The sequence below is a fragment of the Lissotriton vulgaris genome, chromosome 6, assembly GCF_964263255.1.
Source record: "Lissotriton vulgaris chromosome 6, aLisVul1.2, whole genome shotgun sequence".
Classification (NCBI taxonomy): Eukaryota; Metazoa; Chordata; class Amphibia; order Caudata; family Salamandridae; genus Lissotriton; species Lissotriton vulgaris.
This window is the reverse complement of record NC_141694.1, coordinates 598,691,880-598,763,968: the sequence shown is the minus strand read 5'-3', so window position 1 is coordinate 598,763,968 and position 72,089 is coordinate 598,691,880.

The window sequence follows — 72,089 nt, the reverse complement described above, 5'->3', positions numbered from 1 at the left end:
TACAATTGATGCAAGATGCGTGGCTAGCTGGACAAAAGAGACCATGTGACTCTTTCTTCATCTTCATTACAATTGCTCCCTCTCATGCATGAGGTGATATTTACATTTCTATGCTTGGCACAGAAAACTCTGTATTCCAATGACAATGCTCCCCTCTCACTGCAATCCATCTGGTACTAGCTCTCTTAGGCATTTATCTCTCAGAATCAGTATCTTCTTCAGATTCCTAAGCTAAGAAGAGTGAGGCTGGGTGTGTGGACTTTCACAGTTGTGGTGGCCACCCAATGGGAACTACTCCAATTAGTTATGACTAGCGAGCCTAACCTATTCAAATTCTGGAAGGCATTACATACCTTACTTTACCCATTTTAAAGATAGCTCTCTATTTATGATCATCAGTTGTTTGCATTCTCGTGGTTATGATGCCTTCGGATGGTAGGGAGTTTAACAAATACCATACAATAAATAAATAAACAAAAATAAATCAAGTATCTGAGTAAACATATCCTCTGGATTTTGATTATACCAGGACTGTGATTATTCTGCAAATCTCGTTATGGTAAGGCTCTGATTATATCACTATATGGATTAAAAGAAAGTGCTATAGCTATACCATAGTGTTGATTGTGCCAAGATCTGTTCATACCAGAGCTCTCGTAATACCAGGAATCAGGTAATAGTAATACCAGGATGCTAATTGCAGCACGTCAGATTTTGATAGTGTCCATACCATAATAGATATCTAACAATATCAATGTTCAGATTAAGCAGGGTTCAAAATGAAGCCTAGTTTTAAATATGCAATGATTTTGATTTTACCAGACTGTTCTTATACCACGGGCTGGAGAGCGGAAGTGAACTGGAGGTCTAGAGAGGCACTTCTGTACAAACTGGGCAACAGACCCCTTCTGTAATATCAATTGTGAGGGTACACATTTTGGCCCAAGTGACCTCAAGAAAACGTTCTGTATGTGCATGGAACAAATATAGAAAACCTTTGTTTTTGCGCCTTTACCCTAATAAATATGTGGGCGCAGGCTCTCAAGAGGCACATTAACTATGTGTAACATCCTAAGTGCTGCATATTTAGAGGGTCCCCCAAGGGTGCCTTTCGGATTATGGCGGGAGAGTCCAGTTTTCTTTATAATTGAATACATGACCCCAGACTGCACCTGGCATGTCCAATGATGATTAATGCAATCCAGCATTAGGTCTATAATTACTTATAGACTCTGTTTATTTCACTATCCTGATAATTACATTGCACTCAATATGTCCTGGTTCATAATAAACCAATGTGTAAATGATAGCAGGGTTCTGGATATACCAGGATTCTGATATTGTGATCATTCTGTCCTATGTACTTTTCTAAGGAATGGTCTCAATGGCCTTTGTGGCAAGCCTTGTGGATTGCTCTTACACAAGAAACACAGCTGCTTTACATAATCTTACTGTCAATATTGCTTCTCTTAACTTGTGGTCCAGTGGCTTATTTATTAATTAAGGACCATTCGATTTGGACCCAGCTTCTCCGACTGGCAGTATCATGTGATTTTTGGCAAATCACATCACCATTCCGTCACTCCATTCCCTTCTTTACGAAAGCTATGATATTTACTACAATCATTAAGTGCCATGTCAATGACTTTGCACTTAATATTTTACAAATTGGTGAGCTCTCCTAGTTATCTCAATAATCAATTTTTGTGATGTACACGTTAGCCAAAGTTTTATACTACGGCCCAGATTTACTAATATTTGATGCAATGCAGAGCAGCAGCCAAAGTTGGTGTGCTGCCTGTTTCAAAGGGAAAGAGAAAAAAGGCACCATATCTACTAATATGTGGTGCATTTTTTCTACTCCCCATAGCTGGTGCACGTTTGACTACCTTGCACCAACACACACACTCTTAAGTGCAAGGGTGTGTTTATTCTCTAAGCATAGGTTTTGTGCCAGAAGGGGACCCTTCCAGTACAAAAACTAACATTTAAGATTTTACCCACTTTTATATGGGTGCTGTACAATGCAGCACACATGCAAAGGTGGAAAAATAAGGAAAAATTAAAAGATTCTCCTCATCACACCGGTTTTGGCACAAATCCCAGACTATGAATATTAGTAGATGGGGATTTGAATTCAAATCCACGGGTGTTTTCAACAGAATGCCCACGTACCACACATGGAATGCACCCCTGATACAAAGTTTCACAAATTAGAGCTTTCCAACACAAATCCTAGTTTGCATTAGATAGTAAATCCCACCCCAACACTTTGTGCTGGGTTTGTTTCACTTTTGTGACACAAACCCAGTGCAAAGGGTTAGTAAATCTGGGCTTAAATCTTTCCTCTTCAAGCTTTCAAATGTATGCCCTGCATTACATGTTTCATTCAATATTAATTTAATGAAATTATATCCACAATTCTCTTTTCACTGTTCTTTAAAGTTTAGTATAACTGTGTCTGCAAAGCTCCTCAACTTGTATCTGTGCTTCTTTGTGATGACTCATTTTAAAACAATTCCAACAATCCTGACTGCATATTTATAGCACTATTGATTGTACTCTGAGGGGCCTAGTCACAAACAGCATTTGAAGTGTGTTTTGTATTAGAAAACATACTACAAAATGCTATTCACAAACCTACATGTGAAGTTTATACCTCCAGCCCTCCAATCTTTTTCTGTGCAGAGCTCTCAGCCCTGAGATCAGGGTTTCCGCACACATACATGTAGGTTTTAGTTGTAAATGTTGGAGGGGCAGAGAGATGTGCCTGGAAAATAGGGACCATCAGAGAGGAGGAGATTAGGGAGGAGTGAGGAGGCTTTAACCCCTTGGGCGCGGCCGCGATTCTGCGCCTGTGCGGCCGTTTTAATGAGTGGGCGGGTTCATGACGGCCCCCAGCTGTCATCAGCACACGCCCACCGTGATGCATGACGGACGGGGGCCGTCATCAGCATGGAAGGGGTTAAACTAGGGTCAGGAAGGAGATTAGGTAGGGATGTTTACCCACCCACAAAAGAGTTAGCCCATTGGTATTCACAAACTCCACTTCTATACCTAATACAGCCTAAAATGGAACCAAAACAGTAGTAAAGTACTTCGGCTCAGAGCTGGATTAAGTCCTGTATCACACACGGACAATTACTGGCACTGCAACACCCTCTTAGAGTAATCAGAGGAGGTAGGGACTTAAAATAAAACTCCATAGGAGATAATGTTAAATGTAATTAATTTGAATAGTTAAACATATAAACAGATGTAATATAATGTTAAAAAATATAAAAATAGTACATATATTTATATAATAAATAAATATATTTTGCATCTAAAAAATAATGTTACAATACTTTGAATTAACTTTATAAATAAATTACTTTTAATGGATTCTGTACACCACTTTTAATGATTAATATTGCAAACAATTGTTTTTTTACTTTAGGTGGGAATTTATGTTTAATTTAACTATGAGAAAAATAATTGTAATGTAATTTAATATATTTTAAATCATTTCATTTTTATTTCAAAATGTAGTTACTAGTACTGTAGCATTTTTCTTTACTTCCACATTTAAAATACATTTATAAAAATAATTTACAATATTATATAACATAACATTATTTAACAAACTTTTTCCAAATTGAATATATTTTTAGTACTTTTCCCTATACTTTGCCATATGGAGATTTTGTAATCGGGGCAAAGATTTCCATATGGTAAAGTATAGGGAAAAGTTGGCTACATATTTTTCATAGGGAGGACGCTACAGTAGGGATGGTGATCTCATGGAAAAATGTAAGGAGGAGTTCCCTTTGCTGTGGAAGATGTATGACCAAAAAGGGACAATGGTCTCCTTAATTTGGTGAAGGACTGTGACAAGAAACATATCAATGTTTGAAAAAAGATGCCATGAAGTGAGTGTGACGACTTAGTCTAAGACAAAGGAGAACTAGATAGAATGTCTGCGGATCTGGAGAAGCCGGCACCAATGGAGAGTCCTGATATGGCACTCATTTCATCTAGAGAAGAGTCGAGGAGATTGTAAGGAATTAAGATAAAGAAGTGGAGCATGATCTCACTGAGTAACTCTCACCTTGAAGCAGAAGGACACCGTATGCCTCCCGAGAGAATCTGAAACCACCTCTACAGGGAAGAGACATTGAATATTATTGGAAGAACCTATTTTGTAAGTTTGTGTTTATTTGCTACGAAAGCTGGTAAGAGATGTAGTGTACCACCCAGCATGAAGTGAAATGAGACACATGGTGAGGCTCATGTGTGAAGTCACTGGTACAATAAAGGTGAGCTGAGCACACCCTGGCATCAAAGCCATGCCGCAATCATCCTGTATTATGCCATTCCTTAGCACCAATCATCTGGAACTGCACTAAGCTGTACCCTCATGTGCCAATAATTAAAGACAAAGCAGTGACTTTTGATGGTAAATTGGAGATAGAGCCATGCATCTGGTGTTTGAATTGCACCTAGATAGCACAGTTATCAATCCTAGCTTCCCTGCTTGCCCAAATTATGTGATCCTAGGCAAGTATTTTTTTTCACCATACCTCCCTTTTCTTCATTATTACTTAATAGAGCACAATTGACAAGTTCAAGATGTGCACCTTACAAAACCTATTGTGTTTGATTCAATTGACTATAATGTAGCTACTCTATGTGTATATAATACGAATGTAAGACACATACGCACGACAACTGACTTGCTCTCACTTCACTAATGACATTGGCATGTTTCTAAGTTCAAGTTTAAAAAAGTTATATTTTTAAAAATACCTCTAAAGCAGTGATACAATCTCAATGTGGTGATAAAAACGGATGTAGTAAGGTTAAACGCTTTAGCACGTTAAAGAAATTCACTTTTTGAATTTTGAAGAGACAAGATTCCATGGCACAGCTCGGGCACGGGCGCCTACTGCTAATCTGGTTTTGTCCTCCTTGTTTATTTGTTGTCTCGCCACGCCAACCCCATTTGAAAGTGTACAGGGTACCACAGAGCTCTTCCCAAGACACTGCCCCTCTGTGCACGTTAGAGAGGCCCTGGGACCTCGAAGAGGAAGGATTTCAGCTCAGAAAGGTCAGGTGCGGGTCACCACGTGGTTATCTCTCCCAGACTGCACGCTTGGGCTCCCACCTGCCCTCACCTCATCAGAGACCACGCCCCCTGCTCACCTCACACGTTATCTGATGACACGCCCTGACCCAGCTGCAATATTGCGACTTGTGTATTGCCTATCAACACACAGGGCTTCCACCTCTGTGGACGCTAAACAGGAACTTGTCAGGGCAGCCACCGGCGATCATCTGTCTTTGACATTTAACCTTGAACCTTTTAAAAATAACCCAGCTTTTTTTTTTAGAGTAGAACCGTGCGCTAGCTGCAGCATCACTGACTAAAAGGCATGCCTTCCCCTTAGACCCACCGAACAGCCTGTACAGCCTGGGCTTGCAATTGAAATATGGCAGTGCATTGGTCGTAACATGAAGAGCTGCGCTAGTTCAGCCCTGAGTTGCATTCTAAAGTTCATATATATATGCACGAACTTTAGACAGCACAAGTCGGAAACTGGAAGAAGCAATTCCTCCTGACACAAATTTGGAGTTATATGTAATACCTTTAGACACCAAATGCACAAAAAAAAGAAAAAAACAGACACTAGTCTCTGCGCTGAGTCAGTGCAGCTTTTCATGATATGGCCCCAGGTAGTCAATAACCATAAGTACCTACTTGAAAGTGCCAGTACTCCCACTGAAAGTATTGTGCTATACTGAGAAGTGATGGTACTCTACCTTTCAAAGGAAAGAAATGCATGTCCTCATCACCTTCCCATCTAATACACTGCGTACAGAAATGTATGTGTAGATACCAATAGTGCAGAATCTCTTGTGGCACCAGGACCCAAGGCTGTGTAGGGTTAAATTGACCAAAATAGATATTTTTTCACTACCAAACCATGGATTGTTACCCACTCCCATTGTTTGCATTTGGACTCATGGCGCCTTTGCTCAACCACTGAGTGTGGAAGTATGAAGAGAGCACTTAGGGGGTGGGAGAGGTTGACTATCAAGGGCATAATATTTTACATAAAATGAGAAGGAGCAGGACCGTACATTATGACCACACACCCACCACCACGTTAATAGCGATACATTAAGGGGAGTTTCTTATTCTTCCATTGGAAGAACTAAATAGGGAGTGTATTAGATGCAATGTGACAAATCACAAAGCGGTCAGAAGTGCAACGTTTATGTGCAGACCACAATCTAAGCATTTGCTGTTTCTTACAATAAAAGGAAACACTAGGATGCTTTTGGCTATAAATCAGGTGACCTTACAGAACTGGGAGCCAGGTCCACCAGCGTATTAGTGGGACCCGACTCCTGGTCATATGATCAGCTCTACAGTGCTCATAGATTGGGTATGAGCCATATCATGGTTAAAAACCTGCGTTTATTAGGTTTGTATAGTGCACACAATCTCTGGGCACTCAACCTTGCCCTCCTTTGAATCCGGAAAGTAGGAAACAAACCTTAAAAAAATGGGTTGTTGACTAATAAACATAGGGAACAATGTCACTCTGTAATTGGAAGCGCTAAACACAGAAAAATGAGATCAAAACAATGTGAGGGGGCGTGGCTTAGGTGCCGATGTAAGCAGTAACTGGTCTCGGAGCTCCTCCGCGGCCGCCCTCTGTTGCAAGTGATCCAGTACAGCTGTAAGGGCCAGTGGTACAGCAGACTACTGCGGAATACCCAGTGCCCTTCAGGAAGAGTTTTTAGAGCCTAGAGTTAAGGTGCAACTGAGTAATTCGGGATTTTCCTCTCCTGCTGCAGCCCGCCAGAACGTGACCTAAAATGGCGGCCCTGGTTGGGTGAGATGCTGCCTGATGTTGTGGACAGCGGGACCCCCTGGTGAGCTTACTGGAAGAGGACTAGTGGACTGATCGGCGCTCGTGACTTATCAGGGGACCCACTGATTGGGAGAACAGGGCGAGATGAGAGCATGGAAAAATTCCCTGGCTGCCCGGCTGCTACTGCCTGACCCCAAGATGGCGATGAACGGACATCCACCCGCGTAGCGATGAGGCTGTGAAGCTCTGGGCCGCACCACACAAGTGGACAGCATCCCGAGGGAAGTCAGTACTCCGATGGACTTGTTGGACCAGGTAACCAGCACCCTGTGGGTATAGCGCCGAGGTGAGGTGTGGGATCCTGTTGGCTGGCGCTGCGGGAGGCTACCTGCACGAGGGTGTTGTGACGCGGATGGAGTCCAGAACGCGCTGCCGACTGGGGGAGCAGTGAGGAGGACCTGGACCTGCAGGGGCGGTGAGGTGTCACGAGGAGAGGCCACAGCCCAGTTGAGTGGAGAGCAACATATGGCCTGACACCCCACAGGAGAACCCGGTTACCTAGAACATAGCGGGCCACACATGAGACACACCACCGGTAGGGTGAGGATGGACATGGGCACAAGCCTCACCACAGGAGTGTGGGAGAGAGTGGAGTGGGGCTACATGTGGAGATCTGATTGGAGGACTGAGGTTAGCCGTACGATTGTCCTGCACTCTGGGACAGTGAGACGTGGGCCTACCTGCTGAGGGGTTACCGGAAACAGCGCCCCATAGTGGTGCATAAGCAAACCATTGAAGTAATATTAGAGGGGGTCCCATTTTCATGCTAATGCATAAGCAAACAGCCACTCGAGTGGGGCATGAAACATTACACTACTACCGACATCACCTTGGTGGGAGCGAAGAGACGACGACATCTGCCCAAGGAGGGGAGAGCTCATAAATTCTCCTTAGAGAGCTTACATCAGCCGACTACGGGGTGCAAGATGGGCAGAGTATCCAGGAAAAAGGGCTTTGAGGTGCTACGGATGGAGGACTCAGAACAGCACACGGACGATGACACTGCAACTGGGGGGAAAGAGCCTAGACAACCAGGAGACCCATCATTGGGGGATATCATGCAAGCGATTATAGCTTCGCGAGAGGCGTTTGAGGCGCGGAGGACGCCATCGGCTCGGATCTCACCCTGCTGAAGGATGCTGAGGATGACCATTTAAAACTTAAGGAGAGAGTAGCGACCAATGAAACCACCATGAAGGACATACCGGATACGGTCCCCAGCCTGCGAGACTCTCTGAAGGAAGTGGTAGACAGGGTCAAAGTGCTGGAGACGAGGACTGAGGACAGCGAAGGGCGCTCAAGGCGAAACAATCTCCGCATCGTAGGTGTACTGGAGCGTGAAGAGGGAGCTGATGCGGTACAGTTCCTGGAAGCCTGGTTCAAAAAGGAGGTGGCACCAGAGGGTCTATCCCCCTTCTATGCACTGGAACGTGCGCACAGGGTCCCAGTTCCGCCCAGTCCTCTGGTGGTGCGACTGCTGCATTATAGGGATAGAGACTTTATTTTACAGAAAGCCCGCGAGCAACAGAATTTGCAGATCGGGAATAGTAGGGTGATGATATTCCCTGACTACACTCTGGAAGTACAACAGCAGAGAACTTCCTTCTTGGCTGTCAAGCGAAAGTTACGCCAGCTCCATCTCTCGTATGCCATGCTGTTACCTGCTCGCCTTAGAGTATCTGCAGACTCAAAGAAGCACTTCTTCTTCACCCCGCAGGCGGCATGGGACTGGTTGGAAGCCCGTGCCAACACTGGAGCACGTTCACCGCAGTCTGCTTCTCCTCAAAATCGGTTGTCCACTTCATCACCGTTACAAGGACCCATCTCCCCAACTGATCGACGACAGGAACGTGACAGGGCGGTCCTGGCAGTGGCGGCCATTAGTCACGGTGAAGTCAGCCAGAGTGGTAACGACACGGACAAGGAGAGCCCAGGGCTGGAGAGTTCGGGAACGAGCAGTGCGCTGAGTCTTTCGGATGTTGACCTGCCGGACATTACCCCACAGACAGCGGATTGGCTATATGGGTGATTCCTCCGGGGAGAGTATGCTGCAAAAGATGGTAGGACATTGATGGGGACTGGGATCTAGGCTCCCAACCAACACACTGGGAGAGAGCCTACAAGAAATAGGGGGTCCCATTGGGTGAACTAGTTCCAACGGGAGGGCCGTGGGGGTTCTGGGTCCAACAGGGGTGAGCCACGTACCACCTTTTTCCTTTGGTTCTTTGTATGATTGTCTTTGTTTGGATGGGGGCCTGTTTTCGCATACCTGTCCTGGGGAGTGGGAGTTGGGTAAAGTTGGAAGTTTGGGTTGGGTGAGGGGGTTAGACATGTCGCTGGGGGTGCTTTCTGGGATCAGAACCTAGATTTGGAACCATGGGCACCTCTGTAGGCATCAAAATTGTGTCCTGGAATGTTAGGGAGATGCACACTATGGGCCGGCGGCAAAAAATCCACGCCTACCTGATGAGGAGGGGAGTGCAAATTGCATTACTGCAAGAAACCCATTTGACAAAGGCAGAGGGGGCAGCGCTACAACGCCGCTGGAGGGGGCAGGTGTTTCACACTACCTACTCGGCCTTTGCAAGGGGGACCTTGGTGTGGGTGCGTGCAGGGGTGCCATTTCAATGTATCCGGCAGATTATCGATACAGAAGGCCTGATACACAGTGGTGGTAGCGCATCTAGATGGCCAGAATATTACGATAGGAAGAATATATGCCCATAATATTGAACAACCAGCTTTCTTTGCAGTTATCGCAGAAGCTGGCAATGGTCTTGACAGGTCCTGTGGTCCTGGGGGGAGATTTCAACTGTGTTACTGACGTGGACCTTGCCCCCTCCGATCGACTGCTCCCTGACACTCCCACACGTAGGGTCGCAGATTCACGACGAAAATGGCAACAACACTGGGGTCTAACAGACAGTTGGCGGGCTCATCACCTGGGGGAATGGGACTACTCTTACTTCTCAGCTCTACATGAGCTGCATGTACGGTTGGATTCTATCCTTTGCTCCCCAGACGTACACATGAGGGTAGTGGTAAGTGAGTACTTAGCTAGGACGACATCTGATCACAACCCGTTACTGGTGTCCTTGAATTGGGTTGGGATTAGGTCCACTATCCCTAGCTGGCTACTCCGCCCGGAAACACTGGAAGACCAGGCCTTTAGAACCACTATAGGTACTGCTATAGCGGAGTACTTCCAGAATAACACAAATACGTCCATCAGCCGCCATAATGAGTGGGATGCATTTAAAGTGGTGATATGAGGTTGATGCATAGGGGAGGCGGTGGGAGTTCATAAAACGTTACTGGATGATGTACACCAAGCAGAATAACGGCTCCGGAATGTGGAAAAGGAAAGACCTGGATGGGAGGATAGACAGAGGGACCTGTGGGGACCAGGGAGGGGTTAGCAGAGCAGGTAGAGCGGTTAAGGTGTTTTGATTATAGGGCATACATAACGCGGGCGCATGCAGAAAGGGACAAATCTGGAGCACTGTTGGTTTGGCTGGCCAATCCGGCGCGCAGGGGAACGCCGATCCTAGAACTGCGAGGCGAGGGTGACACAACATATTACGGGCAACAGGACATTAACACGCAGTTTCTGGAATACTACACTACACTGTGCCATAGTCGGCTAGATCCTGGTGTCCTAGAGATGGGGGGGTTACTGGACATCGAACTGCCGCAGGTTACGGCAGAAGAGGCAGAGGTCCTTGGTCGAGCAGTGGAGTTAAGAGAGATCAGAGGCGCCATAAAGCGTATGGACTGAAAAAAAAACCCGGGCACTAATGGGCTGCCGGTGGAGTTCTATGCCACGTATGTAGATCTGTTGGCCCCTCAGTTGTTAGCCCTCTACAACCAATCAAAGCAGGATGGCTACCTGCCTAGCTCAACCAGAGAAGCAGTAATTAGACCGCTCCTCAAACCGGATAAACCAGCGTGGGATCGCACTGCCTATCGCCCTCTCGCAATGCTTAGTCTCGACTACAAGATCTTAAGTAGCATTTTGGCCACTTGATTGATGGTGCATATGACTTTCCTTTTGCGCGGGGACCAGGCCGGATTTATTCCTTCCCGGAACACGGCTACGAACATATGAAGGCTGTGCCAACTGGTTCATGGCTCAGTTGGTGAGGAGGAAGAGGCGTGCATTCTATCGATTGACATTGAAAAGGCTTTCGATAGTCTTGAGTGGCCATATTTGTTTCGGGTCCTCCGGGCATTTGGAGTGGGCGAGGGATTCGTGGCTTGGACGCAGATTCCCTACAACCGCTCGACTGCCAGAGTACGAACGGGGGGTGTGATTTCGGAGGCCTGCAATGTGGGCAGGGGAACGAGGCAGGGGTGCCCGTTGTCTCCCCTCCTGTTAGCTCTGGCAATAGAGCCACTGGCTGTCCACGGGCGATCGGGGCAGTACTACAGGGGCCTGGACGGGATGGGTCAGACACACCACATTGCCTTGTACGCCGACGACCTTTTAATGTTCCTCGCCAATGCCGCTGAGGAGTTACGGGGAGCCCGAGAATTGCTGGATAGCTCAGGGCGGATGGCCGGGCCCAGAGTCAATTGGAATAAGACGTGCCTTTTTCCGGTATACAGGGGTAGAGCTGAACCACCAGAGGGACTGAATGTGCTGCTTGCCTTATTTAGGAGTTAGAATTTATATGAGCCTTCTGACTTGTTCGACAGCAATATAGGATGGGCATTGAGAGCTACTAAGAGCAACTTCGATTTTTGGGGGTCTCTGCCTCTGTCAGTAGCGAGGAGAGTGGCGTTGCTAAAGATAGTAACCCTGCCCCGCCTTCTTTATTATTTTAGCTCACTTCCCTTATGGATACTTGCCCAGTTAAACACTATGGTTACAGGCTTTTTGTGGGGCTCTGGGAGACGCAGAGTGGAGCTGAGCACCATGATGCGTCCTAGGCAGGAAGGAGGGTTGGCGGCCCCTGATTTTGAAGCATATTATCATGCGGCCCAATTACCATGGTTCACGCAGTGGATGGCAGGGAAACTGCGGGTAGAGGAGGACCAAAGGGATGTGGATTTGGGACTCTGACGGACCCTTCTTCAGCTGCCGATGCACGAGAGAGAGGTGCCGGGGGACCTATGGGTGGTGCGTCAGTGTTGGAATCATGCAACTAGGAGAAGTAAAGTGGGACCCTCGTATGCGCCTGAGATCCCATTATGGCTCTGTGAGGTGTTGCCGCATGGGGGAGACTGGCGGACATTGCAGGACTGGGAAGAATCAGGGATCTCCAATGTTGGGAACCTTTATGAAGATGGTACGCTTTTACCCTTTGAAGACCTCATGGACAGGTATGACATCCCCAGACAAGACTTTCTCTTACATGCGGCATTGACGGCAGCCATTCGTAAACATTGGAGGAATGGAAGGGAGGAACCACCGACCTTTCTCCCCTGTCAATATGTAGTCTCTTCAGTGGGTAAGGTCAAGGCGGTTACCTGTCTGTACCGGCGAATTACGCAAGGGCTCAGAACTTCTCTAAAGGGGCTTCGCCTCAAGTTGGAAGAGGACCTGGGGACCCCTATAGAGGAAAGGGCGTCGGAGATGTTGATGGAACAAGCGTGGAAATGCTCTAGAAATGCAAGATTTCAACTAAAACAATTTTTTGTGTTCCACCGAGCGTATCTCACGCCCCACAAAATTAACGAGTTTTTCGGATCCCGTACAGGCTGCCCGCGGTGCAAACTTGAGGGTGCCACTCTTGTTCACATGCTCTGGGAATGTCAATTGTTACATGAGTATTGGGGAGAGGTCATGTCCAGACTACATGAGGCAACAGACAGGTAGATTCCGCAGACCCCGGGGTCCTGCCTGCTACACTGGTTCCCCCACACTGCACGTAATAAGGTCACCAGTAAATTTATAGACTTAGGCTTAGTCCTAGCCAAAAGAGAGATTACTAGCCGCTGGAAGGCGGTTACGGCGCCTAGTGCCTCATGTTGGCTGAGGGAATTTATAAAGTGGGCTGACTGTGAGGGGACTTTCAGGCTGCAAATGGCTCGGAGAACCAATAATGACAAAATGCTGGAAGCAGCTTGGGTATTGGTGGCGATAGTGGAATTGCTCAAGAGCCCGACTGATGACAGTGACTGATCTTCTAAATAGGCAGCCCGCGCATTGCCTTTGGTGAACTGGGAGGGGTGTATGACACATACTGGGACTAGCAGGAGAGCACCCCCTGACTGGAAGCTTTCCTTTTGCTATGTTGAGTCCGCTGGACTGCAGGAGTGCATGAGATGAGAAAATGTGAGGTGCGGGGTAGAGCGACATGTCTGACGAGGAGGGGGTGAGGAGGGCTTGGGGGGAGGAGGGAAGGGTTTTTTGTTTTTTTATGTTTTATCCGGTTAATTCCTGGACTGTTGGGATGAACTGGACTATGGACAAGACGGGAGCGGCAAAGGCGGGACAACCTAGCCGCGGGTGGAGGCAGCATATTCTTTGCGCCATGAGCTGGGCGGACGGATCAGAGATTGTGGATGGCGTTGGGGACCTTGAGGAGGCTGCGATGTGTACGAGGATGCCATATCAAATGTCCAAGATGTTGAAGAATGAAATTTTATGAGTAGGCTTGTATCTGAATATAGATGTATTTACATGAAAAAAATCCGAATAAAATTTGTTTAAAAAAAAAATCAAAACAATGTGACAAAAATTTGAAAGAGTTTTTAACCATTGTAGCTTCACATTGATCTCTTCCAACTACTAATAGGCAATCAGGCATAAACACTGTGGTATTTGGTACACATGGTTGGTACAAAAAAGATAATTTCAATGGGTAAGCCAATGCTCTGAGTTTAAAGTGGCCATGCCTTCGTCAAAATGCCTTGATAATAGTGGGATGCCTTGCAATTGGAGCCGTACACATACATCCTGATCCACCAGCATTATACAGCCTTCTATATCCCTGCATTTAACACCATGTAAAAACATGGGTTACAAATTCTTGTGACTCTGCTGCAGGCCAGATGAAATGCATTAGGGGTGCAGTTTGGCCAACAACTGTAGGCTGGACAACTGGGTGGTAGAGGTTAGAGGGGCCGTTGTTCTTCCACAGCTAGATCTCGAAAGTTAATCTGGAACAGGGACTAAACGAGCCATCATAGTCTTGGAAGGCTTCAGGCAATGTGACAAGCACCCTGGAGGTCATTCTGTCAGGCCACTGACGAAAGCGAACTTCACCAAAGTCACAGAAATATCTATGAACTATCTGGGGCCATAACAACCTAGAACAAAGAAAGAGTGGAAATTAGATTCGGTTGTGAGGATGTCACAAGGTACAGGTATAGGCAGTTGAATATTGTGAGAAGTTATTTATTCTCAAGAGATACGTAACACCCCATTGAGCTCCTTCCGCCTCCTCCAACAGTCTCCTTTTCAAGTTTCAACATTCTCAGAACCCTTACTTGAGGAGACTGCTAAGCAGCTGAGAAGAACCGTGCGCATGCATAGGATTCCACACAGGATACCACAATGCTTTATTAAAAATAAATACTTTTTAGTTATTTCCAAATCTCATTTTCCTGAAACAGAGGAAAAATTTATTAAACCACTTACACTCCACACCAAAACATAACAACTTTCCATATCTCCAGTATGTAGTAAACACTACATTACAACCATACATTTCTGGTAAGTTCCAGTAAAGCATGCAATGATCTGAATCTATTACATAAATGCTGCTTCACTATCAGAGCGAAGTCGAGCCTGGATCTGGTGCTGGCCTAACAGTATTAAAGTGTTCCAACCATGAAACCCAAATCCTTGCATTTTTTTTATGGGCAACCCCTGGCCTTATAGACTGATTCTTCAGCAAGGGCGCAGTAGCCTTGCCCATCAACATTCCAAGAGGGGAAGGGGCCTCCAAAGATCCCCAATGGCATGCTGTGTGCCTTTTAGCCACTGTGCATCCAAAACCAACTAGTAATGTATGTCCTGCATGGCTATCCCATTACAGATACAACCCCAGCAATACCATTTTAGGGTCCTGGTCATTGCTTCTAGCGCATCGAAGATTTGGTACCAGTATCTATGAATGACCATTCACTTCCAGATCACATGTATGAAAGTACCCCTATCAGTCTTGCAGTGCAGACAGGCTGGGCCCGGGCTCCAGTCTATGTTCCAGAGTTACTCCGATAGTCCAATGTGAAGTAGACCGCGTGGAAGTACTTTAACTGAATAAGGCATAGCCAGGTGGGGATCACCAAAATCCTAACTGCTATTTTTGCCTCAACCCATTCGTCATCTTACAAGTCCAACAAATTATGCTTTCACTTGGGTGGTGGTAAACAAAGTGAGGCGGATCCTGTAAGGGTTATTCTGCAATGTGTATAGTATTTAAGGGAGGACCATCATTTTAAACAAATTTTCCCCTTCCCATCATATTCAATGGGAGTTTGCTGCACATGTGTTCTCTGATTTTTTGGGTTGGGGGGCGACATAAGCATGGGCGGAAAATCCGTTACGCTCGCGGATTTTGCGGATTTTCGGGAAATCCGCAATCCGCGAGATTTGCGGATTTCCCGCAAAATCTGCAAATTCGCACGCAGCGGATTTTTTTGGCGGCGCGCGGCGTTGGTGATACAATTTTTGCGGCGCGCGGCGTTTATCATCGTTTGCCGAGTTGTTTTTTTCGATAGTTTGCGAGTGCTGCGCCATTTTGGATCTTGCTGTGTGATCCCGCGGGAATTGGCGAGCGCGATTACGTCATCGCGGCTTGCCAGCGATAGTTTGTCAACGCGAGTACGGCGAGATCACGTCTCGCGGTACTTCGCAATTGCGAGATTTGAGATGCGGCGAGCGAAAATATAAATTTGCAATTCTGCACAAGAAATCCACCAGCAAGCAGCATAAACCTTCTAGAAATGATGATTTTTATGTGAATAACTCCTTAGTTTGACATTTGCCTGCACTTTTTTAGCGAGGAGTCCATTTTGGGGAGGGGGGCAGGGGGGTGGGAGGAAGGAAGTGCCCCATAGTCTTCAACTTCCTGTTCCTGTTCAGCAGGCTCCTCCCAGTGCTTTGTCCATCTCCTGGTCACTTTTCATTTGGATGTGGAGCTGGAAGGATTACTTTTTGTGGATGCTGCTGGATCTTTGGATTTGAGGCCTTTTTGACTTTCTTTGGATCACTGTTGGATTAGAAATTTTACAAGTAAGTTTGTTTGGGGCATTACAGTTGCTGCAACTAAAATTTTGGAATTTTCGATTTTTGGGCTGTTTTGGGGCCTTTTGCCCAGGGGTACTCAGTGGTGGGTGGACTGATTCTTTCTGTGGGTTGTCTTGAACTTAAACATCATGGAGGCCATAGATGAATTGGGATTGTGCTGATTTTTCTGTGTTTTTCGATTTTTGACCTGTTGTTGGGGCCTTGACCAGGGGTAGTGAGTGGTGCATGGGCCTAGTCTTTCTGTGGGCTGTCTTGAATTTAAACATCATGGAGGGCATGGATGGAATGGGATTGTGCAGATTTTTCAGTGATTTTCGTTTTTTGGGCCTGTACTTGTGGCCTTTTCACCAGGGGTATTTGAGTCTAGCATGGGCCTAGTCTTTCTGTGGGCTGTCTTGAATTTAAACATCATGGAGGGCATGGATGGAATGGGATTGTGCTGATTTTGCAGTGTTTTTCGATTTTTGGGGGTGTTCATGGGGAGGGACATGCCATGTGGCTGGTGGCCATTTTGAGTGCAGCTACAGGCACTGGCCATGTGCTGGCAGGCAAGTGGCCATTTTGAATGCAGGCTTTGTTGTTAGGCCTCCAACCATTTTGCCTACTTTTCAACCTTTATTTATGCCCAGGGGTAGTGAGTCTTGCATGGGCCTAGTCTTTCTGTGGGTTGTCTTGAATTTAAACATCATGGAGGCCATGGATGGAATGGGATTGTGCAGATTTTTCAGTGATTTTCGTTTTTTGGGCCTGTACTTGTGGCCTTTTCACCAGGGGTATTTGAGTCTAGCATGGGCCTAGTCTTTCTGTGGGCTGTCTTGAATTTAAACATCATGGAGGCCATGGATGGAATGGGATTGTGCTGATTTTGCAGTGTTTTTCGATTTTTGGGGGTGTTCATGGGGAGGGACATGCCATGTGGCTGGTGGCCATTTTGAGTGCAGCTACAGGCACTAGCCATGTGCTGGCAGGCAAGTGGCCATTTTGAATGCAGGCTTTGTTGTTAGGCCTCCAACCATTTTGCCTACTTTTCAACCTTTATTTATGCCCAGGGGTAGTGAGTCTTGCATGGGCCTAGTCTTTCTGTGGGTTGTCTTGAATTTAAACATCATGGAGGGCATGGATGGAATGGGATTGTGCTGATTTTGCAGTGTTTTTCGATTTTTGGGGGTGTTCATGGGGAGGGACATGCCATGTGGCTGGTGGCCATTTTGAGTGCAGCTACAGGCACTGGCCATGTGCTGGCAGGCAAGTGGCCATTTTGAATGCAGGCTTTGTTGTTAGGCCTCCAACCATTTTGCCTACTTTTCAACCTTTATTTATGCCCAGGGGTAGTGAGTCTTGCATGGGCCTAGTATTTCTGTGGGTTGTCTTGAATTTAAACATCATGGAGGCCATGGATTGAATGGGATTGTGCTGATTTTGCAGTGTTTTTCGATTTTTGGGGGTGTTCATGGGGAGGGACATGCCATGTGGCTGGTGGCCATTTTGAGTGCAGCTACAGGCACTGGCCATGTGCTGGCAGGCAAGTGGCCATTTTGAATGCAGGCTTTGTTGTTAGGCCTCCAACCATTTTGCCTACTTTTCAACCTTTATTTATGCCCAGGGGTAGTGAGTCTTGCATGGGCCTAGTATTTCTGTGGGTTGTCTTGAATTTAAACATCATGGAGGCCATGGATTGAATGGGATTGTGCTGATTTTGCAGTGTTTTTCGATTTTTGGGGGTGTTCATGGGGAGGGACATGCCATGTGGCTGGTGGCCATTTTGAGTGCAGCTACAGGCACTGGCCATGTGCTGGCAGGCAAGTGGCCATTTTGAATGCAGGCTTTGTTGTTAGGCCTCCAACCATTTTGCCTACTTTTCAACCTTTATTTATGCCCAGGGGTAGTGAGTCTTGCATGGGCCTAGTATTTCTGTGGGTTGTCTTGAATTTAAACATCATGGAGGCCATGGATTGAATGGGATTGTGCTGATTTTGCAGTGTTTTTCGATTTTTGGGGGTGTTCATGGGGAGGGACATGCCATGTGGCTGGTGGCCATTTTGAGTGCAGCTACAGGCACTGGCCATGTGCTGGCAGGCAAGTGGCCATTTTGAATGCAGGCTTTGTTGTTAGGCCTCCAACCATTTTGCCTACTTTTCAACCTTTATTTATGCCCAGGGGTAGTGAGTCTTGCATGGGCCTAGTCTTTCTGTGGGTTGTCTTGAATTTAAACATCATGGAGGCCATGGATGGAATGGGATTGTGCAGATTTTTCAGTGATTTTCGTTTTTTGGGCCTGTACTTGTGGCCTTTTCACCAGGGGTATTTGAGTCTAGCATGGGCCTAGTCTTTCTGTGGGCTGTCTTGAATTTAAACATCATGGAGGCCATGGATGGAATGGGATTGTGCTGATTTTGCAGTGTTTTTCGATTTTTGGGGGTGTTCATGGGGAGGGACATGCCATGTGGCTGGTGGCCATTTTGAGTGCAGCTACAGGCACTGGCCATGTGCTGGCAGGCAAGTGGCCATTTTGAATGCAGGCTTTGTTGTTAGGCCTCCAACCATTTTGCCTACTTTTCAACCTTTATTTATGCCCAGGGGTAGTGAGTCTTGCATGGGCCTAGTATTTCTGTGGGTTGTCTTGAATTTAAACATCATGGAGGCCATGGATTGAATGGGATTGTGCTGATTTTGCAGTGTTTTTCGATTTTTGGGGGTGTTCATGGGGAGGGACATGCCATGTGGCTGGTGGCCATTTTGAGTGCAGCTACAGGCACTGGCCATGTGCTGGCAGGCAAGTGGCCATTTTAAATGCAGGCTTTGTTGTTAGGCCTCCAACCATTTTGCCTACTTTTCAACCTTTATTTATGCCCAGGGGTAGTGAGTCTTGCATGGGCCTAGTCTTTCTGTGGGTTGTCTTGAATTTAAACATTATGGAGGGCATGGATGGATTGGGATTGTGCTGATTTTGCAGTGTTTTTCGATTTTTTTGTGCTCTATAACTGAACTGATGTTCCTCTGTCTTCCATTTTTTTTAGGTGCACAAGACTCAAGAGAACCACCAGTGCCTGGAAGAAGTCCTGCAGCGGTGTGTGTGTGCAGCATAACGTCACGTCTGGCCTCAGACAACTCTACAATTCGTGCAACTGCGGCCTGCTGTCTGACCTGCTCTGAAGAAGATGGCCCCGCCCCCAAAGAAAGTTCTCCGTAGCTCCTCTAGCAAGAAAGTTGCTAGTAAGGAGCAGAAGAAGCAAGTTACCAAGGAGGCTGGTGTGCCACCCGCCACTTTTTTTGGGAGCAAAAAAAAAAGTACGCCTGCAGCAGCAGGATCTGCTGGGGACCAAGCTGGGAGCAGCACCCCTGCTCCATTGGGTTCAGTGCCTCCACCACCACGCCAACTTAAGTCAAAGCCCTTGAGTGCTTCAGAGGCAGTCAGTGTACTTCTCCAATCACCATCGACCAGTGATGTTGGCTCATCGCAAGAAAGTAGCAGCAATGTCCCTGAATCAACACCGGTTGTTGTAACTCATCTGACAAGTGTTGAACAACCACAGCCGCAACAACAACACCATGTGCAAGTACACGCCCAAGTACATGTGGAAGGAGACGCAGCAAAAGGAGATGCGCAAGCAAAGGTGCATGGCGGTTCACAAGTGCCCACAATAGTTGTTCCTCCCGAAGTAGGGGCACATTTGGAAATCGACAATGAAGCCGAGGTATCATTGGAAGCCACTCCTCCTGATGATCATTCATTGTCTTCCACATCCCTAGCAAGGAAAAGATCAAGGGGGGTGTCTACATCTTCTTCAAGCCCACCTCGTTCTGATGCAAGTGATCTGTCTTGGGAACCACAACTGCGGTCTGACAGTGAGGCACACCATGATCTGACACCGGTACCTAAGCGTAAAAGGAAGGTCGTCCAAAAACTCAAACCTATGGAGTGTGATGAGGCTCAACAAGAAGTGACAGATACTGCTGGTGATGAAGCCTCTCACGATGACGACGAGCCAGTCATCACAAAGGTCACTGCAGCCCCACCGGGCATGCAGCAAAGAGACATTTTGACCCTATCCCGAGAAGCTGCTGAGCGTGATGATGATGTCGGCGAGGAGGCAATGGAAATGGAATCATTAGATTTGGAGTTAAGTAGTACACCAAAACCTACCGCTTCCATATTTCTTCGCAAGAAGGTACCCACCTCGTCCTCGACCTCAATTCGTGGTGGTGAAAGTGCAAAACGTACTGAAGTTCGGCAATCCACATCCTCCACTTCATCTGGCATTAGCAGCAGGACCACCACCACCAGTATCGCCGCCTCCTCCGGCCCCCGAAGACATTTCAAGTCTCCAGTTTGGGACTTCTTTAGTGTTTGCCCAAAAAAGGAAAACGTAGCCATTTGTAGCCTTTGTAAGCTTCGATTTAGTCGTGGTAAGCTTGGTTCTAACTATGGTACCGGAGGCCAGAGAGGTCATCTTGAGAGAAGGCACGCTGTCCAATGGTTTCCGCACCTAGAGGCGGTCAAGAAAGCCGGAATTGCACGTAATGAAAACGTTGATTTTTCATCTGCTGATGACGAGGAGGTAGAAGAAGACGATTCAAACACTTCACTTACACCCAGTTCCCATGTCAGCAGCACACCCCATGGGAGCCACACTAAGAGTGTGGGAGAGAGTGAGACATCAATGCGGAAAAGTTCATCAGCGAGCGTAACTGGGTCGAAGAGATCATCATCATCCCGTAAATCATTGGTCCAGGGCAACATTAAAAAGATGTTGTTTACAGAAGCGCAATATGAACGCAACCACCCAATGACCCGTCTGTATAACACTAAGCTGGCTAAAATGCTAGCTCTGGACCTTCTCCCTTTTTCTTTTGTAGAAGGGGTTGGTTTTCTAGAATTAGTGACAGCGCTCTGCCCTAAATGGAAGGTTCCTAGCCGGTTCTATTTTGCCCGAGTTGCGGTTCCAGCACTACATGAAGATGTTCTGAAGGTGATTGGGGCAGCTTTGCAGAAGAGTGCTGTTCACACTATACATCTGACAACAGACATGTGGACCAGTGGCGCAGGCGCTGATTACATGTGCATCACTGCACACTGGGTCTCTTTTTCAGGGGCTAAATCAAAGCTAAACTCAGGTGTTGACACTAACATTGTTTTTAAAGGTGCTCGGAAACATGCAACACTAGCCATGTTTGGTTTGGAGAAACGTCACACAGCAGAAAACATTTTGGATGTCTTTAACACAAAGGTCCTTAACTGTCTGTCCCCACTAAAACGCAAGGTTGGTTATGTTTCCACGGACAATGGCGCCAATATAGTTAAGGCCATGAGGGACGGTTACTATTTCAGAGTGCCGTGTTTGGCGCACTGTATAAACCTGGTTGTCCAAAAATTCTTGGGTAATAAACGCAGTGCAGCGTACAGTGTATTGGAGACCTGCCGAAAAATTTGCAAGCATTTCAGGCATTCTTTTAAGGCCCGGAAGCAGCTGAGGAGCCTGCTATATCAATGTCAAATGCCAGTGAAAGCACTCATCCAGGAGGTGGTAACACGTTGGAACTCAACCTTCTACATGCTTGAGCGTCTGTATGAGCAGTATACGGAACTCGATCAATATTTCTTGAAAGAGGGTATAGAGGAGCTGAGGATGGGTGGGCCGCGATGGAACATAGTTGAAAGCCTGACACGCATGCTTCGTCCTTTTGAGGTCTTCACGCGTGCAGTCAGCAAGGAGGACTCTAATTTGGGAAAAGCTATCCCATTGTTGTACATGCTGGAGGACCAACTGAAGGAGGTGTGTTCTGTGTTTGGAAAAGATGACAAAAAGCAAGACTCTTTGCTTCTGGCTGAGCAATTATTAGAGCTCCTACAAGGTGATGAACGTCTTAAAAAGATCCACTCAGAACAGCATTACATTTGTGCTACTATTCTGGATCCACGCTACAAAAAGGCGCTGGCAGGCCAAGCATTCTTTCCTTTTGATGATGAACATGTTCCAAAGTACAAACGTTGGCTAGCCTTGTCAGCCAAGAAGTTTGAAACAGAACGGCTGGAAATTGAAGGAAATGGCAGTACATCAGCAGGCCATCCCCAGTCAAAACAATCCACTTCTGCACCTGTGGCTGTGGCACAAGTGACCTCTCAGCCGTTAAAGACACCGGCAACCGGATCATCTGCACGAAAGACAACAGAAACATTGGAGGCTGAAGAGGATTGGCTAGCTCTGCGTGGGTTTGGTTCTCAAAAGGTCAGAGGCACAGCAAGAGCTAAGCAAAGTGGAGGAACCTTGGATGAGGACCTTGAGTCGATGGTGAAGGACTATCTGAATGACTCAACAGAGGTCTATGTTAATTCTGACCCATTGGCGTATTGGCATGGGAAAAAAGAATTGTGGCCACAGCTCACCAACCTGGCTTTAAACTACTTGTCTTGCCCACTCGCAAGTGTGTCTTCTGAACGGGTTTTCAGTGCGGCTGGTGGGATTGTAACTCCCAAACGGAGCCGCCTCTCGCCCAAAAATGTGGAGAGGTTAACAATGATCAAGATGAATCAGCACCTCATACCACCAGATTTCAGAGTACGAGAGAGCGTGCCGGATGAAGAGGAGGTGGCCAGCAACATAGATGAGGGAATTTCTACTCTGTCAGGTGACACTGACCTCACCCTGCCTGAATTCGCAGAGTATGATGACGAAGCCTTATTCTTATTCCTGGACCGTGATAGCGACTTCGAGCCCTGAAAATGAGACAACGAATCAATAACTTTCTTTTTCATCCTTATTCACTTTTATTCCTGTGTGTCTGTCTTTCTTTGTTGTGCACAGTTAATATAATTCAAACTTTAATCAGATAATCACAAAAACAAGCCCATCAGCAGAACTGTCTTCACTTGTTTGCTAATTTATTTGAAGGTGCCGCAGTCTGCATTCCTCAGGTTCACAAGTTCAGAAGAACATGCTCCTCTATCCTCCTCCTCCAGACTCCTATTTCCATCAAAGCAGAGGGCTGGTTTACGCCCAATGAAGAAAGACTCAGCACTTGTGGGGGTGTTGTTCTACCTCTTTGCAGGTGAGTTGACGGGTCTGGGGCCATTGCTGGGAAGCACTAAAAGTGGTTTGGACCAAATCCGAGGCAGAAATTTTTTTGTGTTTTTGATGACTTGCTTGCCTTTGAGGTGCTCTTAGGGGGGGTTCCGTCTGTTTGTGGGTGAGTTTCGTGGTCTGGGAGCATTGCTGGGACACTCTAATCTTGATTGCATTTGCTTTTCAGGAAATCCGTCGTGCCAACCCCGACTTATGGCCTAGCTACGCAGCGCGTTTGGACCGAAGGCCCAGAAATATTGCAAGTATGAGATTTTGCTTTTGGCCTGTTTGGGGGTGTTATGCTTCTTGGCGGGTGGGTTGCCGGGTCTTGGGGCATTCCTGGGAAGGTCTAATACCGGGTAGAAGTGGTTGGGACAAAATCCAGGCCGATTTTTTTTTTTGGCTATTTCTGACATTTTGCTCTATGTAGCGTTTTCGGGGGCCTGTTTGGGGGGCTTCCTGGTGTTTGTGGGTGAGTTTCGTGGTCTGGGAGCACTGCTGGGACACTCTAATCTTGATTGCATTTGCTTTTCAGGAAATCCGTCGTGCCAACCCCGACTTATGGCCTAGCTACGCAGCGCGTTTGGACCGAAGGCCCAGAAATATTGCAAGTATGAGATTTTGCTTTTGGCCTGTTTGGGGGTGTTATGCTTCTTGGCGGGTGGGTTGCCGGGTCTTGGGGCATTCCTGGGAAGGTCTAATACCGGGTAGAAGTGGTTGGGACAAAATCCAGGCCGATTTTTTTTGTGGCTATTTCTGACATTTTGCTCTATGTAGCGTTTTCGGGGGCCTGTTTGGGGGGCTTCCTGGTGTTTGTGGGTGAGTTTCGTGGTCTGGGAGCACTGCTGGGACACTCTAATCTTGATTGCATTTGCTTTTCAGGAAATCCGTCGTGCCAACCCCGACTTATGGCCTAGCTACGCAGCGCGTTTGGACCGAAGGCCCAGAAATATTGCAAGTATGAGATTTTGCTTTTGGCCTGTTTGGGGGTGTTATGCTTCTTGGCGGGTGGGTTGCCGGGTCTTGGGGCATTCCTGGGAAGGTCTAATACCGGGTAGAAGTGGTTGGGACAAAATCCAGGCCGATTTTTTTTGGGGCTATTTCTGACATTTTGCTCTATGTAGCGTTTTCGGGGGCCTGTTTGGGGGGCTTCCTGGTGTTTGTGGGTGAGTTTCGTGGTCTGGGAGCACTGCTGGCTATATATACTTTACTTTGCAAGAGGTTTGAAGCAAATCCATGGTGGCAGAGGGGACTTAGGGCCTAGCTGCAGAGCGCGCGCGGAGTGATTTGGGAAATTTGTGAAAAATTGACTAAGTCCCCATTTTTGTACTTTTGCTCTTTGGCTGTTTGGGGGTCTTCTACTCGTTTTCTCCTGGGTTGACGGCTCTGGGGCCATTGCTGGGAAGCTCTAATACCGGATAAAAGTGTTTTGGACCAAATCCCAGGCGGAATTTTTTTTGTGTTTTTGATGACTTGCTTGCCTTTGAGGTGCTCTTAGGGGGGGTTCCGTCTGTTTGTGGGTGAGTTTCGTGGTCTGGGAGCATTGCTGGGACACTCTAATCTTGATTGCATTTGCTTTTCAGGAAATCCGTCGTGCCAACCCCGACTTATGGCCTAGCTACGCAGCGCGTTTGGACCGAAGGCCCAGAAATATTGCAAGTATGAGATTTTGCTTTTGGCCTGTTTGGGGGTGTTATGCTTCTTGGCGGGTGGGTTGCCGGGTCTTGGGGCATTCCTGGGAAGGTCTAATACCGGGTAGAAGTGGTTGGGACAAAATCCAGGCCGATTTTTTTTTTGGCTATTTCTGACATTTTGCTCTATGTCGCGTTTTCGGGGGCCTGTTTGGGGGGCTTCCTGGTGTTTGTGGGTGAGTTTCGTGGTCTGGGAGCACTGCTGGGACACTCTAATCTTGATTGCATTTGCTTTTCAGGAAATCCGTCGTGCCAACCCCGACTTATGGCCTAGCTACGCAGCGCGTTTGGACCGAAGGCCCAGAAATATTGCAAGTATGAGATTTTGCTTTTGGCCTGTTTGGGGGTGTTATGCTTCTTGGCGGGTGGGTTGCCGGGTCTTGGGGCATTCCTGGGAAGGTCTAATACCGGGTAGAAGTGGTTGGGACAAAATCCAGGCCGATTTTTTTTTTGGCTATTTCTGACATTTTGCTCTATGTAGCGTTTTCGGGGGCCTGTTTGGGGGGCTTCCTGGTGTTTGTGGGTGAGTTTCGTGGTCTGGGAGCACTGCTGGGACACTCTAATCTTGATTGCATTTGCTTTTCAGGAAATCCGTCGTGCCAACCCCGACTTATGGCCTAGCTACGCAGCGCGTTTGGACCGAAGGCCCAGAAATATTGCAAGTATGAGATTTTGCTTTTGGCCTGTTTGGGGGTGTTATGCTTCTTGGCGGGTGGGTTGACGGGTCTTGGGGCATTCCTGGGAAGGTCTAATACCGGGTAGAAGTGGTTGGGACAAAATCCGCGCGGAAAAGCCTTTAGTTTTGGCACTTTTTGTAACTTAGGGTTCGTTAGGGTTAGCCCTAGCAGCAGGATTGCATGTGTTTCGGGGTGTTCTAGATTTTTCCAACTGAGTTCTGGGGTCTTAGAGCACTTGTGAGAATGTGTAATTTTGGTTGCAAGTCATTTGAAGAAAATCCATGGTGGGAAAGGGGGGATTTGGCATAGTTAAAGAAAGCCTTTGCCACTATTCTTAACTTAGGGTTCGTTAGGGTTAGCAGTATTTCTATTGCATGTGTTTGAGTGGGGAAGATTTCGGGTCTTGGAGCGATGCTGGCTCTGGCTACTTTTGCTTGGTTGCTTGCAAGTGGTTTGAATGCAATCCACGGTGGGTAATGGGTAATTAGGAAGGGGGTACTTCGGCCTACTTTTACTTTCAAAGTAAGTTTTGTCACCAGTTTTCTGCTAGGCCTCGTTTTTTGAGATTTGATTGGGGGTCTTCTACATTTTTGCGACTGGCTTTAGTAAGGGTCTGGGTGGGAGCACTGCTAGGAAGATCTAATTTTGTTCTAAAACACAGTTTACAGTACACCTAGCTTGAGGGGCAAGATCCGCTACATTAATTTGCCCATACTTATTTATCCTTCAAAAGGTGACTCAGAGTACGCACTTTCAAAAATATTGTACTGTCTACTAGGAAAATCAAATTGTGACTTTTTGCACTCCACAGCCTACATACCTTATATTTATTTATCAGTGGTGTTGTAATATTATATCACTTCCTGTTTTTCGTTGAATAATTACAGGCCGGGTTTCAGTCTCTGCAATGGGGAAAAAAGGATGGAGTCAGGCTTCACAGTAGCGAGCCACAATTCAGCATCAGGCAGGCAGTGGACAGGGTGTCTTCTGGTGACCAACATCGATGGACGAGGCGTCGGCTGCAATGGAGGAGTGCCGCTAATAGGAGGATTTTTTTTCTGCAGGCAACTTACTTACCACTTCCAACAGGACCACTACAACCACATAGATACAGTATCCCTTGCCTTTTTCTCTGACTGTGACTGCATTTCTTGGCTCTCTCTCGGCTTCTACATTGATCCCTTAACACATCACTTAGTCCACTCCACTATCACATCTGCACCACACATAGTCATTTGTAAGTGCTCCTACGTAATTCGCAAGTCGCAGCACGCCCCAGGCCGTAGAGGACTGGGATGGCCCCAATGATGAAGCATGTCACCAAGGGGCAACCCTGGTGAGTGAGGGGACACCTAGAAAAAAAGCAATTTCTCCTTTTCTATCTACTATACCTTCCAGTCCAACCCCACTGAGTGTTGTTGTGAATGGATTTATAGTGACCAGCAAGGCTCTCGGGTATCTGGCTACAGAGACCTTATGTTGAATATCGTTATCAATAATTTACACATAGGCCCTTTACTGTTGCATTCTTTCTTCCACAGTTGTCGAATGTACTACTTACTTTTCACTGACATGCATGCAGTAGTGCATGCACTTTCAAAGATTGATGGATAGGTTTGTACCCAAAGAATTGTTTATGTTCAATTGTTTGTCTATGCTGTGCTTTTTTTTACAGGGTGTCTTCTGGTGACCAACATCGATGGACGAAGCGTCGGCTGCAATGGAGGAGTGCCGCTAATAGGAGGATTTTTTTTCTGCAGGCAACTTACTTACCACTTCCAACAGGACCACTACAACCACATAGATACAGTATCCCTTGCCTTTTTCTCTGACTGTGACTGCATTTCTTGGCTCTCTCTAGGCTTCTAAATTGATCCCTTAACACATCACTTAGTCCACTCCACTATCACATCTGCACCACACATAGTCATTTGTAAGTGCTCCTACGTAATTCGCAAGTCGCAGCACGCCCCAGGCCGTAGAGGACTGGGATGGCCCCAATGATGAAGCATGTCACCAAGGGGCAACCCTGGTGAGTGAGGGGACACCTAGAAAAAAAGCAATTTCTCCTTTTCTATCTACTATACCTTCTGTCAGGTTACGCAGCCCCTAAGCGCCTACCGTACTATGAAACTACATTTCCCATGAGTAGGCGGGAGACTTGCAGGAAGTTTATCTGGGGAACAGACGCGCTTCCTGTTGCGCGTTATTCTGGTTTCTGTTCTGCACCGGCATGAGAGCGGACGCTCTGCATGCTTTTCTATCGTGTCTCCTGTGGACTATCACCTTCCCCCCCCCCTGAGGCTCAGTGGGGAGCGCTTCCGTGTTCTGTCCTTGGCGGTAGACGGACTTCACGCGTCTTCAGGTAAAGCCGCTCTAAACTCTTCGGCCGCCCGTGCGGTCAGCTGATTACTGCCTGAACGGATTGTTAAGGGAGGTTCTGTGACTGTTTTCTAACAGAATTCTAGCTTTGATGAATTCCTGTTTGGTTGAATTGTGTGTGGCGGAGCACAGTGGCGGTCTATACCACGTGTTAGCGTTCACATCGGGGATCGTTTTTGTACTATTAAAACGGAGCGCGGTAGTAAGGACAACTACGCATCTCCGTTGTATAACTGTGTATTTCAAAGGACCTCCATAACTGGGCATGTAGTGAGGTAACTACAGGCTACCCCAGTTCTCTTTGTGTAGTGCACCGTGGGGTGTGTTGTTGGCAGAATTCAGTGGTGGTCGCAACAGCAACTACGTTTTTCTGTTTGACCTTCACCAAAGATTCTCTACTGGGTCATTACTTAGAGAGCGCAGTGTTGTAGTTCTTGCTTCCTACACACTACCGTTTCCCTCTTCCTTTTTGTTGGACCATACATCTTTGCTTTGACTATTTGGAACCCCCTTTGTACATTGAGTCCTCTACCATGTTTGTGGTATGTTGTGAGTAGTGGGTTTGATGTCTTAGTATAACGCGAGTGTGTTTGGTGCGACAGGAGTGTGTTCGTTAACTATATGTTTATGTGTTTCTTAGGCCTTCCTCACAGATTGTGGCAGAAGGGCTATAGTATTTCCTATCCAAGGTCATGTTTTCTTGGTGCTCAGGTACTTGTCTACTTCCTTGGTTATTTAGTGAGACTATATGAGAGTACCCTTGTATGTTAGGACAGCACTTCACTGATGCCTGTCTTGTCTTCTGTTACAGGTATCCTTTCCCTGCTGACCCTACCTTTACCCATCCCACATTTTTTATTTTAGTTTGTTATTTTTCTCCCCCGCCTAATGGCTCGAACACCCTGTGTTTACACTTCTGGGTGTTGGTGACATTTGGAGGTGGAACCATATTTGCATCGACTGGATCACGGGGAGTAAACCTGACACCTTCCAGACCAACCCCATTGAGTGTTGTTGTGAATGGATTTATAGTGACCAGCAAGGCTCTCGGGTATCTGGCTACAGAGACCTTATGTTGAATATCGTTATCAATAATTCCACACAGGCCCTGTACTGTCGCATTCTTTCTTTCCACAGTTGTCGAATGTACTACTTACTTTTCACTGACATGCATGCAGTAGTGCATGCACTTTCAAAGATTGATGGATAGGTTTGTACCCAAAGATTTGTTTATGTTCACAATAGTTTGTCTATGCTGTGCTATTTTTTCTTGTCTCCCAAAACCTTTCCCAAAAACCCCCGTACCCATCCATTTTTCAAACCCTAACCCTCTTCCCCCGGGCTGTGTGGTTTTGATTGATGTGTGACTAAATTATTATTACAGCAATAAATCCACACACTTGCTGGGTGGGGAGGATAAGGTGATAGCAACAGGCTGGTGAAGAAATCCGAGGATATATTCTTACTCTGCTTGACAAAGAACCATTGCTAATGTGAAAGAACTTCAACCGAATTAGTAGTTATACTTTACCATTTGTTAGGCTACAATGTGGCACTGCTCTACTGTACTTCTGTCACCTGCTATATTCTCAGTTGTAACGTTGAATTGCTCAGGAGGACAAACCAGATTTCATTTTCTTTTTTTTCATAGGCATGCAACTGCCACTGTGTCACACCACTAGTACCACCGCTATGAGGAAATTTTATCCGACCAAGATTGCCAATGTTATTCGGTGTTTCCCGTGGAGCCAGCCCTGGGTCTAGCCCTACTTTCAAACACAAATTACAGGTAAGATAAGCGTTTGGTGGTTTGGGGGTATAATGGAGTATTAGTACGAGAGACGAGAGACTGAAGGTAGTACTACTAAAGTCCTAGGACTCTTGGATTCACTTCACTTAGTCTGTGAGAGGCACTTAGTGTTGAAAACATTTGGGCATTTACACTTAAAGGAAGAAAATGGAACTAAACTTTCAGGAAAACAGTCAACGTTAAACCCCCACCCACCAGGCAAGCAGTAAAAAACAGGTATGCTCAGATAAAGTTTGAAAAAGTATATTTATATCCCTAACAAAATAATCTCCCGCAAGACCCTCCCTAACCCCAACGATTGTCCTTCAAAAGTCCCCAAAAACCCAACTCCCAATTCCCACCCCCCAAAAGTCTCTAAAAAAGGGGCAAGGGACACTATGGGTGGATGCTGTTAACTTTTTGGGCCAGGGCATCATGCTCCTCGCGGAGCAAGGCGAGCTCCTGCTGAAGGCGGGACACCATCAGGGTAGTGCGGCGCAGGCGTGCCTTCACTGCCTTGCAGGTGCAATGCCTGTGAGAGGCAGCTGTTGGCCTTGCTGCTCGGCGGTGGCGTTTGCCTTTGGCAGCCCGGCTCAGTCTGGGTGGACCACTGTGCTGGGTGGCAGCCCGTGGGGCCACGGAGGCCGATGCAGACGACGTTGTTGTAGTTGTCGACTGCACACTTTCCACGTCCTCCAGGGCCACCAGCCGCCGATATTCCGCAACAGTGGCCTCGATCCTCCGTTGCCGGGCCGCTCTAGCCAGCTCCTTCCTCCTTGTTCGTTTGGAAGGAGAACCTATATGAAGAAAGAAAGACATAGTCTGTAACCAATGCTCTTTAAGATTAACTCAATCATTCAGCAGAAATTTGTGTTGCAGTACAACTAGCAACTTGCAAGCGCATTACATAACTATTGAGGCCAGTATCTATCTAACCTCACACTTCTTCATCCTTGCTCTAACATTAGTGGGAGTTTAAGGAACAAATTCTACGAGCACTGTGGACTTCCATTGGAGTCGACTATGAAAGTACACCAGTCTTATTCTTCTTCTTATCTCTTGTTTTGGAAAATTGGTACGTTATTTTCTGCAAGCCGGCATAATGCCAGCGCAGTAAACTTGCACCCGAGAAAAAGAGACGCACGCCATGAGGAGTGACCTAGACTTGCGTTGCCGTTGCGTTACTGTACCCGTCCAGTACATGCAGGTGGTGAAGCTCTTACTTTTCTATTACGGGTGGCACTGAGAATACTCTGTTACAACTCAAGGGCTACTGCTTAATTAATTTAACTTTCACCCTACAGTGGAAATGAGTACTAGAAATGGAAAATTGAAGAAGATAAATAATCTGATTATCTATCACTTCACATGGGATGTTTTTGCTTATATATGGGATGACTTTAGGTGCTTTGCTTTTTATTGAGTGACCAGTGATACATCCACACATGAATGACTGAGTACTACTAAACTTATTAAGAGAGGTAGGGAGTGGCCACCATAATAACCGGATCTATGCAGTGCTTGCAATACAAACTACTGCTACTATTTATGGTAGTATTTGGACAAAATTAAAAGTTCTTTTCCTTGCCTTTCCTACACTGGAACGGACGTGCGGGTGCAGTGTTACATGCTCTTCAAAGTTACACTTAGTTCATCCACTGACCGTCTACTCTCTCTAGATCATGGGTACTCACAAACTTTCTCTCAGGGGCTACATTTACAGTGTAGTTTGGGGCCGAGGGCCGCACTGGTGGGGGCGGAGTTAGAGGGGGCGGGGCTAAAGCAAAACAATAACTTGTGACCATGAGGTTGCACACAGGTCCCTGCAGCAGATGCCCTCATCCACTGAGCCACCAGACCCAGCATTTACATACATCTCTCTCCCTCCTGCTCTCCCTCCTGCCCTCCCTCCATCTCTCTCTCCCTCCTGCCCTCCCTCTCCCTCCCCCTCTGTCATCTCACTGTGTGTGTGTCTATCTGTGTCAGCCTTCAGCCCGGGTTGAGACCGCTTCCTCAACGCGCACACACAGACAACAACACCAAAGTACTTAACAGGTCTTTAAAAGACCATTAACATATTATTGAGGCTTTGTTTGTTTTAGCGCCCCTGCTTCTCCACCCTGACAATCACTGCTTGCCCGGCCCCACAGAGCAGAGGCTTTGTTCTATTTCACCTCTTTGTGGCCTTGCATCTCCACTCTGCTCTGTGGGGGCCGGGGGAGCAGTGATTGTCAGAGTGGAGATGCAGGGGCGCTAACAGGTGAAATACAAAAAAGCCTCTGCTCTGTGGGGGCCGGGGGAGCAGTGATTGTCTGCAAGGTCTGCGCACCGCCAAGGAAGGCTTGCCGGGCCACCACCGGCCCGCGGGCCGTACTAGGAGTACCCCTGCTCTAGATACACATATGCTATCTAAGAGTCAGATAGTAGCATGATCCAGGTATATGGACACATACAGTTTCTGTGTCACCCACCCAGGCTGTTGTCCTTCCACCCATCATTGCTTCATCATTCACCCAGCCATGCATCTCATATTCTTGCCTTCCCAGCTAGTCTTCAATCTCAATAAGTAAGGAATATATAAGAGCTTACCTCTGGCCGCCACCACCACCGTCTCAACTCTCACAGCCGCCGCCGCCGCCTCCTCCCCTGAAGAATCGCCCTCCGCCTCCGTGTCGAGCACCACCACCTCCACACTGGCCCCGCCACCAGATGTTCCACCTACAAAGTACATTTAAGAATGTTAGAATAAAGCACTCACTAGTCACTAGTATTTGGTCTAGGAATGAAGACATGTGAAAACAATGTAATTTGTGACTGTCTACGTTAAAGTTAAAAAAAATGTCCCTTTTTCCAGGGAAGGTTGTCTTGCTGCACTTTTTGGCACAACTGATGAAGGCTGTTTTTTTAACACGCACCATTTTTCTCCACACAGACAGAAGATGGACTTCTAACAACAAGATCAAGTTGAAACCAGGTGAGAGCTCGGCTCGACCACAAGAAATGTCTTCAATTAATCGTCAGCACTAACCACTTTTCCATTATCAGTTAAACGTTTAGTTTTATTATGACTTCATTTTAATAAATGTGTTTACTTTTAATAAAGCTTTTAAACTTAAATACAATCTGTGTTTTTTGGTCCAGACTAGAGTGACTGAGCGAAAGGTTTTGCAATTTTTGCAAGCATGAGTCCAGATAGAACACTTCAAAAGACATTATGGACAATCCCAGAGGACTGCACTAAGTTGATAGAGCTATTGCTGACTAGAATCATGGGAGTTTCGCCAACCGTGCAATCTTAGTTAGCTACACAGACAGACTAATAAGAATAATCTAGTAATACCACAGGGAGTCATAGTAGAGGCAGGATAAGAATTTAGATACAGTCTACAAGAAGAGCAAAGACAATTTTGAAAAAAGTCAAATGAGGAACGCTAGGAAAAATAGGTACTAGTCTAAAATGAAAACTTACTGGGGCCAGCAGAGGAGCCCTCGCCTGCCCGATCCTGGCCCTGTTGAACAGCATCCGCCGCCTGCTGCTCCTGTGTCCTCCTCTCGCCCCTGGGGGGAGCTGACGTACAACATGAAAGAAAGAACAGAAAACATGGATGATTGTTGCTTGTCAATGTCAACCAAATCAAACATTTCAAAAGAACAATAACAAAATATTTCCGCGAAATTATATTGATTATGGTTACTTTTCATTTATTTGCGGACCTGTGACTTCGAAAGTCACGTAACTCACTAAACAAAGTACTGAAACGTTCACCTAGGACTGGCAGGCAGCAGTCCGCAGGCAAGACGCAAAGTGACAGACAAACTCCATTGTGATTTCAGTCAGATCAGTGACAACACTAACAGTTGCCTGCTACATTACCAGTCATTTAAATAGTCAAACTATCAATCCACCGCCACTATTTTTCTTATTGTCAGGGTTACAAAGGAAGGGGCAGATTTAAGCCCTTGCGGCTCTTTTGCGCCGTTCTTGCGTGACTTTTGTGACGCAGCAGCTAAACAAAAAAGGGCGCCATGGTGCGGCGTATAATATTATAACAACGTGACGCATTTGGGAGATGCATCCCGTTATAAAGCCCTGCGCCATCAGGGGGCGTTCCGGCGCAAGGGAGGGCATTCCTGCGCTGGAACACATCCTAATAGTGGCTGAGGGAAATCTACAAAATATCAATCAGTCACCTTTAGGACAATGATGCGTCACACAAACCCTGCACCTGCTTGAAGCAGACGTACGGCTTGACCCAGCATTGGGGAGATAGGGTACCCCAGAGCATTGATGGAGCTGCGCCATCGTTGCAACGCAACTCCAGCAGTAAAGCTTCGGTGACGTTTTGGGCCCATGGTGCGCCGCATTGCAAATACGGCGCACCATGTTTGGTGGTGGTAGCGGGCCGCACAATTAATGGCGCATCCCTGCTACTTTGCAGGGATGCGACGGTAATTGCAATTCTGCCCCTTAGGGGCATACTTACTTACGCGTTCTGGCGCATCTCCAGAGATGCGCCAGATCAAATGCGTCACGCAAAACTACCCTTGCGACACGGCAGATGTGCCTCATTTACAATGCGGCGCGCCCTGGCGCAAGGGTAGGCACTTGCGTGACGCATCTCGTCACGTAAGAGCGGCGCATCGCTGGAGTCACGTCGCCAACGCAATGCAACTCCAGTAATGCTCAGGGCCACCCAATACTTAACATGCTGTGTCAGTCCTTTCGCCTGCTTCGAGCAGACATAAGGAATTGAATTGACGTAGCAGCGTCGCAGAAGTGCCTGCGTTAAATCTTGTACATTTCACGCAGGCAATTTTGCGAGGCGCACAGCCGCTGGACCGCCCACCCTGCGTACTAGGAACGCACCCATTGTGGTGCAGGCCCATGGCTTTATAACGTGACGCATCTCCCTAGATGCGTCATGCTGTAAATGACTCGCAGGGATGCGGCACGTTTACGCCGCTGTTGCGTCACGCAAGGCAACGTAAACGTGGCGCAAGGGGCTTGTAAATGTAATCTGCCCCCTAGTGTCTAGCATTACCCAGTTCTGTAAAGTACACTCATACATAATAGTTACTCAGGCCAATGAGACCACGAAATAGAAAACAAATAAGCATAGTAGCAACGCCACTGAGAAGGAGAGCAGTGCACCTGAAATGCACAGAAGATTTTGAAATATAATTTAACTACAATGTAATCGTCATCAGCTGCATTATTGGCTTGCTCCATGTAAAAAACAAATATTTGCAATACAACAACACAGAGCAGGAGAAAACATCATAGTAGTGAGTGATTAAATGGCTACTACTACTCACCAAGCCCGGGGATCTCCAAGCCGAGCTGGTCCAGCAGGTCGCGCTCGCGGTCCAGGAGGTCCGTCCAGCGATGGGTGACCTGGCTGTAGGTGCGCTGGACCCCGTAGAGGTGGGATATGGCCCAGCACACCTTCTCCCACCGCTTCCGGCGCTCCCGCATGTTGTAGCCGCCGGCCGCGATCCTGCCGCCTCCCGCGATGGTCCTGGGCAGGCGGCGCTGGACGAAGTAGACCAGCGTGCCCACTTCCTCCGGGCTGAATATCTCCCGTCGCGTCACCTGCTCCCCCCTCAATCTCCCGCATGCTGTCCTGCCACTGGGTCCAGCACTACTCCCCGCCGCCGCTGCGGCCCTCAAGTGCCTGGGCAGCTTCACGGCGCCTGGCTTGACCATGGTCTGGGCAGGTAAGGTAGGAAGAAGTAGAAAATTAAGAAAGAATAGGATAGGGAAGAAGAAAAGAAAAGAGTTTAAAAAAGTAGTTTAAAAGTAAAGAAAAATAGCAGAAAAGACAAAAATATACAGCTAGGAAAAGAGAGGGATAGATAAGAAACAAAATCGTAAAAAAAAAACTGAAAACAAGCAAAGGATGGCAAAGATACCAAGAGGATTAAACACCATGCCCAGACACAGGAAATGAATGAAAAACAAGATGGCCGGCGCCCGTTCACGAGCGCGAAAGAAAGTTCGCGCGAGATTTTCCTCGCGATCTCGTGCGAACCTGTAGATTTCCCGCGCGATCTCGTGCGAACCTCTACTCGCAATGCGCTTACTGCGCGAGATTATACATAGCGGGCGGAAACGGAAATACGTCACGGAAACAAAATGGCCGCGCCCGTACTCGACCTTGGGGTAAATTCGCGTGTTGCGCTGCAAGCGGCTCGCGAATACTGCAAAAAAACTCGCGAAACAACAAGCCGCAAAAAAATAAAATGCTCATTCGCACGAATTGGCGGCTTCCGCGGTCGGTTTCGCACGACGCCGCGCCCCGCGAATAGCGCGAAAAAAACCGAAAAACGATTTCAGCAAAAGCAAAAGCAATGAGCAGGTGCAAAAGGTCAACCTCATGATTTGTAACGATTCTTTGTAGTGCTTCCTGAGGGGGCCCTCCAGAATTCGGTTGCCTGCTTGCAACTATTTTGTGTGACCCTGCTCTGACCTTAACTGTATGCCACAAAGGTCCTGATTTACAGCTAAAGGAGCAGACAAGCAGGTGCCAGGCTGGAACTTTAAATTCTTTCAGTGACACATTAATTAGCCCCTAATTCATTATTGTCAATTGGGGCAGGGCAGGTGTTGTTAATAAACTAACCCCAAATTAATTCATGTCAGTTCAAGCAGGGCAGGTGGGCTTGCTTTTCCCCCCCATCTTCTACAGTGATGATGAACCAGAGGGTGGCATTGATGTAACAGAGGGTGGCATGGGTCAAAGAGAGGGTGCCAGTGGTAAAACAGAGGGTGCTGGGAGGCTGTGATGATGAACCAGACGTAGAAACAACATAGTCGCGACCGTTGCGAGCCGACAAGTAAGTTCGCAATTGCGAACTAGTACCAAATCCTCGCGAACTGGCAGAAACAATTGCGAACACACAAAAAAAAAAAATCCGCAAATTCGCGGATATTCGCGGATTTTGCGGATTGCGAGTTCGCAAATCCGCAAAATTCGCGAACGCGAGATCCGCAAAATTCGCCCATGCTTAGGGCGACATTCAGATCCCAGCTTTCCTGCTGATCTCTAGATATGAACACCTCAAGATAATGGAATCTTCCCCGCCTGACCTTGATGTTTGGCAAGTCAGAGAGCCCCCTTCCTACCTCACCAACTAGTAGGACCTACATCGACTAATCATAATTGACCCAGAGACCACGGGCCTCACCATATACAGTTAGAATTTGCAGCAGTCTCCGTAACATAACATCTGGCTTCTTCATAAATAGCAGGACATCATCTGCATACAGGAAGATTCGATCTTCGACATCACCACCCCATTAGATAACCCATATCGATGCATCATCCCTGGATGACTGTGCCCATGACTGCATGGTCAGGGCAAAGAAAAAGGTGGGACAAGGAACAGTGCTGCCAGGTCCCCTGAGCAATCTGGCATGGCTCTGACAGTGTGCCATTTACTGGTACCCTGGCCCAAGGGGAAGAATATAAGACCTTCATGCATTCCAGGAAATAGGGCCCAGAGCCCAATTTTTCCAGCACTTGATGGTGGACTAACCACTCAGCCGAATCAATGGCATTGTTTTTCAAAGCCCAACAATGCTAGTGCCATTGGATCCCCTTGTTCACCATAGTGTGCCATCACTGCCTGCAAACTATGGATGCAGTGCCTAGTCCCTGGTCGGGGCACGAATCTGTTTTGGTTTCATTAGTTAGGCAGCATATCACCTTTACCAACCGATTAGCCTGAGTCTTGGGCACTATTTTGATTTTCACATTGATTAAGGAAATTGGGCCTTAGGATATTCAATAGGTAACCAGCTTATCTGTCTTAGGGATGGCTGCCATAGTGGCTCCACACAGGTCCCCAGGCAGATCCTTTGCCTGCAGAGCTTCATTGAAAATAGACAGTAGACATGGGTTTCAACAGGAGATGGTGGCTTTTATAAATTCCAGGGGGAACCATTCAGTCCCAGGGTCCTTTCAGTAGCCATCCCAGCGTTACCTATTGTCAACTTTTCCTCCAATAGCGGACATTCCATCTCCACACTGTCAGAGGCAGACAGTTTTGTGAATATCAAGTCAGATGTTGACATTCCAGTGTCCCCGGTGGCGATATCTGTACAGTGCTTCACAATTATCTGCAAACATTTCAGCAATCCCCAGGGTTGTGAATTTTAGGTATGAAACTGGCCTCCATGTCTTTATTGGCTAGCTGATAGAGATGCTTGCCAGTCTTATTGCCATGCTTGTAGAGTCTGTGCTGTGAGGCAGTCCAAGTCTTCTTTGCTGTATTGAAAAGCATTCGTTTCAGGGATGCCCTGGCCACATCTAGCTGATGCTCGGTCTCCTTATCCAAGGACCACAGACACTTTTGTTCGAGGTAGACTTTTTGCTTTTCTAAATGGGCGTTTTCCCTTTCATGGTCTTTTTTCCTACCTGAAAGAGGGGCAATGATTTGACTTCCTATTTCCACTTTCGGGGCCTCCCAGAGGACTCCAACTGATGTCTCTGGGGTTGAATTGAGCTCCAGATAGTAAGCTATACTGTCCCATTGAAGTCCTGGAATTTTTCATCTTGCAGCCGTTAAGTATTGAGCCTCCATCGTCTTTTGCTTTCCTCATGTGGAAGGGTGCCCCAATTACATCTCCAGTGGTAAGTAGTTTGTAAGGGAGTGAGGCTGTATGCTAGCACCTGCCTCACAGTTATCCAGCAGGAACAAAGAAGTAGTCTAATCTTGAGTATGATTTATGGGAATAGGAGTAGAAGGTAAAGTCAAGTACCTCTGAGTTCCGCAGCCTCCACACATCGATAAATCCAAGGGAGCCACACCTCGAACCTGTGACCGCTCGTTCCAGGTCTTTAAAGGTGACGTTGTCTCCCCTCGCATGGCCCACAGCTGTGGTGTGCCTCAGGGCCTTCTCCCTGAGCCCCACACTGTTCAATATTTATATGAGCCCCCTGGCAGAGATTGTCCACCCATTTGGCATTAAAATCATCACCTATGCTGACGACACTCATCTCGTGGTGACCTTAAACCACCCAGATAAACACCAAAAACCAGATCAAAAGCCTTGGCTTCTGGCTGGACCACTCCCTTAGATTTAACCAAGGCCACCTGCTACGGCATGCTGAGGATGCCACGTAAAATTCTGCCCCTTCTCCCATTTCAAGCAAGAAAAATCATGGACCAAGGCCTTATTCTCTCGCACCTGGGTATGGGAACACCCTTTATCTAGGGGCCCCCAAATCCTCCACCCACAAGCTCCAGATCATTCAAAACAGCGCAGCCCGCACGTTCCTCCAGACCCTTCATCGACAATCGGCAAAACCAGCCCTAAGGAGCCTTCATTGGCTGTCGGTTGAGGAGAGAATCCAAGTCAAAGCCTTGTGCATTGCCCATAAGGCCTTCTGGAAGAGTGGCCTGGCTGTCAGCCAATCGTTGATAGCCCCCTACCAACCTGGTAGACAGCTCCGATCAGCATCCTCCCTCCTAGCCCTACTCCCCAGAATAAAAAGAGTGAGATGCGGCGGACGCTCCTTCTCTTACAACTCTGCCAAGCTATGGAATGCCCTACCATCACGTATACAGTCGGAGCCCAATCTCCTACTCTTCCGCAAACTTTTACAAACCCTGCTGTTTAACGACTGCCTCTAAACCACCAACTTCTCCCCTTCTGTCCACGTCTGTCTGCAGCGCTGGGATGCCTCAGGGTAGCTATTGCGCTATATCAATGTTTTTTAATTTAATTTTTTTCATTTCTCATCTCTAAATTCAAGAGAGATAGCTAAATCTGAAGAGGACGTAGAGCAACAGAAAGACTTGGCATTCCTAGAGTCCTAGATGGGGTCCATCAAGGAGTGAAAGTCCCCACCTATAACTACCCTGCTCTCTAGGGACGCCAAGAGTATCTGGTATAAATAGCTCAGGGAGGAGTCCATCACAGTGTCTGGAACATAAACTTTGAATATAGTCCAGGTCTGTCCCTCCATAGTGCCAGAAATTGGAATCCACCTTTCAGGCTGTGTACCTCCCCCTCCATACAAATCCAGTATGGTAGACTTTGCTATTGCCATAGTCCCTAATAAGTAGATCTCTTGAAGTAGGACTATTTTCTAGGACAACTTCTTCACATAACCCATAACTGCTCCCTGGTTACATTTATGGAAGACCAGAGACCGTGTCACATAAAGTGAGCACTTGGAGCGCTAAGTTAAGACCCAGTCTCTGGCATAGTGTTGGGCTGACTGGTGTCTTAATTAGTTGAAGAACTGGATCAGCGTTATTGTACCATTTTAGACAGTGGTAAATGGTTGCTTGTCAAAGGAACTTTCAAAGCATGTGCTGCTTTTGGCTGGAAATGTAGCAGCATTTGTTGACAAAGCTAAAATTAACAACAGACCGTAACAAAGTAGCATACACAAAGCAACATATAACACAATTAAAAGCATAACAGGGCACATATCGACAAAACAGTGAAAACAAAACACAACACAGAAACCCCCGAAAAATACAACAAAATCACATTTTAATAATGAAGCAAATATAAAAAGCAGCATAAAAATACCAGATTACATCAGCAGCACAACAAACTGCACACAACAAAGATGAACACACTTTTTTGTCACACATTGCGACTTCCAGAATGTGACTTCCAGAATTCTATCTTTATAAAATGGTGGTAAAGGGTGATTGAAGAAAGCAGAACGCTAACCCACCACCAAAGACATGAAATAGTACCAGTCAAAAATGCTTTATGATCCAGCTTCTAGAGTAGCAGTATTTTACCATCTTAGACAGTGGTAAATGGTTGTTGGCCACTTTAACGTTAAGGGAATGTGTGCTTTAGTAGCAACATTTGTTGAAATGCCTGGACATGGCTAGAAATGAAACAGCATTTGTTGACGCATCTGAATTAATTAGAAAGCACAACAGAACACAGTACAATAATGTAACATAAAACAAAATAACAACAGAACAAAAACATAATAGGGAACAAGACAATAAAACAGTTGAAATAGAACACAATTCAACAACCACAAAACAACACAAACAGCAACATAATGCAAAAATGCAGCATAAAAACACAAAAGTACAGCAAACAACACAACACATCACAACCACAACAAAATGCATCACAACAAATGTGCACGAATGTTCTTGCTACGATAACGACCTTCACAAATATGCTTTCGCAAAGCTGTTGTGAAAGTTGTTTGCAGCAAGCACATTCAGCTAGATTCATCATAGTGCCGTTTTGCGAGTCCTTAATAGCGATTATTAAGGAATCGCTATTAAGGACTTGCAAAACAGGATTCATGTAGGAATCGCTAAATAAATTGCGATTCCTACACATTCCTTTTTTGCGATTAGCAATTTGCTAATTGCAAATAAGAATGCGATTTCAAGGGTGCCAGGGGTGTCCAAAGGACACCCTGTAGCACCTCTGAAATGTAATCTACATTGGTGTTGCGCACACACATGTCCAAAGGACATGTGTGTGTGTAACATGCAACTTAGAAAAATGCATTTAAATGCATTTTTCTAAGTTTTCGCTATTTACCACGAGGTTTGACCTCGCGGTAAATAGCGGCCATAAATAGCGAATTCGGAATTTAAAAATGGTTAATGAATTACATTTAAGGAATCTCAAATAGAGATTCCTTAAATGCAATTCCTCGCAAATGTGCGAATTCTTTATTAGCGATTTTTGCATTTGGGATGATTAATCCCAAATGCAAAAATCGCGCTCGCAAAGGGCCAGATTCTCAGAATCTGGCACTTTGCGAGCCCTTTTTTTTCTTTCATGAATCTAGCTGTATATCTTAGCTTGTCAGCAGGGACATGTAGCAAGAACCAGCCAACACGGATTTGTGATCAGGCCTCCTTGTAAAATCAGCATTTGCAGGGCTGACTTTCTGTTATACAGCCTTTGTTGTTCAAACTCCGTTTTTTTTTGGGGGGGGGGGGTCCCATTTGTGCGAATTTAAGCATTTCACCTACTTTGCAGAAAACCTTATAGCATCACTTGAAAATTCGTTGTTTGATTGTGTTTTATAAAGATTAGGGCAGTAAAGGTTCGCACCCTAACAACAGAGCCTTGTGCACTTCAAGGCATGCGCCAGAAGCCAGCTTAAGTTCAGGGGACTGAGGGATTTATTGACACCTTTTTTGAGAAGACAGGCTTTAACCTTGACCATAAGGGATTGTTTGTTGAATGATGTATGAGACGTAAACACGGATGTATCGAATTCAGGTTCAAGCTCGCAGAAGCTCACTGGACCACATCAGATGCAATCTTGCCGAGGCACACAAAGCTTCGGGAATGGCGGCATCCGCAGGAAGGCGGATGTGTAATCTGGCGTGTCAGAGTGTAGAATCCCGCTCTATGTTACAACAAAACACAATTGAAACAGACAACAATTGTGGATTATTTTTACCCATCCTTAAAAGGGTCTCGTTATAGGAAAATAACTCAGCATTGCAAGAAAACAAGGTAACAAAACTGAACCCGGAAATAAATGTGAAATTGTGGTATAGACCTTGGAAAGTGTTTTCCTTCATTATTTCTACAAAAATTTAGCAGTGTTTCCCGGTCACATCGTGCATCTCTGGTCAGCTGCCAGGTTTCAACTTTTAAGATCCCAGGTTCTGAACCTATGAAGGTTTCAGATTGAGGCAGGGCACTGGAGTAGGCCGCAGTCATATAGCAACTGTGGGTAAATTCCTTTAATGGTCACTTCTGCATGAATTCCACTGTTAGTGTAAGAATATGTATAGAAAATAAAGGTTTCTGTGGAAAGAAAGAGGACAATGGTTTTTAGACAAAGGCGGTCATGTGGTGAATAGTAGAGCTGTAGTCTGCCCCACATCTGTGGGTCTCCTGCCATGATAAACCTGTAGTTCCCCTACTAGGTTTCTGACTGCAGAGATTCAGTTAGCTCCATCATCTGAATCCTTTCGCCAGCTGCCCTGCCGCTGCAGGACTGCCAGCTAATGAACATCGGATATCCGACTATGGGGCATATTTACAAACCTCTATCAAAAAAGGAACATCACTTTTAAAGACGTTCCTGTGGTGATACGGGCTTCGGCTTATTTACAAAGGCAGTGTTAAGACACTGAACATGGCATAACGTTGCCTTGTAAATAAGGCACAGTTTCATGTTATACTTAGCAAAGGGTGTTGCGGTGTGTGCGTTCCGTCGTAACACCCATTGATTTTGACGCTGCTCCCTATTTACAAGGGTGGTGTAAATAGGAGGCAGTGCCAAATTTAAGACCAAAAAAACCTGGTCTTAACATGGCGAAACGAGGAGAAATGCTTTATTTCTCCTTGTTTTTGTTTTTTCCATGTGTGCTGCATTGTGCAGCGCACATAGAAATAGCAAATCGCCATGCATGATTGTTTATGTGCAGGAAGGTGTTCTCTTCCTGCACATAAAAAATAATTTTAAAAATGACGAGTTGCAACTCCTATGTGTGCTGCATAAGGCAGCACACATAGAAGTTACACATTGCCATTTAAGATTGGTAATGTACAGGAAGGGACACCTTCCTGCACATAAACAATCACTCCCCCAATGCAGGCACCCTTGCACTATGGTGTGAGGGTGCCTGCGTTGGCGCTAGACAGCCTAAAATTAGTGCCAGTGCAGGGGGAAATGCAGGGATGCACAGTATTGTTGTAAATATGGCACAGTCCTGCGAATCAGAAGTGGTGCAGTGCGATGTTAAGCCAAGAAGGCTAGCGCTGCACTCCATCACTTCTTTGTAAATATGCCCCTATGTTTATTCTCATATGCCTCAAGCAAGAAGAATCAGAAATGCTTCAATTATTTACAGGTAATTGCATTATCCCCTCCCTCCCTCCCGCCCTGTTATGACCAGGCCGACTGTACTTGGGTGTGTCAGCTAAATAAGGAGGTAGTTGAAGGTAGTATGGGCTTTTCTACATTTTTAATTTGGGTGTTTCTGTGAGGCGCGGCCTAATGAAGGAACTAAGTATGGGGGAAAATGTACCAGGAGGTAATGGGTCTTATATTCTAGAAGAAAAGTCCAGGTGTGTCAGGTCTGTTCATTTTTTGTTTTAGACAAAGAACCCAATTTACACATGTTTTTTTCTGTGAAAAAATTGCCAAATGAGTCACAGTAACGTGGCGGCCCACCTGGGATTACATTTTTGCCGAAATTGCTTCTACTGTGTTGGCAGAAGCACATTCAGCAAAACTGTTCGTGTGTGACCCTACAAGGGGAGTGAAGACCTATGTGAACCAAGTCGGAGCCTCTGCCCCCAGCAAACTGGCGGCCTACCCGCTGTAGTTTAAGTGAGCCCCACAATCTCTCCCTCTGTTTCCTCTCTTGACCCTCAGCCCAAACCAAATATGTGGTATGCATCGCTACTACTTCTGAAGACACAAAGGGGCATATTATCAAGGCCATTATCGCCGCTTTATCGGCAGTTTCCTGCCGATAAAAGCGGCGATAATGTATCGCTTGTCCTTGGTAATATGCCCCAAAGTTCAATGCTAAGTAACCATTGTCAGAACAAGTGCTCACACGCAAGCCACTGCAATATTGCGAGTCTGTTACTGCTTTGTTTTCTGTGTAATTATGTTTTTGAAGCATTTAGTTAAAATCCACCATCTGCTGCATAATTTGCAGATTTTAACAAAAAGTTTTCAAGCTGAAATGGATCAAACACTACATTTGAAATGAACAGCAACTCCTGATGCTTGGAAACTTTTAACTGTTCCCCTTTCACCCCCAGATGGCTATATTTAGCCCCCAACAGAATAACAGTACAAATAGCCCGAACAGATGAATGTGTTGATGTGTTTTTGCCATAGCTGTACCCAGCTTCGGCTGGGTACAAATGCCCAAGGTATTTAAATACGTTTCAGATAGGGTGGAAAGAACGAGCCACTGTTTGTCATGCAACTTTCTGTTCCACTGTTAATGCCATTTCATGTTTCTATTACAGTGTTCTCCAAGCAGTAGTTATTTAAAAAGATCAATGTAGCATTCCTGGTACAGGAGCTAGGACTGCTGATTGTAAGAAGTTTGTTCACGGCCCATTTCACAAACCTTGGTGAAGAAGGTAGTGACATCATACGTCCATCAAATATTGAAAATCTACCACAGGATTTGATGATGATGAAGAGGATGATGACTCCAGGGCCCAGATAGCAGGATCCGGGAGTAGTATTGGAAATGGAAGTTCACTAATTGTTGTGCAAAATATAGGTAGCAACGATGGAGGGTGGATGCAGATTCAGTTCAGTAGTTTTTCATGAAGAACACATCCGAGGAGGCTATATATCAGTGTGGGATCTGGAGGAGTTTACCAAGTCTGTACCTACTTAAAATTTCAATATACAAGTAGTACATCCCGTCATAACATTCGTGAGGTTGGGGGAATATTGCACTTGACATGATTAGTGCGTAGCATATACTATTCCTCATAATGCGAGCTAACAGAGGCTTCTTTCATTTACTGTTCAAAATCAACAGTATCTGTGCACGTCCCTATATTACGACTTCAAGATAATGCTAAGGTTCTTTACAAGGGTGCTTCGCCTGATGGTGTAATGTTTCATTCTTACCTGCATGACTAACTGGTTCACAGCATTATGATCAGCTGGGTGATTGCATCCTGGCACAAAGGTTCTGTGCATTGCTTCAGAAATGTGTGCTTTTGATGAAAAGAAGAAGTCTTTACTACAAAGCGATAGCAGACCACTCTGCAATTTCTGACTATATTAGCGCCTTGTGGTTCCTAGTAAGCAGGAGGCGCTTTCTGGTTTTTGGACTCAATGCTCCAGCATGCTGTTGTAAAGGGTGAGGTTGTAGGAGACCCCTCTCCCATTTATGTGTATATTAGCACACTGTGGACCCCCCTGCGTGGGCAGCTTTCTGATTGTTAGACTCCAGGGGCCTCATTTATGAGGCCTTGCGTCCGTTTTGCGCTCCAGATGCGTCACTTTTTGTGACGCATCGGCGGCGTAAAACATGCCTCCTGTTGCGCACTATTTACAAAGTGACGCATCTAAGCAGATGCGTCACTTTGTAAACCCCTGCGTTACATTATACCTGGATCGGATATAATGTATGCAGGGAGGGGCGTTACCCCGCAAAAAGCCTTGTAGAAGTGACGCAGTGAAATCTATGAGATTTCACTGCATCTCTTCTAGGATGCCGTTGCGTCAAAATCTTGCGCCTGCCTCACAGCAGGCGTAAGACTGACGCAGGCCCTTTCACATGGGGCTTGCCCCAGGTGAGAGGATGCATTGCTGGAGTTGCGTCACTTTTGTGACACACTCCAGCAATGCGTCACTTTTGCACTTACAGATACGTCAGAAATAATGACGTATCTGTAACTCCTTGTGACATGATGTGTCATACATTAAATATGACGCATCAGGTATGTCGCAATGAGTGCGCACTGAGAAGTGACGCATCGCTGCTTTCATGCAGCGATGGGTCATTTCTCATAAATGAGGCCCCTGGTTCCAGAATACTGCTGGGGAGCGTGAGATGGTAGGAGACTCCTCCCCCATTTCTGGCTATGTTCATTGTGGATCTTGCTGTATGGGATGCGCCTTCTGTTTATTGGCCTCTAGGGTCCAGCATTCTGTTGGGGAGGCTGAAGTGGTAGGGGCCGCTCCCCCATTTCTGACTTCATTAGTGCATTGTTGATCCCACTGTGCTATACACACCAGGGCTGTGGCCGGGCAAAGACCTGGTCAAGACAGAGACCGCCTGTACTTGCCATGAACTGCAGGAGGCTGGGAAACCCCTCTAGGATATTCTATCCTGTATCCAAGTGATGGTGCTTTATCAGTTTTATGGTGGCTCTTTATCTTTGAGGTCCCCAGATTATATTCTGAATCAACATTACTGTATTTAAACCACTGCTGCCAGATTAGCATTACAGCGTCAACACAATTCCTCTGCATTGGACCCCCTTGATGCTCTACATTTGGGAGTAATGTTCAAATCTTTTTGCTCTGTGCAAAAGGCCCTTCATAGGCCTGGTTCATTGTATCTTCAGTAGAGGTATGAGTGATTAACTCCTAGACATTCATTATGTTCTGCTTATGAAAATGTTGTAGTTATCCCATTATTTAGACTTAAAAGGGTAGGCGGCAGAGCCATCTTGTTTAGGACTGCTTGCTTATGGAATACCCTTCCTCCATCGTTGTGACCCATACAGGAGTTATTAGGATTCAGAAATGTTTTACAAACCTGGCTTTACATGCTATAGATCACTACCACTGGTTGATGTGTCCATTCTGTTGGCTGTTACTCAGCACCTTGACATCTGTATAGGTAACAGTAGCACTATAGCATTTGTTTTTGATGACAGAAGCGCTCTAGAGTTGTTTTTACATAACATAGCAAAACATAACAAAACATAACATAACAGAAAGGTGACTTCCATACCTCTGGATGGTTCTTGTAACAAGAAGCATTTTACCTCCTCTGTCGACTCATTATGGTCTGGCTTGACAGCGCAACTGTCACCAAACAATCATGTGAGTATCACCAGTAGAGGAGCTTGGCTCGCCCCCCGGGGATGTTGTTAGCCAGGAGCACATGTTTTGAATGGATAGAAGCCGTGTCCTTCCACAAAAAAAGTGCTTGCCCTCCACACAGCTGTGATCATTTTTGTTTATTTACCCAGCTGCTTGAGATTTTACACACATGCCATTGCGGTGCTAATAAAGTGTCTTGATAACTAGACAATTTATTGTGTTTCTCTCTGACAGCAGTACAGATAGAAGGAGGTAGTCATTAATGCAGATGGATTTTTAGGTCTGGCCTGACTGTGAATTTATAAGGCAGAGCCAATGGCAGGTCCGTCCGCCATCCTAATGAGGCCCATAGTTTGATAAATTAAATTTTCTCTCCCATCAGTTGATGGAGTTTGCACTGTGAATCTGTACAAATTAGCTTTCATTTGGAAAGAGTTATTAGATAAAAAATGTATTGAATCTTACTTGGAGTCTGTGATCACTTTTTTGAAAGTTACAAGATAGATTAATGAATTCGTTAATATCACCATCAACTACTCGACTAATGGTCCATTGACAAAAAGAAGAGTGTTGATCTGTGACTGTTAGTTAGACATTGACTAATTCAGATCAAAATGAAATAAAACTTGACCCCCAGCGAAACAGTCAGGAAACTTGAATGTGTCTAGGGGCCTGTTTTGAGTAATTTGTTGATTGTGAAATGTTCATCCTGGCCTTTTGCTGGATCAGTTTTTCTGGTAGCAGAGTGATGGTTATTATTGATTAGTTTGGTGATTATTGATAATTGATTACTGACCATTGTTATGACTAACTGACTATATGTTTAACACTAAGGGAGTTATTAGTATGGAGGACGGATCGCCACCGCCCGTATGGTGGTGGCGATCTGCCCGCCATAAACCACCACCCGCTTACAAATTCTCCCCACCACATTACCATGGCGGGGGACACACCAGTGGACGGAAAGACCGTCCACCGGTTTTCTGCCTGGTCGAAGAGTCGACCGGGCGGAAAAGCTGCTAACATGGTGGCGGCGTCTGGGAGACACCGCCAACCATATTAGCATGTCTGCGGGGAAATGCCTTTTCATGGTGGAAAGGCAGGCGGTTCAAGCAATTGGGGGCCCCCAAGGATTCTGGGGGGAGGGGGGTGCACATGGGGGTTCCTATGGTACCCCCATGCAGTTCCATGTACAACATGGCAGGCCTTGCGCGGGGCCTGCCACGTTGTGCTTGGAAGTGCACAATATGCCTTCTTGGCATTGCGGCGGGCGGTGCTGAGAGCACCGTCCGCCGCAATGCCAGGAATGCAGGTTGAGCCCGCCAGTGTGTCGGGGACATCCTAATGTCAACAACGGGAAGCCTGCAGCACTGGCGAGTGGTCCCATTTCACAAAAGGATTGCGTGCGGACAAAGTTTTGCCGTCATGCTAATGACCCCCTTAGAGTTAGTGTCACGTTTTATGTATTCTGGAAGCACAGGTACAGAGATACCTGGGAATCCCGGAAATGGAATTTAGAAGAGTGTGGTAAATAGAAATCACACTGCAGAAGGTTATTCGTCTGTTGTCGTAATACTGAGAAGCTACATAGGGCTGGTAGTATTACATTAGGGACTATATAGTATAAGAGTAGAATGTGAATGACCGCAGAGGCCCTGCCTGTGAAACATTGGCCTTACCCAAAGGAGGAGTATCGCTAGAGGAGGAGCAGGCCCTCCCTGAGCTTAAGTGAAGGGTAAATAGTGTTTTGTACACGCAGTGACAGGAAGGACATTTTTTCTTTGTAGCGCGTGGAAAAACTATCTTTGGTTTAGTGGACAGAGTAGCACTGTTTTTACGTTGTTACTAATAACATTTTTATAACAAAAGACGGAAAAGACATTGTTGTATTACCTTGTGAAGGGAGGGTCAGAAGCAGGAGCCATACTGACCTCACAGAGAGCCGTGCTGATACTGGTTGAAGCAGCAGGCGTGAAAAAACTGCAGATTGTAAAGGGAGGGTCAATAGACGGAGCTATACTGATGTCACAAGAGCCGCGCTGGCATTGGTCATTTAAGTGGGTGTGTTGAAAGATCTCGTTGGTTAATAGACCGGTAGCATGCTGGTATTGGGTGGAGAAGGAAATACTTAGTAAGCTCCAATTGATTTGTTGGTGTGAGACGCACAGGCTTTGGACGAGGGTTGAATATTACGTTTAGGGAAAACACAGAAGAGTTTTGGGATTTTGTCGAGTGAATTAAATAAGAGTACGAGAAAAATTAAGTTGATTAATAAGATCAAGAATTTCTTTAAGAAGGACAAGCACATAATGACTAGGGAGGGAATTCTTATACCACCTCCTAATACACCAGCTTCCTATATGATGATGGAAAGGGGATATCATGTGTATGATTGGAAAATTGAGTGGAGTATACAAGAGATGATGGTGTCTTAGCTTTCCCTGAACATGGTACATTTAATCTAAGGATTCTTCAGAATTTGAGAAACAGGATGAATACATTAGAAGTAGAACCAAATCCCAGGTTAACACAGTATGAGGCTTTGGAAGAATGGGAAGTTGAGACGTTTGAGCGTGAGAAATACAGAGGAGGCATGAGGCATGATAGAGAATTTTTACCAAGATACCCATTTGACATGCGGGGGATCAAATGAAAAGATGGAGAAGGGCTGTAGTAACAGAGGGTTTGTATCCAGTATTGATGGCTAATGATCAAGAAGGGAGCAAATGTAAGGAGAAAATGAAACACATAGGTGCGACAGGGATAGGGTGTAATGAGTCTGATGAGTTATTAGAAGACATTTTGATAAAGAGACCTCCGCCTTATCAGGAAAGTGCTAGAGATACAACTCCAAGTGCCCCCATGATGGGAACTCCATTGGTTCCACAAGTCTTATATGATCCAACAGCATCACAGGAAAAAGAAAGGGATGCATTGAACAAAACCAAAGAAAAGATAATTCAGAAATTGAATCAGTTAGGCTTAAATGCAGAAGCACTGACAGTACCAGTAACGATTGGTTCTGTTATTCCACTGTATGGTGATAAACGAGGTACACAAACGTCACAAAATTTGGTAGCTTCACAGAATAGTGCTAGAAAGGAGATAGTCATGGTAGACAAACAAGTTAGTGAGTGTGAATCGAATGTTTCATTAATAGATCACCCAAATATTGAGGCTGTGACTGAAACCCCAAAGAGAATTTCACCCGTGATTGTGAGAAGAAAAGTACCAGCTGTCACTCTAGTGGTAGGAGGTTCTGTTGGATTTTCTCCTGAAGATCTGGAGGAATGGGCAAAAGGATTAGAAAAGAAGAAATCCAAAACCATAGATGTAAGCAAGTTAAGGGTGGATTTGGAAGAAATAATCATTGGGACAATTAGTCTTGATGGGAAACATCATTAACAACGCGGTCAGTACACCGCAATGCTGTTACATCGCGGTCGTTACAATGACCGCATGTAACAACGCTATGCCATTACAACGCAAGTCTTTACATCGACTTGCGCTAGATGGCATGCTAACATTAAAAATGGTGTCGCTTACTATCCCAACACCTTCCCTACTGATAAGTGGACTGGGGTTGGAATAGTAAATTACACTTTTTAATGTTAGCACGCCACCTAGCGCAAGTTGATGTAAAGACTTGCGTTGTAAAGGCATAGCGTGGTAACATGCGGTCGTTGTAATGACTGCGATGTAACAGCACACTTTGTAATAACACGCATTGTTACATCATACATCCAGTCTTGATAGACTAAGTTCATGTGAAGATGAAGAATTGTTGTTTCTCTGCAAGAGTACAACCTGGAGGACAAACAATTTGCATGAGAAAGTAGCAGAAGCAGTATTACAATTTGGAATAGATATAGAAAGGTCAAAAATACTACAAAAACACTATAGAGCAGAATTTACTGAAAAGGACTTCGAGAGCTTGAATGCATCAGGAAGGAGATTGCAAATAAGAGATTTGATTCACCTTTTGAAGAAATGGGGAGATGTAGACCGATGGAGAAGTATATGGACAAAGAAAAGAGAGGTGGGGGGTTGCCAAAGAGGTATCTACATTTTCGTTGAGAGAAGTAGAAAAGGTTGAAAAGATCTGTCCGATGAGGGAAGTTCCAGGTGGTGGATATGTTCATGTTCCGTGGAGCAGCCAGTATATTTTGTCTTTTTCAAATGATTTCCCTAGGCTGAGAGAGAAACCCATTGAATGCTCCAATCAAGTGGAGAGATTTGTCAAAGTATCAAAAGTTTTGTTGAAGGATTTGGATGGTCTGTTTGATATAGTGGTACCAACAGATTTGTGGACAGAATGTAAGATTACAGTTGTTTGGCCAACCGAAGAATATCCTAGGGATGCAAGAACAGGTGCACCTTCAGGGGAGGTAATGAAGAAATATAATCAGGTGACTACTTTCCTAAAAGGGAAAATTCCCCCTAAAGAACTAGATTGGGTTAAAATAGACAGAACAACTCAAGAACCTAAGGAGTCAGTGCATGCGTACTATGAAAGGCTGCTGCAGGTGTTTTAACAATATAGTGGATTTGAAAACATTGCTGATAAAGATATGGGACATATTGCATATAGATTTGTCTATGAACTAAGATCAGAAATTAGCCAGATGAATCAGAAGCACATACTTTGTTGGCAAAGCAAGCCAATCGATGATATTCTGAAGTATGCAAAATACTGCAGTGATGACATTGATACAAAGCATAAAAAGTTAAAAGAGAAAATTATGTGGGCACAAGTGAAGATAGCAGAACGCCAATAAGCAAATTCAGGTTCCCAAATTAATAATCGGATGAATGGACAAAATCGGAATAGTCAAGTTTTGAATGAAAGCAAATGAAAAGGAAGAATGAGTAGAGAAGAAACGAGAAATAAATATCCTTGTCATGAGTGTGGAAAGTTTGCACATTGGAATAATGAGTGAGGAAACATTCAACAGAATAATGGGGTAAATTAAATTTTAAATCCACAGATGCAGAATGGGGTCGTTGTGAATCAACAGCAACAGCAGCAGATAGTTACTCCTCAGTTACAGGTACCTCATGCGCCTTTGCCCAACAATGTGAATGCTCAGGTGCGGAGATGCAGTGTGAACACCAGATTCCGAGGAGAAAGTGGTAAGAATGAGCAGACTGTTCAACAATATCGGATGCAGAGTGATGCAGATGAATCGGGGATGTCGCAATGAAAGTGCCTGAGGGGGGGAGGACGAGTGTGTACTTTGCGCATCCTTGGCGGTAGATCAGTCAGGTCCATTTATTGATGCGAAGGTTGAAGGCAATGATATTACTTTCTTAGCAGATACTGTTGATACCCGTTCTACTGCAAGAACAGCAGAAATCCCAAACCTACCCCTCTCGGGAGAAACTATTCAAGTTGTAGGAGTCTCAAATAAGCAGGTTAGGACTCCGATCACAAAACCAATAAAAGTCAATATTGGAAATTTCAGAGACATGCATTGATTTGTGGTATGCGACTCGAGTCCAGTAAACCTATTAGGAAGGGACTTGTTGTGCAAGATTAATTGCACAATCTTTTGTACGCCTGATGGTGTGGCTTTCCAAACACCGGATGAAGATGTAGCTTTCAGAATGGTGCTAGCTAAACAGGGAACAGAATTGGATGAGATATTTTCACTTCTTACTGAAAGTGATTTACCTGATGAATTGAGAGAAACAGTGAGGTCAGATGTGTGGAATTTTACAGGAAAAGAAATTGGTCTAATGGCAGAGGTAGACCCCAACAAATTTATGGTAAAAGAAGGTGCAATATACCCAAGTACACCACAATATAGAATGAGCCCTGAAGTAAAAGCAGGAGTTGCTCTAGTAATTGACCAAATGATTGAACAGGGAATTTTAAAAGAAGTATTGGGCAGTCCTTGTAATTCGCCAATCATAGGACTTAAGAAACCTAGTGGAAAATATAAAATAGGGCAAGATTTGAGGAAAATCAATAAAATCATAGTACCTTGTTGTCCTGTAGTACCAAACCCTGCAGTGATTCTTTATCAGATACCATGGGATGCTCACTGGTATACTGTGATTGATTTGTGCCAAGCATTCTTTTCAATTCCATTACATCCGGATAGCCAATATCTTTTTGCTTTCTGGTTTGGAGACCATGTTTTGGCATGGTGCCGAGTTCCTCAAGGGTACACAGAAAGTCCGCCAATATTCAATCAGATTTTGAAAAAAATGCTTAGAGACATTGGTAATGCCAGGAAATTCAGTCTTGGTTCAGTACATTGATGACCTTAGTGGCATCAAAGACAATAGAAGTTTGTGTCACTGACATAATAGCTTTACTGAACCATTTGTAAATGTAAATGTAAATGTACAGGAATTTATATAGCGCAAATCATCAACCGGTTTCTAAGCGCTTGCTTAGGGAACCGGTCCTGGCATTCCCCTGTGAAATAACCCCGGCAGGGCATCCGCACGGTGAAAGCCAGGCATCCCGCCGCGAGGGGCCGTTGTGGAGTTTAAGCAAGCTATTGCCCAGAGTCGCAGAGTGTGAACCCGTGAATCGAGTAGGCACCGGAGCGAGAATTGTCGCGTCCATGGACATTTTAGGACCCTCATCGCAGCCACCGACAACATCCGAGCCCTGCTCGACAACGGGGAAACAGCGGCACTCATCCTCCTGGACCTCTCCGCAGCGTTCGACACTGTCTGCCACCGCACCCTAGTCCAACGCCTCAGCAACACCGACATCCAAGAGAAGGCACTGAAGTGGATCATCTCGTTCCTCGCCGGAAGAACACAGAGAGTCCGCCTCCCCCCGTTTCGATCCGAGGCCACTGAAGTCATCTGCAGCGTCCCGCAAGGATCATCACTCAGCCCCACCCTCTTCAACGTCTACATGAGACCTTTCGCCACCATCGCACGCCAACACAACCTCAATATCATCTCCTACGCCGACGACACCCAGCTGATCCTCTCCCTCACCAGAGACCCCGACACCGCCAGAACCAGCCTCCACGAAGGGATGAACGACGTCGCCGAGTGGATGAAGAACAGCCGCCTGAAACTGAACTCAGACAAGACGGAAGTCCTCATCCTGGGACCATCACCCTCCGCCTGGGACGACTCCTGGTGGCCCCCAGCCCTGGGCACCGCCCCCAAGCCTACAGACCACGCACGCAACCTGGGATTCATCCTGGACTCCTCCCTCTCAATGACCAGACAAGTCAACGCCGTCTCCTCTTCATGCTTTCACACCCTCCGCATGCTCCGCAAGATCTTCCGATGGATCCCGACCGAAACCAGGAAGACGGTCATCCAAGCCCTCGTCACCAGCCGACTGGACTACGGAAACACCCTCTACGCCGGAACCACAGCCAAGCTACAGAAAAGACTCCAACGCATCCAGAACGTCTCCGCCCGACTCATCCTGGACATCCCCCGACGCAACCACATCTCCGGCCACCTGAGGGACCTGCACTGGCTCCCCGTCAACAAGAGGATCACGTTCAGGCTCCTCACCCACGCACACAAGTCTCTCCACAACCTGGGCCCCAAGTACCTCAACGACCGCCTGACCTTCCACACACCCACCCGCCAGCTACGGTCTGCTAGCCTCGCCCTCGCCGCCATACCACGCATCCGAAGAGCCACCGCCGGAGGCAGATCCTTCTCCTACCTGGCGGCCAAGACATGGAACTCCCTCCCCATCCACCTCCGGCTGACCCAGGACCACCTCTCCTTCAGGAAGCAACTGAAGACCTGGCTGTTCGAGCAGTAGCGAACCCCTTCCTCAAGCGCCTTGAGACCCTTCCGGGTGAGTAGCGCGCTATACAAGTTTCATGATTGATTGATTGATTGATTTAGGACTCAAGACCCCGCCGAGCCGGGAATTGAACCCTGGTCCCGGGCTGACCTCTGCTTCCAGGTCTGCCTCCTCTAACCAGTGAGCCACACTTCTGATCAAAGAGCAGGATTAAGTCCACATGAAATCCTCATGGGAAGAGCAATGAGACTAGCATTTATACCTGGAAACAAATTGATGAATATACCTGATGATTTAATATTGGACTATTGCAAAGGGCTGGCTGATCTGATACGTTCTGTGTCTCACCAGGTTAGAGAAGATCCAAACACAACACAGCCAAAACCATCTCATGATTTGTGTCCTGGATACTGGGTCGTGATAAAGAAACATACGAGGAAGTTGTGCTTGGAACCCAGGTGGGAAGGACCTCATCAAGTCATATTAGTCACAACAACAGCAGTGAAGTGTGTTGGGGTTCCGAATTGGATCCACGCCAGTCATACTCAAAGAGTTCCAAGTCCACCTGATTGACCAAAGCAGCAACTGGTAGAACAAAGAAAAGAACCAGAAGCTGAGATTTGTAAAGTCAAGTAAATCAGGGAACCTGACTCTGAAGAACACATTGACGATGAACAAGCAAGTACAAGTCAAGAAGAGTGGGCACCAGTTACTGGGACTGAAGAGACTGCTGTAAAGACCAGAGAAGAGCTTGAACTTGAAAGACTAGAACGAAGTAAGCAAAATCCAGAATAATCTGTTGCAGAAATCCCATATAGAGCCCAGTCAGACATAGAAGAAGAGCTCATTGCAGAGAACTCAGATCACATTCAGTTACAAGAAGAAGAAGGGAAGTCTATTGTCAAAAGTTCAAATCAAGCTCAGTTAGGGAAAAGGAAAGAATCATTTGAAGAAAATTTAGAACAGAGGCAATCAGAAGAAGAAAAGAGAAGAGTAGAAAGTCACGAACAAAAACAAACAACAGAAGAAGAAAAAGTAGGGAATTCAGAACAAACCCAATAGAAGGAAAGAGAAAATAAAAGGACACTTGAAATAGGTGAAGAAGGTGAAAGGGCAGTACAGACAAAAAGAGTTAGAAAGGAAGATCGCTGGGCAAGTGGAGTGAGAAGACTGAGATACATTCTAAGAAGAAAAACAGGGAAAGAGCTAGAGCAAGTACATGAGGTGTCAAGTCAGGCTGAACAAGAAAAAACAAGAAGAAGTTCATTAAGTTCGTCAAAAAGAGAGAAGGTTCCAAGTAGAAAGTAAAAGGCTCCAGAGTGGACATACATTGTTCTTGAAAATCTTGATCTAAATGATGAACTAGAAAATAACTAAGTTGAAGGATCCAATAAAAGGGATTTGAGACCTCCTTAAAGAAAAGACTTTTGTACAAAGGGTGGATCCACTGAGAAATTATCAAAAGGAGAAAAAATCTAAGGGGAAAAATGACTGATCGAAAGCTGAAAGCCTTTAAAGTGTGGGATCACACAAAGATTTTAAATATCTTATTTTTTAGAAAGAAACTAAATTTAGAATTATTTAGAAACTAAAAATGGCAGAAGTAAAAGTGACTGAACATCAAAATCTAACCCAAACCGACGATGTGCTAAATGTTGTCTATATAGTATGGCAATATTAATTTTGATGTGGTTATTAACAACAGTTGTGATACCTGTCCTAATGAAAACTAATAAACATAATAACACAAATGTAAGTGAGAAGGTGAGTGTGGTTACTAAGAGAACTACCACTACAGAATTAACACAAGTGATTAAAAACATGTATTATCATGATAAATCAAATAGTGATTAATCATTGAATGTATTCACTAAATTCCTTTATCATTATGTGGAGACAATGGATGTGAGTGACTGTTATTTCTGGGAATTTATTATGTGTGCGGTAAAATCCCTATTTTAGGCTACCTGCACGATGGTATGGCAGTTGCTACATTGCCATTGTATTTCTGAAGGTATATCACATTACTAAGAACAATTAAATGAATGACATAAGCAAAGGACTAATAAGAAATAAAACAGCAAGTTTTACAGAAATAGTAGGTGATATAGTTGATGCATTAATACCATAAGTTGGAGTCACATTAAATTCTCATTAGATACAGATACCGCTGGGGGATTTTAAATGAATAATACTGAAATTGTTGCGATCAGATCTATGTTTTTGCAAAATAGACTTGCCCTTGATATTTTTTTGGCAAAAGAGGGTGGAGTCTGTGGCATGTTGAAAGTCCAACATTGGTGTGCATATATCCCTTATAAAAGTAAAGGTATTGAGGGATATATCAAAAATATTACAAAGATTCATAATGATTTGATCCAACTGGAGGTTGACGTTGCATGGGAATTGTTTTGTAAAAGTCTTTTAAAAATAGGTAACAGGTTTCCCACTTTTGGAAGTAGTTTATTAGAAAAGAAATGTATCCCTATGATTTCAATAGCACAAGTGATACTAATGGTAGTAATGAGTTATAAATGTTATAAGGAAAAAATGAGAACACGGTCAATGATTGAAATGAAGAACAAAAGAATGGGAAGAAAAAGAAAATGGGAGGAGATAGAGTTAGAGGAAATGAGAGATAACCTGTATGGAAAGAATGTATAAAAACCAACGTAGACACTAAGGGGGTCATTAGTATGGAGGGCGGACCCGGGAAACAGGACCATCCGCTTTTGGTGCGGTGGTCCCGTACTCCCAATTAGGATGCGCCGCCACATTGGCGGGCGCATGGTGCATTTGTGACATTGCGGCGGCGGTGCTGAAAGCACTGCCCGCCACAATGCCACAAAGGCAGGTTGTGCCTTTCAATGCACAACGTGACAGGCACCACGCGGTGCCTGCCACATTGTGCATTGAAATGCAGGGGGGTACCATAGGTGCCCCCATGTGCAACCCCCACCCCTCAGAGTCCCTGGGAGCCCGCAACAGGCCCCCACATGCAAGCACCATATGCCTTTCTGTGGCAAGGCATGTTCCCGCCCACATCGTAATATGGCTGGTGGTGTCTAACAGACACAGCCGCCATATTGAACCCTTTTCCGCCCGGTTGACTTGTCCACCGGGCGGAAAAGCGGCAGACGGTCTTTCCGTCTGCGGTGGACCCCCCCCATCCATAGTAATATGGCGGGGGTCTTTGCTGGAGGGATGGCGGGTGGATGGCCCCCTCGGGGCCGGCGGTGACTACCGCTGGTCCGGCGGGGGGCGATCCGCCCGCCATCCTAATGGGGCCCTTAGATCTAATAGTAGAATTGGCAATTGGTAATGATAGGTATTTTATGATGTTGCTAAAATGCCATCAGAGGGGGGATTGATGGAGCAAGGATTCGAGGAAAAGAAACTTGTTAACAGGTACTAACAAATAGAAATAATAGATTTAAGAAAATTAACAAACACATGACATTCATACATGGGGAAAAGGCTTTATGCTTGCTTAAATAACAAAGACTAATTTGCTACGTAACTGAGATCGCGTTTGAAACCGAAAATCGTCTTGTGCATGCACAAACTAGTACCGCGCAAATAACCATGTGATTTACCCATGTGAGAGGAAAACTCTCACGCATTTTCAAGAAGTCACTAACTGTAGATCTAGAGGCATTGCATACCTGGCACACGCATGCCTAACTTTACAAGGAGCTGTCGCTGCTAATACCTTTGCTTAACAAAGAAGGAAATAACATGGGATAGAGTAGAAGTGGTTGGGGGAACAGTGATAATGACACATTTGATAAATTAACATCTGTTTATGATTCCTTTATCATTAGTGTACATTTGGGCTTGATGTGCTAAGCCAAGGGAAAGATGGCAGTTGAAACATAACACAAGCGGAGTCTGCGCACTGAAGTTTTGAAGTGACCTGTTGACTGGATCATTGACAGGCTGCCAAGACCCAAGGACAGATGCCTGGGAATCCTCTCCAACTGTGGAATTATATAAACATTTTTATCTAATCTGTTTTGTGAATGTGTGTGAAAGGAAATGTTTCTGAATACTGAATAAATTAAATGGGAAGGGTTTACTTAACAAAGAATTAGTTAAGAAATTAAGAATGACAGCATGAGGTGATGACAACTCCACTACCCCTGCCCAATCACAGTCCATATTTCATGAATACTTGCAACTTTTGAGGGTGGGACCTGCAGAATTTAAAGAGTATAACTAGAATGACTTAAGTTGAAAGGTTTTTGATGTCGATGCTGAGTGAGGAGTGGGCGAGAGCTGCTGCTGGAGAAGAACAGACTGGGAAGTTTAAATACTGAAAGGCAGCTGGATTAGATTGAAGAATTGAGGAAGAATATCGAGGAGGGAGAGAGTGTAAGAGAGGGATGCGCTCTGGTGCATCAGGTTTCTAGTGAAGTGTTGTAAGTATAATCCTGTTCTGCACCTGTCCAATAGTCTGTCTCCTGATTCTTTATCATGAAATGAATTTTTGTCTCCCATGAAAGTTGATGGATTTTGCACTGTGAATCTGTACAAATGAGCGTTCATTTTGAATGAGTTATTAGATAAAAACTTATTGAATCATACTTGGAGTCTGTGATTATTTTATTGAAAGTTATAAGATTGATTAATGAATTCGTTAATATCACCACCAACTATTCGACTAATGGTCCATTGACCAAAAGAGGAGTGTTCATCTATGACGGTTAGTTAGACATTGACTAATTCAGATCAAAGTGAAAAAAAACTTGTCCCCCAGCGAAAAAGTCAGGAAACTTGAATGTGTCTATGGGCCCGTTTTGAGTAATTTGTTGATTATGAAATGTTCATCCTGGCCTTTCGCTGGATCAGTACCAGCTATTCAATCCTCTTCAGGGGCATATAAAGAGGACCTCTTAGCTTGGGTGGCTGCCTCATTAAATTGTCTGGTTACCTTTGTGCCTTCTGATTGTTTAAATGTTCAGGTCCAGTTGGTGAAGTGGGGAAGAAGTTCTAGAATGTTTGTGATAAATATTTATAGTGATACATTTGTCCATAATAATTACTGCAACCTTACTGGAGTGTTTAATTATGTGTATGCATTCTGGATTTCCACAATAAATTCTTCTTGGCCTGGCTGCTGAGCCATTATACCTGAGGATTTTAAAGCTAAGATGGGACTGACACAATGGACAATGATTTTAGATTGTTTGTAAGTATCAAGGAATTTCTATTTTTGACAAACATGATAGATAAGCAGTTTCTATTCAAATGTATTATCCGAATGGGACTAGATTAATGTTCATGACGTTTCAAGATGAATTGATAGTCATAAACCTACTTTTGTAATTAGCAGGTGTTCATGTTTTATTGATCACATTTTTATTTCCAGCAACCTAGCAATAATATTTTATCATCTTTTCCTAGACTAAGGGGCTATAGGAATTATAACCCTTTATTACTTTTTTTCATCTTTCTCTGGGTCCAAAAGTCTTCTTGTGTGGTGGTTTGTGAGGTGGTTGCAGTGGAAGGATGTTTGAGACTGACATGGAAATGTGAAAACTCTTTATTTGTCGCTAAGAAACTTATGAGCTCTAATTTTAGTGATATTTCTAAGTGGATATGTCTTGTATTTTGTGCACTTTTATTTTTGATTCTTCCAAGAATACTTGTGTGTCTGTTAATAAAAACTTAGAGGATGTCCCAGAACCTGTTCTTCAAGGCTGAATGGGTGTTTAATAATTCTTGTTCAAGGTTCAAATCAAAGACTTAGAGGAGCCTTGAATAAATCTTCTAGCGATACAGATGTGATAGAGCTCTGCAGTAACACTGTAAGAAAGTACTCGGCAAGGGGCGGAATATAATAAGCGATAAAGCTTGGGATAATCAGCTTGTGGCCAGTGTAATCAGGAAGATGGGTCGCATTTGAAAAATTCTCAATTTTCATTTCTTTTATAACATCTTAAGTACTTCCTTAGATTTGACCATCCCACTTGATAATCGGGTCAGTCATTTTTGTAGTATTTATAGTGAGGCCAGTTTATCAAATTTAAATCATTGTATACCTGCTGCCTGAACTTCGAACGAGTCCCACAATAACGTTTTTTCCTACTTAGAGGGAAGAATGGCAATTGCTTACAGCCCTGCAGCAACCGTTCCTGGGCCTGATGGAGTTCCCATGGATTATTTTAGGAACAATGTAGACCTGTGTCCCTGTTTCTACCAGAGTCCTCGATGCAGCCAGTAGCTCCATTATCACTGTGTCATGGTTACAGTCCAAAACTGTAAAAGAGAAAATCCTAGTTGCTATTGTCACTTTCTGCTAATTGACTCACTGGTGAAGGTAGTTGATCATATTATCATGCACAGGATTTTGACCTGTGCTGAAGATAAACATGCTTTTTCAGACCTTCAATACAGTTTCAGGACATACCTTGGGTTAATAGAGCAGTGTCTAAATCTCCATCTCCTTACTGAGAAATATGCAATCATTTAAAAGGTTTCCTTATACTTAGCAGTGATGGACCTGAATTTGGCCTTTCATTGAGTTTATAGAACAAAACTCTGGTCCCTTCTTACTGACATGCAACCTGGGTATTGTAACTTTTTGCATCATGATCTGCTCGGTAAATAGACATAATATCGAAAAAATAATATCGAATGGACATAATATCGAAGTCAAAATATAGAATGGACGAAATATCGAATTGACATAATATAGTGATTAAAAATATCAAATTGAAGGTAAGTAATATCGATTGTCAAAATATCGAAGTATATAATATAGGCATTAAAATATATCTATTTTTTAATCATATCGATTTTTTAAGTGTTTTATATGTTAGTATATGTGTAAAAAGTGTATATTATTTTTGTAATGTATGTTTAATTTTTTTAAGTAATGAATTTTATGTTATTACATTTTTGCGTACTTTAATTCTGTAGTGGGTTGTGGGTTTATAGGGGAATAGGGTGGGAAGTACTTTAATTATAGTAAATTAAATATTAATTTTTAGGAATTATTAATAATTTTTTTGTAATTCTTTATTGAGAGATTAAAGGTATATACATTCATAAAAATATCATACATTATAGTAGACCCATAAAAGTCTAGGTATTTAACATTATTCGTTTCATAAGCTTTTATTCGATTACCACTTGTTTATAATCATAAAAAGTACACAATTTAAAAGCAAACAAATAAACAATAAACAAAAATTAAAAAAGAAAATTAGAAATACGTGTATGTCATGTTTACAGTGAAAGATTCATGTCCAGTTATAAGTTTTGGCGTATTTTGAGAGTAGCTTTTAGAAAAGTAGCTATGGACTTCGCAACCTGTGGCGAGTCCAAACACTGCAAAAAAAGAAATGCAGGATGACATAGTCTGTGACCTGAGGATTGAAGAAGTGGGAGAATCCAGAATTTTCGTGGTGATTTGTAATATTTGCAAAAGAAGATAATATGGATTGTTGTTTGTGAAGAGAATCCATCACATGGACAGTTCATGAGTGTGCGAGACCAGTTTTGAACTTCGGGAAAAGAAACTAAACGGAAAAAGGTATTGAAACGAAATCTTGTCAGAAGATATTTCTCCTGGTTGGACAGATAATAAGTCAGATAGGGTTGCATACCTTTGACAGTTTGTATTGCACAGATTTGACTATTCGACGTTTTTGTGATCTCCGCCTGATTGCGCAATTCTCTCAAGTGGACCAAGCACATCTTCTTTAACTGTTTTCTAGAGATGTCTTCGATGCTAGGAGGGTCGTCGAAATAAGAATTACAGCCAAGGTCGTAAAAAAAGTTCCGTACATAGACCAGCCAAGGGATCTTGTGCCAATTAGTTAGAGCTATACAGTCCGTTATCAAAGATCGTGTCAGGTGGCATTCAGGTTTGGACCATATACGTTGCCATAGTACGATTGGTTGGGAACGAATCGTGTCTATAATGTATTCTATGCCAAGCTCATTGTGTGAAGCATAGTTCAGGGCACTTTGCGGAAGGGCCAGCAGGTATTTAATGAAACCATTCTCTGTTACCTGTAAGGGATCTATATGGCCATACCCCCACACGCCTGCGCCATAAGTAGCCACACTATGGCATTTAGCATAGTAAATTTTCAGGAGTTCGGGTGGAGCTGGTTTACCCAATTTTCTCGAGAAAGAGACCAGGGCCGATGTTGCACGCTGGAAAAGGAGGTTTCTACTGGCCGTAGCTTGTCGCCAGTTCAAAGCATCATCCACAAGGATGCCCAAATATGGATAGACAGAGGTTTTTTCCAGTCTTATATTGTCCACCAATATTGGTTTAGGGTTTTTGACCCTGGGGCCAATGTACATGGTAAAAGTCTTTTTTATGTTAATTTTCAGGCCAAGCGAGCCCATAAAGCTACTGTATTTATTGACTTGTTTTTGGAGTTGGTTTAGTGTACGGGCCAGGATGACTGAATCATCTGCGTATAGCAGTGTTGGTATTGGTCGATGATTTATCTGGGGTAGATCCTGGCTCCCTTTCAGCATGGCCTGCTCTAGTCCATTGGTGTAAAGGTTGAACAGGAAGGGAGCCAGTACACAGCCCTGTCTTACTCCTTTTGTTATTGAGAAGGAGCGAGACAGCTCACAGTTGATGCCAAATCTGACGCACCCTGTGGCATCGGAGTAGAGTTCCCGGAGGAAGGCTATTAGAGGTGGGTCCACTCCGAGGTCACTAAGTATTGTCCAAAGTTTTTCATGTTGGACGCAGTCGAATGCCGCACTAAGATCGACATATACGAGGAAGATGTTGCCTCCTTTTGCGCCAACGTATTTTCCAGTCAGGAGGGCGAGGTTCAGGGCCTGTTCCACGGTCCCAAGACCCTTCTGGAAGCCATATTGCAGGTCGGTCATGATGTTATTTTCCTGGGCCCAAGATTTTAAACGGTCCAGGAGCACTCGACCTGCAATTTTACCCATGGAATCCAGAAGGGAAATTGGCCTGTAACAGGCCGGGTCGTTACGATCGCCCTTTTTAAAAATAGGCAGCAGGATTGATGTTGACCATGACTGTAGTAACCCAGCAGACGTTACTGCTGCCAAAACCTGGGTGATTATTGGTGACCATAGTTCTGTATTGTGGAGAAAAATGTCCATTGGAACTCCATCAGGACCAGGAGCTTTGCCAGGTTTCAACGCCTTAAGTGCTTTGGTAACTTCCATAAGGTGAAAATAGATGTTTATCGGATGAATGTTATTCTTCGATATATGGGCTTCACTGTGGTCTGTTCCAGGTGGGTCTTGTGGAGAGTGACCGAAGATTTTAGAAAAGTGCATGACCCAATCATCTGCCGTGACTGCGACATCTAGATGCTGCCCCTTTGCACTGTCAGCCAAAAAGGGGGATCTAATAACTTGCCAGAATAGAGCACTGTCCTTACTTTGGCAGCTGTCGTGGAGTTGTGCCCAAAGATCTTTCTTGATTTCTCTTTTGCGGTCCCGTCTGGCTAAACTGTAGAGTTTCCTTAGATTGGAGATTTCCTCTGGATTCCTCGTAGGTCTATGTAGGGCTTCTTTTAAACTTGAGAGGGCCTTTCGGCAGGCTGTATCAAACCACCTCGTAGTGGAGGGCTTATTGATCCTTGGTTTGCCAGAAAATTCTTTACCAATTATTTCCAGAATATTCTGGAAACTATTGATGATTGACTGAGGAGTGGTATCTAGAGATAGACAGTCAAGTACCCAAGGTTTAGATTTTTCAAGGACCCTCTCTGTTACTTCCACCGGATCAACCTTGGCCCATTTGACTGTGTAACCGTTCAGTTTATTCATGGTTAGTGCATTTTGGTTTAAGTGGCTCGAAATAAAAGGATATGGCCTAACCGTTTTTAGATTAATTCTTACACTGATCGGAAAATGATCGCTACTAGCATCTGTCCCGGTAGAGAAGTTGGTTACTTGTCCCTTAAGTGTTTGGGAGGACAGAATAAAGTCAATAGCGGTTAGGAAGCCTCTTCCATGGAAAGTTGGAGAGAAGTCTTTCTGTGGCTCCACTAAATCGTTTGCAAAGTCCAGATCTAGTGAAAATATGGCTTCATTTAATTTATTTCCACAGGTTGAGTGGACAAAATGGGGCAGAGGACTGCCTTGTTCGTCTTGCAAACCACAGTTTCCGTTTTTATAGTTGGAACATAATGTGAGATTGAAATCGCCGCCCCAAATTAGGTGTACTTGGTTAGGATTAAAATCGTTTTGCAGAAATGCTAAAAAAGTGGCAATTTCAGCTAAGGTTGTCACACAATCCATTGTAGTTGAATTGTTATAGTAGTTAATTAGAATATAGATACAATCTTTTGTAAAATTTATTTCCAAAATTTGGTAGGTCGGGAATTCTTTTTTTTTTTTTTTTTTGAAACCTTTATTGTGCATCAGAAAAATACAGTTACGGGCCCACAACCACACGGGCCGGCCTCGAAGCAATCAAGAGCACAAAAAGTGAGGATAGGTCAGTCCAGTAGTCCCAAACAACAAAATGCAGGAATGTCCAGGACATAGCATATGGAAGAGGGACCGCCAGGTGAAGGAGGAATTAGGTTAATTTTATATTTTGTAGATAAGAAGGATCAGACGCAAACAATTTATCAAAGCAGACGGCGGGTAACAAACCAGCATATCAGCGACAGTACGAGAGAGAATAACTGAAAAAGCAGCAAAAAATAATATGTTCCAGGATAATACAACAAACTAACAGTACATGCTGGCAGGCGCCCGCCCCACGGACTCGGTACTCCCACAACCACCATAAGAGAAGAAAAGAAGCAGAAAGAATAGTCCGCGCTACCTCTAAGCACCCGTCTGACCCAGAGAGAAAGGAAAAAGAAAAGGAAAACAAGAAAAGAAAAAATGAAGGCCCATAGAAACTGAAACTAAACAAAATCCCCACCCCCAACCCCCCACCCTGCACGCATGCGGAGGCTACGGCCTAACCCCCCCCCCCTAGCAGTGTGCCTGTCGCCCAGAAAGAGAACCCGAAATTTAGAACAGAAAAGAGAAGGAAGAAAAGAAGGGAAAAGTAATGTAATTCACAGAAGACCGGAGGAGGGCCACAGAGATAAGACAAAACTACCATTACACATCACTCCGGCCGCCCGATCCCAGTCCCCGCCGCCAACACTATACCTATATTCAATGACCCCGGCAGTCCATCAAGATCCCAGCAGTGCTAGAAAAACAGTCCGAATATAAGAGGAGACAACCTCAGCCTTGCCCCCTGCGATGTGAGGCGGCGACATAGTCCAGCCGCATGGTAAACATCCTGAGAGAGGCGAACGAGCCAAATGACCACAGCAGAAAGGGGGGGTATCCATCAACGTCCATTCGAATCACAGCCATGTTGATGATAATAGCACAGGAACGATCCGGCCAGGGCAGTGGCAGCAGCTGCTGAATAACGTAGGAGACGTCTCTTATCGACAACAAAGGAGCATCCAAACATGGCGTCCGTAGATAAGACCCCCTCCTTTGAAGCAGCACACAGATATCAGTCCGCTGCGCTTCCATCACAGACAGCGTCTCAAAGGTATCAGGACCATATACCTCCAACTCCTCGGGGCACACCTGGGCAAGTAGTCCACAGTGGTTAGAGACAAGATGTGGCGTAACGTCCCGCACTCGTGAATGCGTCCGATCTGATGTAGGCTCTACTGAGAGGACAGCATCCAGACGGTGTCCTAGGTCGAAGGCTCCGTTACGCAAAGCAGTTCGAAAGGTATACAGGGCTTCCAAAATGTCAGCAGTCCGCACTGGTGCCTCAGGGGAGAATGATGCAGCAATTCCCTGGTGACGGGGCTCGGAAACTCGTGGCAGCCCACTAGACTGAATGCTCACGTCTCCATGGCAAAGCTGAGCACCTCGCCGGTGCTCTGCATGGCCTCGCCGGGCCGGGGGCACAAAAGGAGCATAGACCATCGTACACTGTGCAGGTTGAAACAGAGCGTCAGCAACGGCCGTGTCACTAGGGGCAATCCGGGATCCTGGGGAAGAAGATGCGATCGCTCGGTCGTCAAGATGGCCCCCACCGCCTCACACCGCGAGGCAAGAGTTGAACAAAGGAATCCGCAAGTCTGGGCGGTGATACAATGTTGCGATCACAGCCGGCATGTACCTCGCGTAAAGAGGAGCAAAGCGGAGCAGGATAGAAAGTGGCAGAGGAAAGTCCCAATTTAGCCGCTGCACTCCGTAGGTCAGCTCGGTCCAGTCTGTTGCGTTGTTGCTGGTGAAGGCAGCCGATCCCGGGGAACAAAGACCCCTCAGCGCCGGGCAGCGTCCGGGAGAAGGCGAGACCATTACACCGCTTCCACTGCAGGGAGAGCAGAAGGAGACACACCATCGGAGTCGGGGTCCTCTCCCATTCCCGAAAATTCGCCTCAGAAGCAGGATAAATGAAAGGATAGGCGACGGGATGGGAGGAAAGCGGCAGGGTCGGCGGAGCCGAAGGATCAGGCGGCCATCATGGCTGCAGGCTAGGCTCCTCCTCCCAGGTCGGGAATTCTTTTAGCATCCTAATGGATAGAGGAGGGAGAGTGTTGGCAACATAGACCACAAGACCCCCCTTTGGTCTACCCAAGGCTCCCTGAATTGCTGGAGTATGAAAGGTTTTATAGCCCGCAAGATGGTTTGGGGTAATAGGCCATGTTTCCTGAAAGCAGAGTATCTGATGTTCCCTCACTGTTTCAAGCTATGACTCTAATGTCAGCTTGGAACGCAGTCCTGCGACATTCCCATATATTATAGAGAAATTCAAGTTGTTAGGGTCAGAAGGTAGGTGGGAGGCAGAGGGTTTAGGTGGAGAGCTCTCTAATAGGGACGTGGTAGATTTAGTGATATAACTCAAATCATTAGACTGGTGGAAGCTTGTGTCGATGGTATCCTTATGGGTTACCAGGACTTTGGTCGTCGTTTCATTCAAGGTGACGTTGCGGGTTTCTACAGTAATCCCAGACTGGGAGTTTGTATTAATGGGCAGGATTTGATTTACTTGTCCCTGGGGTTTGAGTGGGCATGACTGTGATCCAGTGTTTAGTGGAGTGGCCGCAATAAGTACGTCCTCGGTCTTAGTTCTTATAGGCCTTAACGGTCAATCCACCATCTCTAGGCAGTCATACCGGTTTCTAGTAGGAAGACCCTGCCAGCCCTCCAGTGGATAGTGGGGTCTGCCTTGCCAGGGCTGGTTATGCCAATCTCTGTTTCTGTTTCTGTTCCCGTAGCTATAGCTATATCCCACCTGGTTCCATTGGTCTTCCTGGGGGTGCTGCCAGTTCGAAATGGGAATATATTGGTGTGTATTCAGTGGTGGATAAAAGAAAGAAAGATGTTGGGCGTCTATTCCGCCTTTTTTTCCCAGGGATGGCCATGAGCAAATGTGGTCCACGGTAGTTGGATCCCTGCAAGTTACTATGATGCAGTCACCGTGGATCGACTTGTGTTCATCGCCTATCTATATTACTCTTCGGACTGTGGAGATCCCGCCGGAATGATATGGTTCTAATGGTCTGTTTATACTTAACCACTGCAGGACCTTATTCTTGAGTGACCAGGCGGTTTCAACCATACCTTCGGTTAATTCGGGAACGCCTGTGAGGATAACCGTATATGGGGTTGCCTCCGGTGGGAGGTGCACTGGGCGCCTAGATCTTGGTGCCTTTTTGGGTACCATCTGGGGTTGTGTAACCGTCGGTTTAGAAGGTGTGATGGACGGTTTGTTTGTGACTTTGTTTGTGGTTGTATTTGTGTTTACAGGTTTTAGTGTTTTTACAAGGCCTGTATCGGGTAAAAGCTGAGGCAAGTCTGTAGGTGTTCTAGTCTTTTGTACACTTGACACTGAGTGTTGTTGTTTTACTGATGGAACAGTATGCTTTGTTTTTAATGGGGGTGGAATAGTCGAGAGAGACTGTTTGGTTACTACAGCAGGTTGTGGTTGTTTGGAGACTTTTGAGGGGTGGGTAGAGTTTCCCTTCCCTTGACTAACTGAGTGTGAGCTCTTCACGCTGGGGTGGGGTTGTGATAGAATTGCTATTTGAGCTTCCAGGTTCCTTATACTAATTTGTATAGGTTTTAGATGGTGAGAAAAAAGCTCTTTGATTGTAGTTAGTATTTGCGATGTGGTTTTGCAAGTTCTACATGGGTAGTCTATTTCCTCAATGAGAATATGAGGTGGTAAAGAGTTATTTTCAGTTGGAATAATTATACTTGGTTGTGTGGGCTGTATGGGTCGATCCCTCCCAGATTCCCTCCCGAGTTCCATGGGGGTATCGGGGATTGCTGCGTTATCGCATGAATTGATGTTTCCTCGTTTGGGGATGGCTCCTTCCCTCGCTCCCCGAAGCTGTTTATCTATGGTTGATTCCAATCTGTCATGTGTTTGACAGGCTTCTAGGTCCGGAGTAACCTCTAAATCGTCTGATAGAAGAGAGTCAGACTCTGATTGGGTTACTGATAAATCAACTGAACATGGAACTGTATGGATGTCTGCAACAGTCACGGATAAGGGGAGGATAGAAGTAATAGGGGCTTGTTGGATAGGAGATGCCGCAGTTGCTAAAAGGCCCATAGACGAGCGTTTTGCTTTGATGAGGTCCAGAGAAACTCTGCGATCCAAAAGGGAAATACTATGTTCGATTGCCTCGTTGGTCCGTGAGATAAATTGATCTATGGGTCCAGTAATCTGCGCTACAGCCAGTGCGGTTTTGGTTTTGCTTCTGGTTCTTCCAGGCATGATGGGTAAGAACGAAATCCTATGTACAGAAACGTGTCGGGTTTGGCAATAAGGAACAAGGGGGATGGCCCGGTCCGGTCTCTAACGGGCAACAACGGGCCCGCCCTTGGCCCGGGCTTCGCCCGGGCTACGACCCGCGCGCGTCCCACGATGCGCGTTATTAGACCTGCTTAAATGTAAGATGGAGGCGTGGCACTGGGAGGGGGCGCGGCTCGGCCGGGAAGAGGAACCAGCTGTTGGTGGTAACAGGTCCTCGCAGTCCCGGGCGCCGCGCCTCTCACCTCCTCTGCGGCCACGAAGATGGTCTGTTCTGCACACGGGTTTCAGAAGAAGCAGGAAGCTTGAAGGGCTACTCCTGTAGCGAAGGGCAGTGGCAGGCGATTCCAAACACCTCTAGCGAGCGGCACCATATTATCATGCACAGGATTTTGACCTGTGCTGAAGATAAACATGCTTTTTGAGACCTTCAATACAGTTTCAGGACATACCTTGGGTTAATAGAGCAGTGTCTAAATCTCCATCTCCTTACTGAGAAATATGCAATCATTTAAAAGGTTTCCTTATACTTAGCAGTGATGGACCTGAATTTGGCCTTTCATTGAGTTTATAGAACAAAACTCTGGTCCCTTCTTACTGACATGCAACCTGGGTATTGTAACTTTTTGCATCATGATCTGCTCGGTAAATAGACATAATATCGAAAAAATAATATCGAATGGACATAATATCGAAGTCAAAATATAGAATGGACGAAATATCGAATTGACATGATATAGTGATTAAAAATATCAAATTGAAGGTAAGTAATATCGATTGTCAAAATATCGAAGTATATAATATAGGCATTAAAATATATCTATTTTTTAATAATATCGATTTTTTAAGTGTTTTATATGTTAGTATATGTGTAAAAAGTGTATATTATTTTTGTAATGTATGTTTAATTTTTTTAAGTAATGAATTTTATGTTATTACATTTTTGCGTACTTTAATTCTGTAGCGGGTTGTGGGTTTATAGGGGAATAGGGTGGCAAGTACTTTAATTATAGTAAATTAAATATTAATTTTTAGGAATTATTAATAATTTTTTTTGTAATTCTTTATGGAGAGATTAAAGGTATATACATTCATAAAAATATCATACATTATAGTAGACCCATAAAAGTCTAGGTATTTAACATTATTAATTATTTTTAATTTAATTTTGCGTTTAGTTCTGTAGCAGGTTGTGGGTTTATAGGGGAATAGGGTGGGAAGTAATTTAATTGTAATTAATTACATATTTAAATTATTTTTGTGTATTGATCAATAATTTCCTGTTAATTAATTATTAATTGATATATTTGTTATTATTAATACATTTTTGTTATTGAAAATTAAATAGTTGTTAATTAATTGTGAATAGGTAATTACTTTTTAATAACTAATATTTATTTGTATTTATAATTCATTAATTATTACATAATATTAAATTGGTGAATCATTTTAATTATTTTTTATTGGTATTGATATTTAATTTAATTTTAATATTATATTAAATCATTACTTTCCCTACTGTTGCACTCAATGGAGTGGGAATAGTAATTTTAACCCCTACGCTATCCAACACTTTCCTTACTGTTGCACTCTCTGGAGTGAGAATAGTAATGTTTACCTCTACGCTATCCAATGCTTACCCTACTGCTACACTCTCTGGAGGGGGAATAGTAATTTTAACCCCTACGCTATCCAATGCTTTCCCTACTGTTGCACTCACTGGAGTGGTAATAGTAAATTTTACCCTCCCGCTATCCTAGGGTAAAAATATTGAATATTTTTTATTAATATTATGTTAATATATATATATTTAATAAAAAAGAAAAATGTATGTTTATTTTTTTTACTTAGAATAACTATTTATTAATTTTAAGGTTATTTAAGTATTTTTAAGTATGTTTTAGTTAATTATATTTATTATTTAACTAATTTTAAATGACTTCTAAGACATTTAAAAATTTCAATATTTTGACTAACTATATTTTTTACAACAATATTTTTGATTCAATATTTTTGTACTTAACTGTTTGTAGATGGGAATTCGATATTTTTGCATTCATTATTTTGTCCTCGATATTTTGTCAGGTCGATATTTTCCTCATCGATATTCTGTCAGTGATCCAATATGCTCGATACGGTGCGCTTTAGTGCTCATGGAGAATACACCAAATCTTTCAAATTGGCAAGGGAATTTGCAAGACTATGTGCTAATCCCAATCTTTTTCACTGTGTATATTAAGTGGACACCAGACATATACTTACGCTACTCTATCCCAGTGAGGTTATCTTAATGGCTCATAAGGAAAACAGCCCAAAGACACTTATTTAAGGGAT